Source organism: Camellia sinensis, chromosome 15 (genome assembly GCF_055761805.1).
Source record: "Camellia sinensis isolate YWXY chromosome 15, ASM5576180v1, whole genome shotgun sequence".
Classification (NCBI taxonomy): Eukaryota; Viridiplantae; Streptophyta; class Magnoliopsida; order Ericales; family Theaceae; genus Camellia; species Camellia sinensis.
This window is the reverse complement of record NC_138975.1, coordinates 115,738,600-115,810,688: the sequence shown is the minus strand read 5'-3', so window position 1 is coordinate 115,810,688 and position 72,089 is coordinate 115,738,600. Positions and strand designations below refer to the sequence as shown.

The 72,089-nt window shown below is 39.8% G+C and overlaps 1 protein-coding gene across 1 annotated transcript; it reads left to right on the top strand.

Annotated features, from left to right (window-relative positions):
* Window positions 1-36,583: 36,583 nt before the first annotated feature.
* Window positions 36,584-62,520, top strand: LOC145813223 (putative disease resistance protein RXW24L). The gene is made up of 4 exons (XM_082908505.1): window positions 36,584-36,842; window positions 38,057-38,674; window positions 61,012-61,079; window positions 61,273-62,520. The coding sequence occupies exons 1-4, from the start codon at window positions 36,584-36,586 to the stop codon at window positions 62,518-62,520; spliced, it is 2,193 nt and encodes a 730-aa protein (XP_082764631.1).
* Window positions 62,521-72,089: the final 9,569 nt, after the last annotated feature.

Sequence of the window (72,089 nt, the reverse complement as noted above, 5' to 3'; positions counted from 1 at the left end):
GAAAGACGTCATGAACCCCGGACAATTGCGGTGGCAAAGCCAAACGATAAGCAGCTTCCCCAATCCTCTCAAGGATCTCAAAGGGACCAATAAACCGAGGGGATAACTTCTCACTCTTCCCGAACCTCATCAAACCTCGCGTAGGTGATATTTTCAAGAAAACATGATCACCTACCTCAAACGCCAAAGGCCTCCTCCTACGGTCGGCATAACTCTTTTGGTGACTTTGGGCTATAACAAGCCTCCTATGGATAAGCTCAACTTTCTCCGTCATCTCCCTAACCAACTCCGGACCCAACAAAGGTGCATCACCCACCTCGGCCCAACACACTGGAGATCTACACGGTCGGCCATACAAGGCCTCAAACGGTGCCATACCGATGCTAGACTGAAAACTGTTGTTGTAGGCAAACTCCACCAAGGGCAAGTGCCTCTCCCACGTCCCACTAAAGTCAAGGACACAACCTCAAAGCATATTCTCAAGGATCTGAATTGTACGCTCGGACTGCCCGTCAGTCTGAGGATGATAAGCCGTACTAAAGGTCAACTTAGTGCCCAAGGCACTCTGCAAACTCTGCCATAACCTGGTAGTAAAACGAGGGTCTCTATCTGAGATAATCGTAACTGGGATCCCGTGCAATCTCACTATGTCTCGAATATACAAGTCGGCGAGATGATCTACCGAATCTCTCACGCGCATAGGAATGAAGTGCGCCGACTTAGTCAACCGGTCTACAACCACCCAAATGGCATCACTACCCCGCTGAGTCCTCGGAAGACCTACAACGAAGTCCATAGTAACATGCTCCCACTTCCACTCGGCAATAGGCAAGGGTTGCAACAAACCCGCTGGCCTCTGATGCTCGGCCTTCACTTGCTGGCAAGTAAGGCACTTAGACACGAAAACAGCCATATCTCTCTTCATACCCCGCCACCAAAACTGGCGACCCAAATCCCGATACATCTTAGTGCCTCCCGGATGCACTGCAAGGCGCGAATGATGGAACTCTCGGAGTACTTCCTCTCGGCAAGACTCCAGCACAAACAAACGGTCTCGGTATCTCACACTCTGGTCGGGATACACCGTCAAACCCTTCTCAACTTTCCCATTTGAGATCTTCTCTCGGAGGGATTCTACCTCAAGGTCACCCCTCTGTGTCTCTAACACTCGGGTCACAAGTGTAGGTTGCGCAACAACAGAAAACAAGGCCGCAGCCTCAACTGATTCACTCAGAAGCAAGTCAAACTTGCCAAGTGCACCAAACATCTCCCATTCCCGGATGGCTATACGAGCTACATCACTAATGGACTTCCTACTAAGGGCATCGGCCACAACGTTGGCCTTTCCCGGGTGATAGTGCAACTCAAAATCATAGTCCTCCATGAACTCCATCCACCTTCTCTGCCTCAAATTCAAGTCCCTCTGTGTAAACAGGTACTTCAAACTCTTGTGGTCCGAGAACACCTCGAACCTCTCACCATAAAGGTAGTGCCTCCAAATCTTCAAGGCAAAGATCACTGCTGCTAACTCTAGGTCGTGTGTAGGGTAGTTCTTCTCGTGGGTTTTCAACTGGCGTGAGCTATAGGCAACTACTTTCCCCTCTTGCATCAACACACAACCCAAACCCTCTCGTGAGGCATCACAATAGACTGCATAACCCAACCCTCTCTCCGAAATAATCAAGACCGGAGCAGTGGTCAATCTAACCTTCAACTCTTGGAACGACTTTTCACAAGTCTCACTCCATACAAACTTGACCACTTTCCACGTCAATCTAGTCAACGGCGAAGCTAGCCTTGAGAAGTCTTTCACAAACTGACGGTAATACCCAGCTAATCCCAGAAAACTGCGGATCTCAAAAATGCTCTTAGGCTATGCCCAACCTTGCACTGCCTCTACCTTGGATGTATCAACAGACACCCCTTCCCTGGATACCACATGGCCTAAGAATTTAACCTCTCCTAGCCAGAACTCACACTTCCCAAACTTGGCATACAGTCTATGGGCTCTAAGTAACTCAAGCACCACTCTCAAGTGTTCCTCGTGCTCCTCCTCTGAAGGCAAATAAATAAGAATGTTGTCCACGAAAACGACTACAAAACGGTCTAAGAATTCCCGGAAGATCCGGTTCATCAAATCCATAAAGACTGCCGGTGCATTGGTGAGCCCAAACGGCATCACCAGAAACTTATAATGGCCATACCGCGTACGGAATGCCGTTTTCGGAATATCCTCCTCCCTAACCCTCAACTGGTGGTAACCCGATCTCAAGTCTATCTTAGAGAAACAACGGGAACCCTTCAACTGGTCAAACAGATTATCTATACGAGGCATAGGGTACTTATTCTTGACCGTAGCCCGATTCAACTTCTGGTAGTCTATACACAATCTCAAGGCACCATCTTTCTTTTTAGCAAAGAGGGCCGGTGCTCCCCACGGCGAAACACTAGGGCGAACAAAACCCTTATCTAGCAATTCTTGGAGCTGAATCTTCAACTCACTCAACTCGGCTGGGGCAAAATGATAAGGTGCCATAGAAATCGGCGCTGTGCCGAGCACTAAATCAATAGAGAACTCTATCTCTCGGTGAGGTGGTAAACTAACAAGATCCTCGGGAAAAACATCCGAATACTCACAAACCACCCTCGGCAATACAATCTGGGTCTCATCACACTCACCACTCATAAAGCTAGCAAGTAGACCACTAAGCTCATTCCGCCCTCGCGGATCATACATCGGTGGCAACACACTACCAACCTGATCCCCCAAGAAATGAAAACACTCCCCGCTCAAGGTACAAACTGTGACCCTCTGGCGGTAGCAATCAATAACAGCCCGGTATGACGATAGCCAGTCCATACCCAGAATAACATCAAAACCCTTCATGGGCATGACAACAAAAGGAAAAGGAAGCCTATGGTCGGGGACCTCTATATCACAACCTCTAACACCTTGTTTCAAGATCAACTCACCACCAACAGGCGATACTACACATATAGGAGATGCTAACTGTGCCAACTCCAATTCCAAAATAGATGCAAATGCAGTAGACACAAAAGAATGAGATGCACCCGTATCAATCAACACACTAGCAACCGAGTTGCAAAACATAAAGGTACCTCTCACTACTGATGGAGCCGGTACTAGGTCCTACACGGTAACAACATACACGCGTCCTCTAGGCCCCTGATCCACCTGCTCACCTCTAGAAGCAAAAGACTGCTACACTGACTGGGATGACGAAGCTCCCGGATTGGCCCTCGAGGCCTACACAGACTGAGCTGGTTGATAACCTTGCGTCTGCCTAGAACCAGAAGCTCCCGAAGTGGCACTCAACTGAGGGCAATACCTCTTCAGGTGCCCAGGCTGACCACACTGATAGCAAGACAACGGCTGGCCCCTGCCCTGACTCTAGCCCTGAGGTCTAGCTGAAGAAGAAGCAGCTCGCTGACCCCCTCCCTTCTGCGGGCAAACCGAAGACTTGTGACCCAACTGGCCACACGCAAAACAAGTCAAACCTCCCTGACTACCTCTCTCAGAGCCCACACTCGGCACTGGAAAGGTCGATCTAGCCACACCACCCTGAGACTGCTGAGGGTTAGAACCCCTCTGTCTCCTACCATCACCCTGACCATCTTGGCTCCTCTTGGAGCCTCTCTGCTCCTCATCCTCTTCCTGCATCATGAGCTCCATATGAGTTGCAGCATCCACCAAACGTCTATACTCCCGGATAAATGACCCTCCAACCCTCAGCTTAAGTCCGCGTCTCAACTTCCGCTCAAACTCAAAGCAACGGCGTTCCTCGTACGCCACCAGTTCAGGTGCAAACCTGGACAGACTGGTAAAAGTAGCCTCAAACTCGGCCACTGACAAGCCCTGCTGTTTAAGCTGGCAAAACTGCTCTCTTAGCTTCTCCCTAGTAGCGGAAGATAGAAACTTCTCTTGGAAAACATTCACAAACGCCTCCCATGCACCACCAACACTGCCCTTCTCGTACTTCCACCATTGACCCGCATCTCCCTTCAGTTGGAAGGATACCAAGGTCACCTTTAAAGTCCCGTTCTCGATGCCAAGCATTTCGAACGTCTTCTCCATTTGTTCCAACCACTCGTCAGCCTTAAGTGGCTACTTCGGATCCCCAACAAACTCGTCCGGGTTAGACCGAAAGAATTCTCTCTTCAAGAAAGAAGGCCCTGCCTCAACAACCTGATTCTCAGCTCTGAGAATGCCCAAGGCTTCCACTATCTCTCGGGCCAAGGCGCCCATAGCCTGCTGACCCGCTGGCTCGGCTATGTTGGCTTGACCAACTCCCTCCTGCATTGCCGGAACGTCATCCGGTAAAGGCATCTCCTGCCTACCACGCCTGCCACGCCTACCACATCCTCGTCCTGACATCCTAATAAAGGTAACCAAGACTAGTAGCACATTCACAAATGTGCCGAAGCTATAACACTCGCGTCCTAATGCATGGACAACTGTAATTCACTCCACGTAAGCACATAAACACATAAGCACTTACGAGTTTCATTTCCGGATAATGATAGTCCCGAGGTGTTACTAGAGTTCTGGTTAGAAACATCATTGATCAAGTGCTTTTCCAACAAGACTCCCAGAAACCCAAGGATCCAATCAACATCATAGAGACTACACTCCATACCCACATAGTCACATAATCATGTTATTAATTAAGCACATAGCATATGACACTACATCTAAGTCTCTATCAAGCGAGGCAAACCCATTGTGATCCTAATCACTTCCCACGTACCCAAAGTATTCGAACCCGGTACGCTCTGATACCAAGTTATAACGCCCTCAAATTAATAGCATTAAACCAACATTTTAGACATGCATTGATACAAAAGAATTCAACCATTTCTATTCATCAGAGTAATTCTTACAATTGTATTACATGATAACATCAAAAGCAAATGCCCTATGGGTTTACAGCTTTCTAAGTTAACACTTGGTTACAAAAAGAAGAGTACTAACTCAATACATATTAAGCCCTTGGCTTGAATTTACATGTAACACATCAAAATAAACAAAAGAAAGAGTCTTCAACTCTCATCATCATCCAAGCTATGTCCTTGGAGGTGGCATACTACCTGTACCTGAAAATAATGTCCCATAAAGGGTGAGCCAACGCCCAGTAGAGATATGCTAAACACAGTATGAGCAATGACTAAGACATTAGCAATTAATAAATGTTCAATTTCCATAAACCAATTCATAATCCAATTCCATTTCATGATCACTATGTTCATGTTTCATTTCAGTTTTCATTTCTTGTCAATTTTTCACAATTTGCATCAATGGCTCAGAACCTGGCCAACCACTTATATGAGACAATGACTCATATTAACGTTTCTCATTTTATAGTAGATAAACATATTAGTTGTATCAACATCTCAACAGATAAGCATACAAGCTGTATCCACATTTCAACAGATATGCATATTAGCTATATCAACTATAGCGATCCCGGTTTCCCTTTTCTTTAATTGTTGTATCCGGACTTAGGTTCCGTGGAGTTGGTTGTTGTGTATATCTTGTTTACATCCTTTACTCCTTGCATTCGAGTCTTGGGTTGTATTGGCGGAGTTTGTTACAGGTTGGTTGGACTTAGAAACCAAGAGTAGTTGCCCAGATTTTGGCCTTCATGCTCGAGCGGGCCCTTCGTTGTCGTCTGTCAGATCGAGCGGGGTTTTCGACGCTTGAGCGTAGTTTTCCATCTTCCAGTATCTCCTCAGCAGTGTTGTACGCTGGAGCGGGAGTTTTGACGCTCGAGCAGGATGTTGTATGTGACGCTCGAGCGGGAAGGGTTGACGCTCGAGCGGAGACCTGGTTCTGTAAAAGTTTTGGGAGTGTGTATCCGCCGCTCGAGCGGGATTGTTGACGCTCGAGCGGGAGTCTGTGAGTGACGCTCGAGCGGGGAGACTTTTATATAAATCCGAGATCTGACTTTTGGATCACTTTTTCAAGATCTTTTCTCTCTCTTACTTTTCCAAAAAGCCATTTTCAGAGCTTCTCACTCTAAAACCGGCCCTTCTCTCTTAGATTTGATCTAGTAGGAGTTGTTTGCTCACTTTTGGTCTTTACGAAAGTTGTGTCGATCGACGAGGGCTTCATTTTAATCTGAAAATTTCAGAATTTGAAGCATATTGGTTTTGGTCTTCATCTCCATTGGAGCTCAAACTTTGAGGTAGGGATATCCTACTCCTCTCTATGAGTTTTGTCTTTAAATTTTAGTATTTTGAGATGTTGGGGTTGGTTTGGTAAATTCGTGAAAGTTTGGGGCCTTTGTGTAAATTTACAAAAGTTGGGGTTTTAGCTACATAAAGCCTAGATGCATGTTTGGCATGGAAAAAGTGAAATAAATGCTACGACATTAATGAAAATGGAACCTAAGGGTTGAAAGGTAGATTATGGAAAATGCCCTAATTACATTGACTGATTAATTTGTATAATTAATTGTTGGAAATGAGGAATTGAATTGAGAATGTGGAAATTGGAAAGGGAAGGGGTTAAAGGGTGTAGTTGGATTATTTATCACTCACCTAGTTGAAATGTTGATTTAATATCCATTTGTGCATTTATTTTCTGTTTAGAAATAACTGCTTTGGGCTATCGGTGGAGGATAGTCGTGATTGTTGTAGACAATGCATGATGATTAGGCAAACTAAAACTAATCGATTGAATGTGTCATAGAGTATGATGGTGGATTGAATACATTAATTTTATATATTGATTGATTGTGTATAGAACCTTTGTGTTTATATGCATTGTGTATAGAGGAGGAGATGGGGGATGTACTCCGCGGTTTAGGGGAAGATGAGGGATGTACCTCTAAACCGGATAGTGTTGGGAGGAGATGGGGGATGAACTCCGTAGATACAACTCATATGCTTGTCTAGAGAAGTGAAGATACAGCTCATAGGGTTATCTTAGAAGTGTAGATACAGCTCATATGCTTGTCTAGTGAAGTGTGGATATAGCTTATATGCTTATCTGTTGATGCGTGATATGTTTATCTATTGATATGTTGATATAGCTAATATGCTTATCTACTAAATAAAGGTGGAGAATGAAAAGTAACATAGACTTGTATGTTATGAAACTGTGATGAGATATATGTGGATGTATCGGTATTGGCCATCTATCAATTGCTAATCTTTTAGTCATCGTTCATAGTTGGTTTAGTATATCTCTGCTGGGCTGTGGCTCACCCTTTATGGAAATATCATTTTCAGGTACAGGTAGCATGCCACCTCCAAGGACGTAGCTTGGGAGGCTAGAGGCAGGCGGACTTTTGTCGTTTTATTTTCTTTGATGTATTACATTTATATTCAAGCCAAGGGCTTAATGTGTAAATGAGTTAGCACTCTTTTGTTGTAACCAAGTGTTAACTTGGAAAGCTGTAAGCCCGTAGGGCATTTGCTTTTGTTGTTAACATGTAACACTTTTGTAAGAAACTACTCTGATGAATAGAAGGATGTTTATCTTTATTACCAATTCATGTCTATATTGATGGGTTTAATGTATTATTTTGAGGGCGTTACAACTTGGTATCAGAGCGTACCGAGTTCGAATACTTTGGGTACGTGGGAAGTGATTAGGATCACAATGGGTTTGTCTCGCTTGATAGAGACTTAGATGTAGTGTCATATGCTATGTGCTTAATTGATAACATGCTTATGTGACTATGTGGGTATGGAATGTAGTTTCTAGGATGTTGATTGGATCCTTGGGTTTCTGGGAGTCTTGTTGGAAAGGCACTTGATCAATGCTGTTTCTAACCGGAACTCTAGTAACGCCTCGGGACTATCATTATCCGGAAATGAAATTCGTAAGTGCTTATGTGTTTATGTGCTTACGTGGAGTGAATTACTATTGTCCATGCACTAGGACGTGAGTGTTTAGTTTTGGCACATTTGTGAATGTGCTAACGTTCTGTATTACCTTTATTAGGATGTCGGGACGAGGAAGAGGTGCGAGGCGTGGCAGACCTGCGAGGCAGGAAGTACCTTTACCGGATGATATTCCGGCAGTGCAGGAGGGAGTTGGTCAGGCCAACGTGGCCGAACCAGCGGGCCAGCAGGCTATGAGTGCCTTGGCACGAGAGATAGCAGGGGCTTTGGGTATTCTTAGGGCTGGGAATCAGGCAGCTGAGGTAGGGCCTTCTTTCTTGAAGAGGGAGTTCTTCTGGTCTAACCCGGATGAGTTTGTTGGGGATCCAAAGGAACCACTGAAGGCTGACGAGTGGTTGGAACAAATGAGTAAGACGTTCGAGATGCTTGGCATCGAGGACGGGGCACTGAAAGTGACCTTGGCATCCTTCCAGCTGAAGGGAGATGCGGGTCAATGGTGGAAGTACGAGAAGGCTCGTGTTGGTGGTACATGGGAGGCGTTTGTGAATGCTTTCTAGGAGAGGTTCTTATCTGCAGTGGCTAGGGGGAAGCTGATGGATCAGTTTAGCCGGCTTAATCAGCAGGGCATGTCTGTGGCAGAGTTTGAGGCCACTTTCACTAGTTTGTCCAGGTTTGCACCTGAGTTGGTGGCGTCCGAAGAACGCTGTTGCTATGAGTTTGAGCGGAAGTTGAGGCGGGGCCTCAAGTTGAGAGTTGGTGGGTCTTACATCCAAGAGTATAGACACCTAGTGGATGCTGCAGCTCATATGGAGCTCTTGATGCAGGAGGAGGATGAGGGGCAGAGAGGCTCCAAGAGGAGCCAAGATGGCCAGGGTGATGGCAGGAGGCAGAGGGGTTCTAACCCTCAGCAGTCGCAGGGTGGTGTTGCTAGGTCGACCTTTCCAGTGCCAAGTGCAGGCTCCGGGAGAGGTGGTCAGGGGGATTTCACCTGTTACAAGTGTGGCCAGCTGGGTCACAAAGTTTCGGTTTGCCCGCAGAAGGGAGGGGGTCAGCGAGCTGCTTCTTCATCAGCTAGACCTCAGGGCCAGAGTCAGGGCAGAGGCCAGTCCTTGTCTTGCTATCAGTGTGGTCAACCCGGGCACCTGAAGAGGTTTTGCCCGCAGTTGAGTGCCACTTCAGGAGCGTCTGGTTCTAGACAGACGCAGGGATTTCAGCCAGCTCAGTCTGTGCAGGCCTCGAGGGCCAATCCGGGAGCTTCGTCATCCCAGTCTGTGCAGTAGTCTTTTGCTCCGAGGGCTGAGCAGGTAGATCAGGGGCCTACAGGGCGCGTGTATGCTGTTACCGCGCAGGATTTAGTACCGGCTCCATCAGTAGTGAGAGGTACTTTTCTGTTTTGCAACTCGGTTGCTAGTGTGTTGATTGACACGGGTGCATCTCATTCTTTTGTATCTGCTGCATTTGCATCTGTTTTGGAATTGGAGTTGGCACAGTTAGCATCTCCTATTTGTGTAGTGTCACCTCTTGAGGGTGAGTTGATCTTGAAACAAGGTGTTAGAGGTTGTGATATAGAGGTCGCCGACCATAGGCTTCCTTTTCCATTTGTTGTCATGCCCATGAAGGGCTTTGATGTTATTTTGGGTATGGGCTGGCTATCGTCATACCGGGCTGTTATCGATTGCTACCGCCAGAGGGTCACGTTATGTACCTTGAGCGGGGAGTGGTTCCATTTCTTAGGAGACCGAGTTGGTAGTGTTTTGCCACCGGGGTATGATCCGCGAGGGCGGGGAGAGCTTAGTGGTCTACTTGCTAGCTTTAAGAGTGGTGAGTGTGGTGAGACCCAGATTGTTTTGCCGAGGGTAGTTTGTGAGTATTCGGATGTCTTTCCCGAAGATCTCGTTAGTTTGCCACCTCACCGAGAGATTAAGTTCTCCATTGATTCAGTGCCCGGCACAGCGCCGATTTCTATGGCACCTTATCATTTTGCTCCAGCAGAGTTGGTTGAGTTGAAAGTTCAGCTCCAGGAATTGCTAGATAAGGGTTTTGTTCGCCCTAGTGTTTCACCATGGGGAGCACCGGCCCTATTTGCTAAAAAGAAAGATGGTGCCTTGAGATTGTGTATAGACTACCGGAAGTTGAATCGGGCTACGGTCAAGAATAAGTACCCTATGCCCCGTATAGATGATTTGTTTGACCAGTTGAAGGGTTCCCGTTGTTTCTCTAAGATAGACTTGAGATTGGGTTACCACCAGTTGAGGGTCAGGGAGGAGGATATTCCTAAGATGGCATTCCGTACGCGGTATGGCCATTATGAGTTTCTAGTGATGCCATTCGGGTTTACCAATGCACCGACAGTCTTTATGGACTTGATGAACCGGATCTTCCGGGAATTCTTGGATCGATTTGTAGTCGTTTTCGTGGACGACATTCTTGTTTATTCGCCTTCTGAGGAGGAGCATGAGGCACACTTGAGAGTGGTGCTTGAGTTACTTAGAGCCCATAGGCTGTATGCCAAGTTTGGGAAGTGTGAGTTCTGGCTAGGAGAGGTGAAATTCTTAGGCCACGTGGTATCCGGGGAAGGGGTGTCTGTTGATGCATCCAAAGTTGAGGCAGTGCAAGATTGGGCACAGCCTAAGAGTGTGTTTGAGATCCGCAGTTTTCTGGGGTTAGCTGGGTATTACCGCTGGTTTGTGAAAGATTTCTCCAGGCTAGCTTCGCCGTTGACTAGATTGACTCGGAAGGGAGTCAAATTTGTGAGGAGTGAGACTTGCGAAAAGTCGTTCCAAGAGTTGAAGGTTAGATTGACCACCGCTCCGGTTTTGATTATTCCAGAGAGAGGGTTGGGTTATGCGGTTTATTGTGATGCCTCACGAGAGGGTTTGGGTTGTGTGTTGATGCAAGGGGGGAAAGTGGTAGCTTATGGCTCACGTCAGTTGAAAATTCACGAGAAGAATTACCCTACACACGACTTAGAGTTAGCAGCAGTGATCTTTGCCTTGAAGATTTGAAGGCACTACCTTTATGGTGAGAGGTTCGAGGTGTTCTCGGACCACAAGAGTTTGAAGTACCTGTTTACACAGAGAGACTTGAATTTGAGGCAGAGGAGATGGATGGAGTTCATTGAGGACTACGACTTTGAGTTGCACTATCACCCGGGGAAGGCCAATGTTGTGGCCGATGCCCTTAGTAGGAAATCCATTAGTGATGTAGCTTGTATTGCCATCCGAGAATGGGAGATGTTGGGAGCACTTGGCGAATTTGATTTGCTACTGGGCAAATCTGTTGAGGCTGCGGCCTTGTTTTCCGTTGTCGCACAACCTACACTTGTGACTAGAGTGTTAGAGGCACAGAGAGGTGACATTGAGGTAGAATCCCTCCGAGAGAAGATCTCAGGTGGGAAAGTTGAGAAGGGTTTGACGGTGTATCCCGACCTGAGTGTGAGATACCGAGACTGTTTGTTTGTACCGGAGTCTTGCCGAGAGGAGGTACTCCGAGAGTTTCACCATTCACGTCTTGCGGTGCATCCGGGAGGCACTAAGATGTATCGGGATTTGGGTCGCCAATTTTGGTGGCGGGGTATGAAGAGAGATGTGGCTGTTTTCGTATCGAAGTGCCTTACTTGCCAGTAAGTGAAGGCCGAGCATTAGAGGCCAGCGGGTTTGTTGCAACCCTTGCCTATTGCTGAGTGGAAGTGGGAGCACGTCACTATGGACTTCGTTGTAGGTCTTCCGAGGACTCAGCGGGGTAGTGATGCCATTTGGGTGGTTGTAGACCGGTTGACTAAGTCGGCGCATTTCATTCCTATGCGCGTGAGAGATTCGATAGATCACCTTGCCGACTTGTATATTCGGGACATAGTGAGATTGCACGGGGTCCCAGTGACGATCGTCTCAGATAGAGATCCTCGTTTTACTACTAGGTTGTGGCAGAGTTTGCAGAGTGCCTTGGGCACTAAGTTGACCTTTAGTACGGCTTATCACCCTCAGACTGACGGGCAGTCCGAGCGTACTATTCAGATCCTTGAGGATATGCTTCGGGGTTGTGTCCTTGACTTTAGTGGGACGTGGGAGAGGCACTTGCCATTGGTGGAGTTTGCTTACAACAACATTTTTCAGTCTAGTATCGGTATGGCACCGTTTGAGGCCTTGTATGGCCGACCGTGTAGGTCTCCAGTTTGTTGGGCCGAGGTGGGTGATGCACCTTTGTTGGGTCCGGAGTTGGTTAAGGAGATGACGGAGAAAGTTGAACTTATCCGTAGGAGGCTTGTTACAGCCCAGAGTCGTCAGAAATCCTATGTTGACCGTAGGAGGAGGCCTTTGGCGTTTTAGGTAGGTGATCATGTTTTCTTGAAAATATCACCTAGGCGAGGTTTGATGAGGTTTGGGAAGAGTGGGAAGTTATCCCCTCGGTTTATTGGGCCTTTTGAGATCCTTGAGAGGATTGGCGAGGTTGCTTATCGTTTAGCCTTACCGCCGCAGTTGTCCGGAGTTCATGACGTGTTTCATGTGAGTATGCTTCGGAAGTATGAGCCGGATCCGTCACACGTATTAGATTGGACCGACTTAGAGGTAGATGAGGATGCCTCATATGAGGAGAGACCGGTTCGGGTCTTGGATAAGCGGGATCAAGTCCTGCGTGGCAAGACCATTCCTTTGGTAAAGGTTTTGTGGAAACATCACGGAGTGGAGGAAGCCACTTGGGAACGTGAGTTGGGAGTCCGCAAGAAATATCCGGACTTGTTTATTGATGAGTAATCTTGTATTTAGATTTTGTAATATTGCTGGACTTAAGAGCTTTATATGTGTCTTAAGTTGTAAAACATTGGTAATGTTTTGGTTTAATGGAAGTATGTTGTAGAACTTACCCTGATGTGGGAGTTGATTATGATATTGCATATGTTGGCTATATTGTAGAATTGGAGTTGTATCTTGTATATTAATCATGATATGAACTGTGAACCATGTATGTTGAAAATGGTTAGAAATGGGAGAAAATTTCATGTTGATAATGCACTTGTAATATGGGTTGTGAAATGCCTCTTGAAAAGAGATGGAGTTGACCGGTAATGGGTCGAAATGCTTAATATTATATTATAATATTGTTGAGAATGGAGAAAACCTGTTTTTGAAAACTTGTGTTTAATTTCGGAGACGAAATTCTTTAAGGGGGGGAGGTTATAGCGATCCCGGTTTCCCTTTTCTTTAATTGTTGTATCCGAACTTAGGTTCCGTGGAGTTGGTTATCGTGTATATCTTGTTTACATCCTTTACTCCTTGCATTCGAGTCTTGGGTTATATTGGGCGAGTTTGTTACAGGTTGGTTGGACTTAGAAACCAAGTGTAGTTGCCCAGATTTTGGCCTTTACGCTCGAGTGGGGATTTTGACGCTCGAGCGGGCCCTTCGTTGTCGTCTGTCCGCTCGAGCGCGGTTTTCGACGCTCGAGCGTAGTTTTCCATCTTCCAGTATCTCCTTTGCAGTGTTGGACGCTCGAGCGGGAGTTTTGACGCTCGAGCGGGATGTTGTGTGTGATGCTCGAGCGGGAAGGGTTGACGCTCGAGCGGAGACCTGGTTCTGTAAAAGTTCTGGGAGTGTGTATCCGCCGCTCGAGCGGGATTGTTGACGCTCGAGCGGGAGTTTGTGAGTGACGCTCGAGCGGGGGTTTGGACGCTCGAGCGGGGAGACTTTTATATAAATTCGAGATCCTACTTTTGGATCACTTTTTCAAGATATTTTCTATCTCTTACTTTTCCAAAAAGCCATTTTCAGAGCTTCTCACTCTAAAACCAGCCCTTCTCTCTTAGATTTGATCTAGTAGGAGTTGTTTGCTCACTTTTGGTCTTTACAAAAGTTGTGTTGATCGTCGAGGGCTTCATTTTAATCTGAAAATTTCAGAATTTGAAGCATATTGGTTTTGGTCTTCATCTCCATTGGAGCTCAAACTTTGAGGTAGGGATATCCTACTCCTCTCTATGAGTTTTGTCTTTAAATTTTAGTATTTTGAGGTGTTGGGGTTGGTTTGGTAAATTCGTGAAAGTTTGGGGCCTTTGTGTAAATTTACAAAAGTTGGGGTTTTAGCTACATAAAGCCTAGATGCATGTTTGGCATGGAAAAAGTGAAATAAATGCTACGACATTAATGAAAATGGAACCTAAGGGTTGAAAGGTAGATTATGGAAAATGCCCTAATTACATTGACTGATTAATTTGTATAATTAATTGTTGGAAATGAGGAATTGAATTGAGAATGTGGAAATTGGAAATGGAAGGGGTTAAAGGGTGTAGTTGGATTATTTATCACTCACCTAGTTGAAATGTTGATTTAATATCCATTTGTGCATTTATTTTCTGTTTAGAAATAACTGCTTTGGGCTATCGGTGGAGGATAGTCGTGATTGTTGTAGACAATGCATGATGATTAGGCAAACTAAAACTAATCGATTGAATGTGTCATAGAGTATGACGGTGGATTGAATACATTAATTTTATGTATTGATTGATTGTGTATAGAACCTTTGTGTTTATATGCATTGTGTATAGAGGAGGAGATGGGGGATGTACTCCGCGGTTTAGGGGAAGATGGGGGATGTACCTCTAAACCGGATAGTGTTGGGAGGAGATAGGGGATGAACTCCGTAGATACAGCTCATATGCTTGTCTAGAGAAGTGAAGATACAGCTCATAGGGTTATCTTTGAGAAGTGTAGATACAGCTCATATGCTTGTCTAGTGAAGTGTGGATATAGCTTATATGCTTATCTGTTGATGCGTGATATGTTTATCTATTGATATGTTGATATAGCTAATATGCTTATCTACTAAATAAAGGTGGAGAATAAAAAGTAACATAGACTTGTATGTTATGAAACTGTGATGAGATATATGTGGATGTATCGGTATTGGCCATCTATCAATTGCTAATCTTTTAGTCATCGTTCATAGTTGGTTTAGTATATCTCTGCTGGGCTGTGGCTCACCCTTTATGGAAATATCATTTTCAGGTACAGGTAGCATGCCACCTCCAAGGACGTAGCTTGGGAGGCTAGAGGCAGGCGGACTTTTGTCGTTTTATTTTCTTTGATGTATTACATGTATATTCAAGCCAAGGGCTTAATGTGTAAATGAGTTAGCACTCTTTTGTTGTAACCAAGTGTTAACTTGGAAAGCTGTAAGCCCGTAGGGCATTTGCTTTTGTTGTTAACATGTAACACTTTTGTAAGAAACTACTCTGATGAATAGAAGGATGTTTATCTTTATTACCAATTCATGTCTATATTGATGGGTTTAATGTATTATTTTGAGGGCGTTACATCAACACTTCCAATGACAAGCATATGAGCTGTATCAACACTTCCAAAGATAAGCATATGAGTTATATCAACACATTATCTGACAAGCATATGGGCTGTATCAGTGGAGTCCATCCCCTATCTCCTCCCAAACAATATCCGGTTTAGAGGTCCATCCCCTATCTTCCCCTAAACCGTGGAATACATCCCCTATCTTCTCCCACACACACAACATATATACACAAAGGTCATATACGTAATCAATCAATACATAACATTAATGTATTCTATCAACCGTCATACTCTATGACATATCTAATTGATTAGTTTTAGTTTTCCTAATCATCATTCATTGTCTATAACAATCAAAACTACCCTCCACCGGTAGCCCAAGCAATTATTTCTAAACAGATAATAAAAGCTCCAACAGATAAAATATCAATGTTTTCAAAAGTGAGCGATTTACAAATCCAACTCCACTATTCAATCATATAATGAGTCAATTTCATTATTTCCAACTCAATTCCATATAACCCTCATTTTCTCAAATTAATCATACACATTAATTTATACAACCAATTAGGGTTTCCTAACCCATTTCCTAATATTGACCCTATGGCCTATATATCAACAACCAACAACAACATCATTATTTTGAAACCCAAAATACACATTTTGAGACCAAAATCACAAAACCCTCTTTAACACATTTTGAAACCCTAAGTCCCAAAATCACCCAACTACAACACTTTATCAAAACAACTAAAAATCTAGGTCAAAGACCACAAGAGTGAGTAAGAACCCCTACCTCAAAAGATGACACTCGAAGGAGAAGATGACGAAAACGAAGTTCTCGACCATCAACAACCTTTTTGTGAAGACCCAAGGTGAGGAAAACACCCTAGCTAGATCAATACTTAGAGAGAAGTTATGGTTTTAGAGGGAGGAGCTCTCAAATGGCTTTTGGAAAAGTAAGAGAGAGAGAGAGAGAATGCAAAAAGTGATTTTAAAATGCCCAGCTGCCAACTGATATACGACATTCCCGCTCGAGCGGAGAACACAACGCTCGAGCGTCAAGAGCAAAAATCTGGACACGCTCGAGCGCAAGAAGGCCCGCTCGAGCGCCAAGACACAAGAATAAAGCACATCCGCTCGAGCGCGAAAACCAGTCCGCTCGAGTGTAGATTTCCCCCTCCCGGAACTTACACCAAAAAGGTACTACCCGCTCGAGCGCCAATAAACCCGCTCGAGCGCTACTGCTCGAGCGTAAAGAAACCCGCTCGAGCGTAGAAATCACACCTGCAGAAGTTTTACAGGGACACGAAATACTGGGGGTGTGCAATCCCCGCTCGAGCGTACTGTCTAAAAACTGGACAACAAGGAATTGAAACCAAGGCCTAACCAACCTGTAACAACCCTGCCCAAAACATCCTAAAACTCAATCAAGTGGAATTAAAGGACGACAACAAGATAGATACCGCTACCAACTTCACGGAACCGAGTCCGGAATACAACAGAACAGTAAAGGGACAACCGGGATCGCTATATTTGCCATAGGTTCTTCATCAAAGTTGTTTAACTTCTTTTGGGCTTCGTTGTGTACGGTGAAGATCGAGTTTCGACACTGTTGATTTTCGGGGTTTCATCTCATTTCTTCTTCAGAACTTGAGGTAGGGATTTTCTTAGAGTTATATATATATATATATATTTGAAGATCTATATGATTTGCGAAATCATCTTTCGATAGATTTGAAAAGTGATTGTTGATTTAAGAAGTTGAGCGATTTTGAAGTGGGTTTGTCTCTTGTTCTTTTAGAATGATCTTATGGGTTTTGATCTTCGTTAATTGATGAAAAGATGATTTTGGAAAGTTTTCTTTCAAAAAATTTGAGTTGTATAGTTTTGGTGAGAAAACCTAGAATTTGGGAATTTTTTTTAAAAGAGACTGAAAATCCATGAATGATATTGTTATATTTATTTTGTGTGTCAAAATAAATGGATGTTTGGAAAATTTCTTGTTTATATTTATATAAATGATGAATTTCAGGAAATATGAAAATTGTTGTTCATTTTGGAAATTATTGTTGAAAACATTAAAATAGTCTTGAAATGACTAATTGTTGAGGATACTTGAGAAGAGTGAATTGTTTTATTCCTTGGATGATCAAGTGGAATAAAAGTATTTATATTCATCTTGTGTTATTGGCATATCAATTCATTTGATTACATTAAACTTTGAAAGTTGATTTGAAAATTTGCAGAAAAGAATGTTGAGAAACAAGTTTTCATGGTATGATTTTGGGATAAATACGTTGGTAAGTCTTGATAGGTGGTGTAGATGATATTAAATAAGTTGGTCTAAGAGTCCGGAGTGAAAGACCGAAAACCCGCGTGGATAGGTGTCGAGCCTTCCGATTAATACCGGTAAAAATGACAATTTGATAGTACTTGTATAGTCTACTTGCAGACATCGACCTAGGGATTACCATAGTCATATTCACCACCTTTGAAATAAATTGTTAAGTTTTGAACAATTGAAATTGCATGATATCATTGAGCATGATGGTTTTCAAAAAATGAAAATGCGATTTATCTTTAAAAAGGGCATAGTATGGCATGTGCATTTCATCTCTTAAGATTTGTATAAAATGTATATACTTTATTAAGAATTTCTTACTGGGCTTTATACTCACCCTACGAGATTTTTGTGTAGGAAAAGATGTGGTGATCCCATCCAACTAGGGGCGTGGAAGTATGTGTGTTGGGAGTACAATGCTCTCATTTTGCTGTGACTTTGTGTGTAAGTTAAGGGTTGTGTTTGTGTGGGCTTGAATAACCGTTTTGTGTAACCAGACTGAAGCCTTGGAAACTTGTAAACCCTTAGGGGTATTTATTTGTTTATTTGCTTGTTGTTGGATTAATGTATTGTTGCATGAAAAACTATTGTATCATGTAATGTAAGTTTGGAGATTTATATTCGGTTTTCCTTAAAAGAGCCATGATTGTTGTCTTATCATTTGGGCTAGAAATTTGGGGCGTTACAATATAAAAAGCCTTAGTGTACTTTTGTGTTGTGTGTCACCCAACCACGCACATAATGTGGCAAGTTTTAAGCATACAAAAACCTTATATAAAGTAGCATGTGATTAACCCAATGGCACTTATGTCTTTTCCACAATAGAGAGGACCAAATGAATCACAAGAAAAAAACTGGGACCAAATAGAATACAAGATCAACATTTAGGACTTATGGGTAACTTCCCCTAAATAAAAACAAGATTACAAGGCTAAATCTATTTACACAACAAAAAAGAGCTCATTACACTCCAATTTTTCAATATATATATTTCATTTTTTTTTAAATTACCAAAAAAAACCTTAAAATCCTAGTCCAAACCCCCTTCTCCCTTCACCATCGTTCCTTGTAGCTTCATCTTCTCCCCTGTCACCTCTCGCAGTCACCCTTTCCTTCAATGGCGATTCACACCGTTGCCATTGCTGCCTCTTTTTTCCACTCATCTCCTCTTCAATCGCTTGTAGCTGTCACCTTGTACAACATGGTGACTCGGCCATACTCTTCACTCTTCTTCCGTTGTGCTTCTCAGCCTCGCATCCTTCCAACATCCCGAAAGCGTGCGATATAATGACAAAGACAGATTTGGAAAGAAGAATAAGAAGAAGAACAAAAAGATGAGGAAGTGGAGAAGAGGGTTACACTTATTGGATGTGGTGGAGAGGGTGGTTGTTGGTGGGCGAGGTTGGGAGTCGGGTGCTGGAAGCCGCAGTGGTTGGGATGTGGGCTAGGGTTTAGGTTTGTAAAGATAAGGTTAAGTTTGGTATTATTGAAAGTGTAATGAGAACGAATAAAAATTAAGTGAAATGTGAAAAGAAAAGGGTGAAAGATTTAATTTAATGGTGTAAGTGGAATTTTCCTAAAAATTATACACTGTCTCACATGAAATTAACAACTTTGGACAAAATAAGCCCTAGTTTGGCATTTGTTGTGGGGCTAAATAATTACATATGGACAAAAAAAAGTTACAAAATCATAAAATGCGAAAACACTTGAGTTGAGATGCAAAATTACCAAACTGACCCATATACAAACAAAAAGTCAAAAAAGCATCATTTCCAAGTGGAGGGCAATTTTGTCATTTCACTTTGGGAACATCATTCCCAATGCCAAAAAGCCAAAAAAACCAAACTAGAAAAGCAAACAAATAAAAAAGTCCCAGGCTAAAAAAGTTTAAAAAAACCAAAAAACTAACTAAAAAAGTCATTGCCAAATAAACCCTAAATCTACACAACTCCCATTGGAGAATAAATTATTCACGGACGTTCCAGAAATGTGGTTTTTACAAGCATCTACTTATATGGTGCCATATAAGCAAAAAGGGAGTAGCTTGCCTCTAGTTCAAGATCGAACTGGACAGTGCTGTTGGGCTAGTGTGGGCCCACTACGAGTCCCGTTTTGATAATTCGAACCGTTCAATGTGTGGAACTCGTCGAGTACTATAAGCTTGTAAAAAATCACGTTGATCGGATATCGATAGCTATGTGATCAAATCAGTTTTTTGTCAACAGTTAATTTGTTCACGTCCATTTTTTTTATACAAAACTGATTTGATCACATAGCTATCAATATCCGATCAACGTGATTTTTTTGATAAGAATATAATACTCAACGAGTTCTACACATTGAACGGTTTAAATTATCAAAACGGGACCCGTGATGGGCCCTCACGGACCCAATAGCACCGTCCAGTCCGATGTTGGACTGGAGGCAAGATGCTCCCAAGTAAAAATATGATCCACAACAATTGTATCTTTTCACACCTTTTATCTTTTTCCTCTGGTTTTTTTCACCTTCCTTGCCTAAATCCACTTACACCCTCTGCAACCTCATGATTTGAATCCTTTAACAAATCCTCTATCGTCCATATCAATAGCCATCAACGGACACTGAAGAGCCCATGACCACCGACCACCACCAAATATTTATGCTTAGAATCTCCTCTGATTGAACCCATCATCACCATTACATATACAAATGGAAAACCAATTCAAAGAAAATTTGATTTATGATGGGTTCTTAATGAACGATTGTTGATTTAAAATTTTCTGTTTGTTTGTTTGTTTATTTGTTTTTGGCTCTATTTTTATGTTTAACCCAATGAGAAATCTGTGTGCATGTGAAGATCGTAGTCTTGTCCTTCATTTGCATCTTGTCTTTCTCTTTTTTATAATTATTTCTCTTCAGGATCAGAGTCACTAAAATCAACCCTTTTCTCAATCTATTACTCTCTCCTCTATTGCTGCTATTGTTGGGCAAATTCGAGAAATGCAACGCATTAACCTTCAAGTTTGCCTTCTCTCACATGCCAAATTTTATACCTTTGTATTGTTGGAATATGAAATATGGTTATAATCTTTATAATAAAAAAATAAAAACAAATTTGTGATGGATTTTATGCAGACCATCAATTGATCTGGATGATATGCAAAGTGGTGTTTGTTTTGAGGGATGGACTAATAGTCCGTTGTTTGGTTTAAATTTTTGACACCGGACTAATAGTTCTAAATCCATTGGATTATTGTGTTTCATGGGGGGGGGGGGATGGATATGGGATTAGGTGATGAAATGACCATTTTGACCCTCTACTATTTAATTATGTATTATATTTAGTAAAATTCAATAAAATTTAAATGTCTCAATTTAAAAATAAAATAATTTTATTTATTTTTTATTGATGTTTTATTTATTTAATTTTTTAAAATAATTTTTTATAGATATTTTATTGATGTTTTATTTTAAAATTTTATTTAATTTCATTATTTAAATTTTAATAGATGTTTTATTTAATTTCATTATTTAATTATTATTATTTTTAAAATAAATTTATTTAAAGTTTTAATTAAAAAAATAACATATATTTTTATTGATATTTTATTTATTTAATTTTTTAAAAATAAATTTATTTAATTGTGTAAAAAATAAAATAAAATAAATTTTTATTTAATCTAGTTAAAAATAATTAAAATATTAAGGGAAAAACACCAATAAATCCTAAATTTGAGAATGTTAACCCATTTAGTCCCGAAGGTTTTTTGTTGGACTAATATGTCCTATTTCCCACGAAGCTTACTATAGGCCTTTTTATGATTTCCGTTCTTTTCAAACATCAAACATTATTCATCCAACATCAAACATTAGCAACGTCAGGATTATTCATCAAACATCAACCACTAAACATTAAGATTATTCATCAAACACCAAACACAGATTCTGAACCATTAAACATTAGGATTATTCATCAAACATCAAACATTATCCATCAAACATCAAACATCAGATTTATGAGCAACATCATCGAAACAACATCAAACATCATCATCAAAACAACATCAAACATCACACCATCATCATCAAAACAACATCACAATAACGATTAAACAATTTTTTAAATAACGATTAAAAATCAAAATAAAACATTATTCTCCAATATTAAACATTATTCTTCAACATCAAACATTATTCATCAACCATTATTATTCATCAAACATTATCAATTCTCTTTAATTCTTTGAATCTTCGTTATTGAAAATCCATAACCAGAGCTCGAAACCAACAACAAAACGAAAATGCAGAAGTGGTTTTCAGTCGGCGGCGGCGAGGAAAATCGGCAACAACCGCATCCATTGACGCCTTCATTGTCGTCGTCTTCATCATCGTCTCTTTTGGCCGATTGGTACTCATACGCATCGTCAAAACCTTCGGAACAGAGCACCGCCTTGGGGGTTTTTGATCTCGATCTCGAATCTGCTGTTAGGTCTGCCAATTCGATTTCTTATCGTGTTCTTTGTCCTGCTATTAATAATCAAAATCATATTCATATTTTTGTAGCATTGTGCACAAGTGCTTTGGTTTTGACAATTAATCTGCTCGAAACCCTAGTTTTGTTGATATTCATGACTATTGACTCCAAAGCTTCATGCTTTTGAATCTGATCGATGTTTTTTTGGAACATAGTTTTGTACTGTTTTGAATTCTAGGGTTTATTTATGTAAATTTTTTGTGTTTAATTTGCATCGATTGTTCTTTGTTGATGATTAATGTTGTGATGTTTGATGTTGTTTTGATGATGATGTTTGATGTTGTTTTGATGATGATGTTTTGATGTAAAAAAAGGACTAAATGGTTTGTAAAAAAACACTCAAGACTAGATGGAGTAACATTTTCCAATATGGGACCTATGAGTAATTTTTCCAAATATTAAAGATATGTTTAATATTGCTATTACTTAGTAAATAATTGAAAAGGGTAAAATAGTTATTTGAACATTTATCCTTTTCCATAATATCCCAAACAAACATATGATTCATATCATATCCAACTAAATAGTCATTTCTTGACATCTAATCCTATGACTAAATAAACATGGGATACAAATCCAATTCAACCAAATAGTTGGGGGACAATATATCACAAGACTAATAGTTTGATAGATTCCAATTCCCCCTTATCCAATCTATCCAAACAAACACACCCTTTTTTTCCCTTTTTTTTTTTCGTTAGGAACAAGAATTTGAAAAACAATTGTGGATTAATAATATCTTTCCCTTGTTCGTGATTTTTGAGTGGTGTATAATGTAGGTTCACTGTTGCTTCTATTTAGAAATTAAACTGCCCTTATCTATATCTATGTCTATATATTAAAAAGATTCAGTATATATTTAAGGCATTTTTTATTTTTTAAAAAGTCGGTAATAATTATTCATTGAAAGAAAAAAATACTTAAAACCACTTCAAAAGACTTTTTGTATTGTATTTGGTATGCATTTTACCCAGCTAAATTACAAATTAAATATTTCAATATGTTTTTATATTATATTTGATAAGCATTTTATATTTGAATAAAAAAAAATAGATAAGCATTTTATCCAGTCAAATTACAAAGTTAATATTCTAACACTCTTTGTATTGTTCCTTATACTTTTGTTAATGCATTTTCAACTAACAAAAGGCATTTTCAAATAAATGCATTTTGTACGAGTACAAAATAATCTTCTCGTATAATTCTGTTGATCAAGTTTGCACTCCTCCAAACGTTGTCGCTTTACTCCCTGAAAACACAAACGTGAGCTAGCCGGCGGGTGTGTGCCGGATACCTCTTCGATGCCTAAGTCAGCAAAATAGACAAGTAGACAAAAAACTCTGTGTATTCGGGAATCAAAGTTGTATTACCTGTACTTAGGTTATGTTGCGAGCTTTTATAGGTTCCACGTGGCACAATCCTAGTAGGATTCTTATTCTTCCGTTCAGAGTCCTCCTAGGAATCACATTCCTGAAAAATAATGCTTATCTTTCAACACCCCCCTCACTACTTAAACCAAGTGAGATGGTTTTACCTCGGTTGGATGACAACATGACCGAGTTAACACTATCTCTTTGTCATACTTAATCCAGCACCTTCACATGCAACACATAGCTCGGCTTTTGTTCACTTGCATCTTGGTTGCCTGTCGAGACCGAGCTAGATATAGCAAGTTAGGACCGAGCTAACAAGAGCAAGGTTCACTATCAGAAGCCCAAATACCTCGGTTCCAAATACTATGATCGAGCTAATTACCACTCCGACTGTGGTGACTGTAACCATATTTGGACCGAGCTAACTACAAGGTCCTTTAACTCAGCCCTTTTTACCGCGGCCCATAGAACGGCCCATTACCACGCCTTGACCTAGCTCGGCTCTAATGCACATAAAAACTCCCTCTCAATTGCCCCTTAATTCCATCTGCGTGGCATGATTGGGATTACCTGTTACCAGCCGAGCTAAAACTTCAGACTTTCAACAGAGCTAAGTTAGCATCGGGCTACCGATTAGTTCGGTCAAAAAACATCTTTTCAGTCGCTGCAAAACTGAATCGCTTACGATTCTCTTGGACACGTGGCAAGTCTTTATTGGTTAATTACAGCTGCCATAGCCACCCTCGTACCTCGCAAAATTTGAACAGTCCCGCCCAAACTCATGCCTTACACAAAACAAAACCCTACTTTTCAAACAAAACATAACACTATTCATCTTCCCTCTCTCTTTCCTTCTGAGTCTTCATTCTTGCAACCATAACACCTGCCAACCTTGTGTTTCTGCTGGTATTGTTTTCATCTTCGATTCCTTTATTTTGAACTGGTACGTGGTTCAAATCTTTTTCTATTTTTTTTTTGTTCATTTCGCATTGTATTGTAATACACAGGACAATATATATGTTTTTCAAAAACACTCTCTTGTAGTTTCCATGGGAAATAACCACTTTGTTCCAAAAACCACGTAATAGACCCACTGGATTCACAACCAATTTGAGAAATGGCGCTTTTGATCCAAAATAACATGTCAACCGAACTAGCAACCTGTTTGTATTTAAGGTGTGCACCCAGCCGAACTAGATAAGTTTCAATTGGTCTAAGAACCTTCTGTTTCATTTAGCCGAGCTAGGGAACTGTACTAGGTGTGCGCACTACCGAACTAGAAAGCCTTACCCAATCAACCGAGCTAAAACTTGGGGCCAAATCAGCTCTCTGACTTAGTCAAAACCAAACCAAGAATGCTGCACCCTAAGCTTCAACCGGGCTACGAACCCGTCGTTCCACTTAACCGAGCTAAAGTCCTTCGCTCCAACCGAGTTAAGATCGGATAGTATCCCACGTAGCCGAGCTAGGATTCCATCTATTTTGTTGTTGTTTCTTTTAGCACAATCCAACGATCTGGGCTTAACACTTTTAATCTCCACTTTGCAGACTGACTAGGTTGGCCAGGCACACCTTTGCACGCTCAACCGAGATATTGAAGGTCATCTCAGCACCGAGCTAGCACTCCGAGCTAAATTATACATAATTTAAGTCCACATGGGGAAGTATCGATTTTTAGTGAACTCTCCAGGGGCCATAGCCGAGTTCCGAAAGGATTACCAAATTTCGTATGACGTCCATCTTTCCCTGGTCGAGCTAGACACAACTCCATGGGGAAAACAGGTCTTTGTTCCCTTCACCGTCCTTTCTATTATAGAAGCCTGACTCCGATTCCCCGTACATCCACTTCTCTGTGAATTCCTAAGGCAGGCTAGAATATGCCCAACTCAACTCAGCACCAATTCTTACAGAATAATAAATGGCATTGCCGAGCTAAATTGCCGGCTTGGCCTCAACCTCGGTCTAGCCGAGTTATTTCACCAATACTCATTAGGCCAGAACGAAGACGGCTGGGTATACTACTTAAGAATAAGACGCCGCTGAGAGAAAATAATAAAAAACACCCCAAATAAAGATGTAAATGGCGATGACTTTTTCTGGGTCTCGGGCAACTTCGAAGACCAGGAAGCCCAGATACCGGGCGACCGTATTAACTGGAATAAGGGAGTAGCCGGTATGAATACCTCGGCTTAGCTTTGTGCGTTCTTTACTGTTTATACGTTTTGCACCGTACTAACCGTTGTCTTTTTCTTTATGCAGATTTGAACCAACTAAAGTCGCAGTACAGTTACCCCAATCATGACGCACTCCGCGCCGCACTAAGATATCGCGATCGAGGTTGGGCCGAGCTACTTAATTTTGAACCGACATACAAATATAGTAGTAGAGGGAAGACCAGGGTGACAGATTTCCTTCTGAAACCCTCTCCAAAACCAGATCCAACACTACCTCAAATCAATCTGATCCCATTAACAGCGGAACAAGAAACGGCCAAGAAGAGAGAAATTAGGGCCCTCATCACCGAAACAAATCAAGCCGAGGTACCACAAGCCGGCCAAACACAAGAGGCCGTGGTAGCCCTTTCAATCGCCTAGCCTTCATCATCTCGGCCAAGCAAGCATGCTCGAACTTCCACAACCGAGCCATGCCTTGTTGACGAGGATAAAACCGTGCTTCCACAAATCACTTTGCCAAGCCCAAAGCCTGAGCGTTCTGACCGGGCTAGCTCCTCTAAGTGGGCCTCGAAATTATCATACCGGAACCGAGCCATAAGAGACACAGATTCAGTGGTGGCAAACAAAGACCACACACTTGCTTTTAACCTGGCTAAGAGCGTGTGCTTGCCCCCTAACATGGAACACCATGACCATCTCACCGAGCTGAAAGCCATCTGCTCGGCCACCAAATCAATGGTGCTGGTGAGTACTTTTTCCTTTGTTTTCCAATTTTGGACATCTGTTTGCTCGGTTTTCACTCAAAATTGCTTACCGCCCTCTTGCAGGCCATGCAGAAAAATCATATTGCATATAAGCGTGTGTTAGAACTGCGCAAGATGACAAGGTTGGCTGTGGCTGAGGCCGATAGCAAGATGGCCGAGCTAAACGAAGCCAAAAAAAAAATGGCCGAGCTTCAATCAGAAGTCGCCCGACTCACCAGGCTAGTAGATTCGGCGGAGGCGGACAAACAAAAGGCCTTGACCGAGCTAAAGGACTGCTATCTGCGTGAGCTGGCTAAGGTCGAGAAGAAGAACGCCGAGATAACCGAGCTTGAGAAGAAGATGGACAACGTGGAAGACCACGGTTACAAGGAGGACGAAGCCACATATGTCTTGCAGTGCGAAGCTGTCAAAGACATTTTCTTCAAGTATGGGTGGAAGGCAGCCGTCCTTAAGCTCGGTCAAGGTGAAGAAACTAAGGTATTCCAGAATCCCCCTCCTCACTTCATCCCGGGCTATATGGCGGAGTATGCCAGCGCTATTCAGCAAAAATTTCTTCAAGTTGAGGTAGAAGAAGAGTCCCCAAAACCCAATAATACCCTGGTTGTAGCCAATGATCCCGTTGTTCAGCCAGCTCGGGTGGAGCCACTGGTGGAAGACTTGGTTGAAAATGTGACCCAGCCACCTGCTGAAACCGGGCTTCGAGTTGATCTGGATACGGATCTCGACGACCTTTTTGCTTGATCCTGTATTTTCTTCTTTTTACTCTTGGAAAGAATGTGTAACCGGGCTAAAGTCCCACTTCTTGTAACTTTGACTTGAATTTTGAATGAAATCTTCTTTTGTTTTCCTCAACTGTTTGTCTGGTTTACTCCATGCTTGTATTTATTGTCTATTATGATTTGTGTGAAGTATAATATTTTCTGGCCGAGATACCTATCTCGGTCTTAACCTTGTAATCTGTTTGGTCATACCTGCCAACCTCTTCAGCTTAGATCCTTATTTCGGCTGAAAGATACCAAAAATTGGTTATTCCAGCCAACCACTCTTCAGCCTGGATCCTTATCTTGGCTGAAAAGTACTTAAAGTTGGTTATTCCAGCCAACCACTCTTCAGCCTAGATCCTTATCTCGGCTGAAGAGTAATTAAAGTCTGGTTATTCCAGCCAACCACTCTTCAGCCTAGATCCTTATCTCGGCTGAAGAGTAATTAAAGTCTGGTTATTCCAGCCAACCACTCTTCAGCTTAGATCCTTATCTCGGTTGAAGAGTACTTAAAGTTGGTTATTCCAGCCAACCGCTCTTTAGCCTAGATCCTGATCTTGGCTGAAGAGAGCTCAAAGTCGATTATTCTTGCCAACTTAGAGCCAAGTGTTGGTTATTCCTGCCAACTTCTTCAGCCTAGATCCTGATCTTGGCTGAAGAGAGCTCAAAGTTGGTTATTACTGCCAACTTAGAACCAAGTGTTTGGTTATTCCTGCCAAACTTCTTCAGCCTAGATCCTGATCTTGGCTGAAGAGAGCTCAAAGTTGGTTATTCCTGCCAACTTAGAGCCAAGTGTTGGTTATTCCTGCTAACTTCTTCAGCCTAGATCCTGATCTTGGCTGAAGAGAGCTCAAAGTTGGTTATTCCTGCCAACTTAGAACCAAGTGTTTGGTTATTCCTGCCAAACTTCTTCAGCTTAGATCCTGATCTTGGCTGAAGAGAGCTCAAAGTTGGTTATTCCTGCCAACTCTGTTTTTCATTGCCCCTAGTTTCATTGAAACAACTTTTACAGAAGAAAGAATTATACTGAAAAGAGAACTACTGGTTTTATTGAAAGAAGAAAAATAACAAGTATTTTAAAGAAGAACTAAAAATAAAACAGTTTGAGATTGGCAGTGTTCTACGGCCTGGGAATTGCTTTGTTGTCTCCAACTTCCAAGTGATATGCCTATTTTCCTGCTAAGCCAACCACTTTGTATGGACCTTCCCAATTAGGCCCTAACTTGCCATCTCCTGGTACCAGAGTATTTCCCATTACTTTGCGCAGCACCCAATCTCCAATCTTGAATTGCCTCGAATGCACTGTCTTGTTATATTTTCTGGATAACTCTTGTTGGTATGAGGCGATGTGAACCAGTGCTCTTTCTCTTCTCTCTTCTGCAAGGTGGAGCTCCAATGCTATGACTTCTCCATTTAAGTCTGGGTCAAAATTTTCACTTCTAATAGTGGGGAGGCCGACTTCCAGTGGGATTACTGCTTCCATGCCATAGGCCAAGGAAAAATGTGTTTCTCCAGTTGACCGCCGAGGTGTGGTACGGTAAGCCCACAAAACATGAGGGAGCTCCTTAGCCCACTTGCCTTTTTCTTTCTCCAACCTTTTCTTCAATCCATCTAAGACGACTTTGTTTGATGGTTCCGCCTGGCCGTTTGCTTGGGGGTATGCTGGTGTAGAGTTATATAATTTTATCTTGTACTTCTCACAAAAGCCTTTAAAAATTTTGTCATCGAACTGAGTGCCGTTGTCTGATATTAGAGCCTTGGGTATGCCGAACTAAGTGATAATATTCTGCTAGACGAACTTCTTCACATCATTCTCTTTTATTAAGGCGAGTGCTTCTGCTTCCACCCATTTTGTAAAGTAGTCTGTTGCTGCAAGAAAGAACTTTCTGTTGCTGGATACCGTTAGAAGTGGTCCTACTATGTCCAAGCCCCACATTGCGAAGGGCCATGGGCTAGTTAATGGTAGAAGCTCTCTGACTGGTTGATGTATTTGGTGTGCGAACTTCTGACATTTCTTGCACTTCTTGACATACTTCTCTGAATCTGCTTGCATGTAAGGCCACCAATATCTTTGCGAAATTGCTCTGTAGGCCAATGATTTTCCCACTTGGTGGCTTCCGCATACGCCTTCGTGTATCTCGAACAAGAATGCCTCGACCTTGCTGGGATGGACACATTTAAAGTAAGGTTCTGTGAAGGATTTTTTGTACAAGGCCATTGATGGGAAGAGCCAAAATCGCTGTGATTTTGCTCTGATCTTGTTGGCTTCTTTCTTCTCTTCAGGTAAGACGCTATCTTTTAAGAATACTATAATGAGATCCATCCAAGAAGGACCTAGTTCGGTGCAACATACCTCAGTTACTTCGGGTTCTTCAATGCTTGGTCTTGGTAGGAAGTCGATCAGTAATGGATGTGGGATGGATGTATCTGCCATCGAAGCAAAGCTTGCTAGTTCGTCTGATCTGCTCTATTCGCACCACTTCGAATTTCATGATTTCCCTTCTGACTAACTCTTGATACTTTGTCATCCTCTCATCTTTTGCTTCGTAGTCACCTGGAATCTGGTTTACTACCAGCTGGGAGTCACTGTAAACCATTAGCTCGGTGGTCTACATGAAGAGTGCTGATTTTAGGCCTGCTAAGAGTGCTTCATACTCCGCCTCATTGTTTGATGCTAAGAAGCCAAGGTTGACTGCTTGTTCCATTATTAGGCCATCTGGTGAGACGAGGACTATGCCTAGTCCTGCACCGTGCTTATTGGATGCTCCATACACGAAGAGCTTTCACATCTCTCTAACGAATAGCTTCCAGCAAGTGGAGGGGTCGGATGATGTTTTGGGGTCATGAGTGTTGCTGATGTTTTCTTCCAAGTCCATGCCTACTGTTGGGGTTTGCTCTTCACTATCTGACTGTACCAAGTTTTTACTTGTTGATGAGTCTTTGCTGGGTATAGCACGGCTTGCCTCTTCCTCCCTTTCTTCAATCTGGTATGCCTTGGGATGTGGCTGGGCATCTTGTTTTGGGGGTTGCGCAGTTCCAGTGGCACTTTCCATCCCCTTTGCTGTTGTACCAGTCAAGTTAACTGGGCAGATGTGATGACTTCCTGGTGTGAATTCTGCCACAAAGTCTGCCAAATCTTGGGCTTTTATTGTGGTTCTGGGTTGAAACTTGATATCAAACTGTCCCAATTCCACCACCCACTTCAAGATTCGCCTAGAAAAGTTCACCCTCTCAAACAAAGCTTTTAATGGAAAAGCTGTTAGGACAATTATGGTGTGGGCGTGGAAGTAATGCGACAACTTCCTTGAGGCTATCATCAAGGCTAGGGTCAGTTTTTCCAATGGTAGGTACCTGGTTTCTGCGCTGAGCATGGTTTTGCTAACATAAAAGATGGGCAGGTGCTGGATTCCTTCCGCTCTGACCAATACTGCGCTGACTGCGTGCTGTGAAACTGCTAAGTACAAAAAGAGCTCTTCTCTAGGTATTGGAGTTACTAGCAATAGTGGAGAAGACATGTACTCTTTCTAGGGCGCGGTCGCATTCTTCATCCCATTCAAACTTGGCTTTTAATGCTTGGAAGAATGGTCGACATCTGTCTGACGACCGACTTATGAACCGGTTGAGTGCGGCAGCTAGGCCACTGAGATGTTGCACCTCTTTTACTGTGTTGGGCCTTTTTAGATCCTGGATTGCTTTGATCTGGGAGGGGTCTGCTTCTATACCTCGGTTGGTCACCAGAAAGCCTAGGAATTTGCCTGATCCTACGCCGAATGTACACTTGGATGCATTTAGGCGCAACTTATTCTTCTTCAGAATTTGGAACATTTCACCTAGGTCCCTGAGATGGTCCTTTTCATTCTTGCTTTTGACCACCATGTCATCTATGTAAGCCTCCATTGTTCTACCTAACAATGGTTCAAACATCTTGGTGACCATCCGTTGGAATGTTGCCCCTGCGTTTTTTAGGCCAAAGGGCATGACCTTGTAACAATATAATCCTCTAGGTGTTGTAAAGGATGTGACCTCCTGATCTGGTTCATACATAGCGATCTAATGGTAACCTCTGTACACATCAAGGAAGCTAAGTCGATTGTGTCCTGCCGTCAGGTCTACCAATTGGTCTATCCATGGTAGGGGAAAACTGTCCTTTGGCCATGCCTTGTTGACTGTTTTGTAGTCCACGCAGACACGCCATTTTTCGTTCTTCTTTGGCACTACTGCGGTATTGGAGATCCATCTGGGATAGTGCACTTTTTTATTGGCTCCTGCCTCCAGCAGGTTTTCCATTTCTTCCGTCACTATCTCATCATGAAGGAATGCTGATCTGCGAGTGCGCTGTATAATTGGTCTGGCAGTTGGGTGGACGTTCAGTTGGTGATAGATGAAGTTTGGGTCAATGCCAGGCATGTCATACGGCGTCCAGGCAAACACTTTGATGTTAGAGGTTAAGAATTCCATGACCTCTATTCTCTCAGTGCTGGACAAAGACGAACAGAGCAAAAAGAACTTTTCTGGGTCTTTTTCATCTATCCTTACCTGTACCAAGTCTTCCACTGCCTTCTGTTCAGCTGCCTTGCCGACATCCGTAAATAGTTCATTGCTTTCTGGCTCTTCGACCATCTGTACAAACCCTTTTGCAGCGCGGCTGCCATTTACTGTGACGAAGTACTGTTTTGACATAATTTGGTCTCCAAAGACCTCTTCAATTACTCCGGCTTCGTTGACGCTACCAATCGCATGGCATGCAACCATGTCCTCCCCAAAATTATATTGTAAGTGGAAGGGACTTTTAATACCCAGAATTCCACCTGTTTCGTCATGGTTCCTGCCTTAACTAGGAGGATTATCTTGCCCACTGGCCACTCTAGCATTGAGTTGAATCTGATTAGGGGAGATATTGCAGGTGTCATGTCTTTGTCCTCCAGTTTCAGTTGTTTGAAGGTTTCATAATACATTATCTCACATGAGCTTCCTTGGTCAATCAGAATCCGCTTGATATTGAAATTCTTGACACGCAGAGTGACAACCAATGCATCATTGTGAGGGCAATATATCCTTGCTAAATCTTTGTCTGAAAAAGATATGACATTTGTGGCCTCTGTTCTCCCATTTTTGACGGTAGGTTGTGCACTTAATACCTCTCTCAAGTGCTCAGCCTTTTTGATCATTCCCCTGAGCTCACATACCCGCTTAGGTTCGAATACCCCATGTATTCCGTTAATTACGCCTTGAGGTGGAGCGTCGACCGGCATCCTGTTTAGGTTGTTGTGGTTCTGGGGGCCTGGCTGCGTCCCTCATTCTATGTACTGGTCCAGGTGCCCAGCTGCCACTAACTCCTCCAAATGCTGCCTCAATGGCATGCAATTTTTAGTGCGGTGCCCCTTTTCATCATAGAAGGTGCATCGGGACCTCTCGTTATAGTCTTTTTGTGCTTCTCTCAACTTAGCTGGCCATCGGACGAAAGGTTCATTACGTATGTCACTGAGAATCCGCTAGATTGGTTTTTTGAACACTGTGGTAATGGCAGTGCAAACTCTTAACCTTCTTTTGTCTAGGTCTTCTCTGTTAGCCCGCCTGCCTCGTCCATTCCTGCTGGGTTGTTCTACTGTGTTGACTTTTGCTGAAGTCTTTTTATCTGGTATTGCTTTGTGCTAGATTTCACTTTAGCACGGGCGCTGTCTTTCTCCACGCCTATATGTTGGTGCACTCTCTCCATTAAGGCCTTCATCATGAGGGGCGACGTCATTGTAATTGAGTCCCTCAATTTACTACCGACTAGCAGGCCCCGTTTGTATTGTGTTGTGGCTAGGTTTGTAGGGCAATCCCCAATCTGGTTGAAGGTTTCTCAGTAGCGACTGTTGTAGGATCTCAATGTCTCCTTGTCGCCCATGTCAATAGAGAGTAGCTGGTCGATCTCCACCGGTGTCTTGGTGTTTGTTCTGAACCTAGTCACAAACGCCTCTGCCAATTGTGCCCAGGAGGCGATGCTGCCTTCTGGTAGCCTTTTGAACCAGGTTAGACCTAGGTTGCCAAGGCTGGATGGGAATAGGATACACATCAAGGCCTCATTCCGCCGGTATACTGCCATAACCTGGCGAAAGTGGCTCAAGTGCATGTAGGGGTCCTTTTTCCCCTCATAAGTGGTGAATTTGGGCTGGTGGAAGCCTAAAGGTAGTGGCGCGTTCTCAATTGCCGGAACGAACGACGAGCTCTGTAACCTTGCTAATGCTTTGTCTGTTGGTTCGTAAGTAAGGCGCGGCATTGGCATTCCTACCTCGACGCTTCCATGCGTCCGAGGGGCCAGCCGCTTAAGGGCTGAAACTCTGCGTGGGTCATGTGCCCTGGTATCCTCCTTCCAGCGGGCCCTTTCTTCAAGCATAGTTCGCAAGTCAGACGATTTAGGCAACTCCGTGTGCCTGGATGACGTATGGTGCGTGTGCAAGGGCCGATAGGTGCTTCCCTCAGTATATGACCTCTCAGTTCTCGTTCTCTTAGACCTGGAGTAGCGAGTCCTGGAAGTCCTTGATTGAGTGTCACCTGTTCTAAGGCTCCTACTTTCTGCTTGCGATGGTGTGGTACGCCTATCACGATCCCCCGAGTAGCGAGGGGACGTGTTGCCTCTGCGCCCCTCTCCAGTCGCCACCCCTTTTCCTTTTATCTGGCGTTTCGTTGACTCCATGTCTGCCGCCATCCTCCTTATTAACTCGTCCTGTTCCTTCACGCGATCCTCCAGAATTTGAGGGTCCATCTCCCGCCTCTATCTTTCAGGACTTTGAGAGCAACGGGGGCTACCAGCCCGCCTCCCCCTTGCATCACTCCGGGGGTTTTGTTGCTGGGGTTCTAAATCCGCCATGGGAGGGATAAAAGGCAAACCTTCGCGCCTCCCACCCCCCTCCGAAGTTTGCTCGTCAATAGCTGATTGCGGCAAGTCTTCATTGTGCGCCATTGCTTCCAACTAGCGAGGAAAATTCGATCAAGAGGTTTTGTTCTTTCTGGAATTCCAACAAACGGCACCAATTGTACGAGCACAAAATAATCTTCTCGTATAATCCTGTTGATCAAGTTTGCGCTCCTCCAAACGTCGTCGCTTTACTCCCTGAAAACACAAACGTGAGCTAGCCGGCGGGTGTGTGCCGGATACCTCTCCGATGCCTAAGTCAGCAAAATAGACAAGTAGATAAAAGCTCTGTATATTCGGGAATCAAAGTTGTGTTACCTGTACTTAGGTTATGTTGCGAGCTTTTATAGGTTCTGCGTGACACAATCCTAGTAGGACTCTTATTCCTCCGTTCAGAGTCCTCCTAGGAATCACATTCCTGAAAGATAATGCTTATCTTTCAACACCCCCCCTCACTGCTTAAATCAAGTGAGATGGTTTTACCTCGGTTGGATGACAACTTGACCGAGCTAACACTATCTCTTTGCCATACTTAATCTAGCTCCTTCACATGCAACCCATAGCTCGGCTTTTGTTCACTTGCATCTTGGTTGCCTGTCGAGACCGAGCTAGATATAGCAAGTTAGGACCGATCTAACAAGAGCAAGGTTCACTATCAGAAGCCCAAATACCTCGGTTCCAAATACTATGACCGAGCTAATTACCACTCCGATCGTGGTGACTGTAACCATATTTGGACCAAGCTAACTACAAGGTCCTTTAACTTAGCCTTTTTTACCGCGGCCAACAGAACGGCCCATTACCACGCCTTGGCCTAGCTTGGCCCTAATGCACATAAAAACTCCCTCTCAGTTAATATTCTAACACTCTTTATATTGTTCCTTATACTTTTGTTAATGCATTTTCAACTAACAAAAGGTATTTACAAATAAATTTAATGTTTTAACAAACTCTATAATTTCAATATATTTGTGGAGATTCCAAGCAACACATTTGTAGGACTTTACTGTTGTGCGATTTATTTTGTAGTAAAAATTGAAAATTCCGCATCTCAATACAAAATCTGCTAAAATACATATATATAAAAATATAAAAAAGGAAAATTGGTGAAACATCTCTCCAATTTTGTGTAGTAAAAGAGGTCCAAGATGTTTTTAGGTTGAGAATACATTCTTTTTTTTTTTTTAAGTTTGAAAAAAATTATTTTTATGAGTTTTTTACATAAGATCAAACACACAGTGACAAAATTTTTTATCAATTATTAACAAATCTATTTGTATCTGACTTTCAATTATTAAAATTTTTTAAACATGAAATATTAAAACTCAAAATCAATTTTTTCTTTCAAAAATAAGTTCCCATATATTGCACGGATTAACAACTGGGTAAACTAACATTTCAATTTAATATTTATTGATTAGGTGACATATTATACTGCATTGGGTTAGGTGCCATATTATTTTACGCAATAACGAGTAAATCGCGTTGTCATTATCCCAACTTTTGGATCACCCTTTCATATGCAGTTGTTATAGTCAAAATTTTCTAAACTTAAAATTCAAAATTAATTTTTTCTTTCAAAAATAAATTTCCGTATATTACACGAGTTAACAACGGGGTAAAATAGTATTTCAATTTAATATTTATTGATTAGGTGCCATATTATACTGCGTTGGGTTAAGTGCCATATTATTTTACGCAATAAGCGGTAAATCCAGTTGTCATTGTCCCAATTTTTGAATCACCCTTTCCTACACGGTTGTTATAGTCTTTTTTTTAAGATTTACTATAGTTGTTATAGCTTGATATGTGGCCGTTACGACAAATTATAAAATAAAAAATAAAAAAATTAAACGTGCCGTGTTTGGACTTGCGACCTCATTATTGGTTTTTTTTAATAATTTATTTTATGATCATCATTTAAATCAAACTAATAATCATCATTTTTAATTTATTTTATTATGTATGCCATAAAAAATAAAGAAAATATTTGAAACTCCTTTTAAGAATGACCCCATAGGCCAAAAGGATCTTGACTATTCATATATGTGTGAGACTCACTCATATATGTTTAAAATTTACATCATAAGTGGTTTAAATTTATAAAGACCCTGTAAAATTATATAGAACTGGGTTCTCAATCATTGCTCAAAAATAAGTAAGTAGACGATTCCACATAGCTTCTTTCTCTCTGTGACTTATATAAACCCCTCTCTCTCTCTCTCTCTCTCTCTCTCTCAACTAAACCATCATTTTATGATGAGCCTTCTCAAGCAGTCTAGTCCAGTCTCTCCACTCACACCACATCCCAATAGCTCTTCTTTTCCAACCTTCATCCTAGCCTAGGCTACTCACCCACCTACCCTTTGTACCCAGATTTCGTTGGGAGGGAGGGACTGGGATTGAATGCAGTTGAAATACCACATAATCATAATGGAAGTGCATGTTGTGTCCTTCATTGTCAACAGACTTGGAGTTTTGTTAACTGAAGATCAAAATTCTTATACGAAGTAAGCGACCAAGTTGAACAAATCCAAGTCAAGTTGAATCGAATTGAATGCTTCTTACAAAACGCAGATTATGCAATGCAATCTGATCCTGTAGATGCGGGGGTCAACAACTGTGTTGCGGAAATTAGAAAACTTGCTTATGAAACCGAAGACATCCTCGAAACTTATGTCATCCAAGTTTCATCCAAAAGGAGTTTCCGAAACACCCTTAAAAGATTTGCTTGCATCTTCAATGAATGGATAGCCGTTTACAGGGTCAAAAGTGAGATCGGTGCCATTAAAAACAAGATCACGAACCACACCGTTAAGTTGGATTATGGCTTGAGAAGTATAGGTGAGGCAGTTCAAGTGTTCATTTTAAATTTAAGTTTTTATTTATTTATTTGTTAATAATTTTCAATTATTGTTATATTTTTATTTAAAGTATATTTTTCTCTCTTTTGAGATTCAAAATTATTACTGATTAAAATTTGAAATTTAAATTCTGTTAATATATTCCATTAATCTTTCGTGTGACATAACCAATTTTAGGAAAGAATAATATTTTATATTTTAAATTTTCAATTAAATTTAGGGGAAATTAAAAAGACATCTCTCTACAAGTTTGTGTAGAATTTAAAGATAACAATAATTTACTTGTTAGTTAAAATTCTTGAGATTTGAAATCTTAAAATAATAATGACAACTTTAACATATATAGTCCAAAATGCTCTCATGACCTGAAAAATCGTAATTTTTCTCATAACGGCATTTCTCACTTGTTGAAGTGATTTTAAAATTTTAAAATTTAATAACTTTTGATTTGTATCTCCAATTTTTGTAAATTTATATTTTTAGAAATTTTATTGACTTAGTTTGACTTGGTCATTGAAATTTTACTGACTAACTGAAATTTTACCGACCTTTCTCAAGTCAATAAAATTTCGTCAATTTTTTTTTTTTTTTTAAATTTTGTATTCATCATATGGATCTTGTTTTACAGATCTTGACGAAACGATTCTAAAAATACAAATTTTATAAATTAAAAAAAAAATCTAGATCAAAAGTTATATAATTTTGAAAATTTTAAATTAGTTAAAAAAGTAATAGGTGATACTTGAAGTGGTATAGTAAGAGTATTTTTGTCATTGTACATTTTGGAGGACCTATATTACTATAAAAAAATTGTATTATCCTTATTCTTCTGAAAAAATATTACTAGAAATCATAAATAAAAAATTCTGTAAATTTATAGGAACATATAAAAATAATATTTCACAATTTTAACCTCCACTTTTTTTAATATATATTTTTATAAAGGATGTATTGTTATATGGTGAAAAATGATTGATAAAATAGAATTTTTATATACAAAATTCATACAAATTATGTGACACTGTTATTTTTGGACCATAAAATGTGTTTTTTTCCTCTTTAAAATGAAAGAATCACAAAAGAAAAAAAGAAAAAAAAATTATGTGAGTTTTTTGTATGAAAATTCTATTTGTACAATATTATTATTGAAAATCGACTGTTAGAAAGACTAAACTAATACTGCTATATGTGAAGGCATAAGAAGTTCGACAGTTGAGAAGCAACAAGAATTGTGGCCATCGTATCAGCATGTTGTTGAAGAGAATTTTGTGGGGTTTGAAGAAGACTTGAACAATGTTGTGAAACATTTGGTGCAAGTTGATGACTATACTCCTAGTCGAGTTGTCTCTATTTGTGGCATGGGTGGTTTAGGGAAGACCACTGTAGCTAAAAAAGTATATCATCACAAAGATATCCAGAGTCACTTTCATGGTTTGGCATGGGTATGCATATCTCAGCAGTATCAAACAAGAGACAATTTGCAAGAAATCTTCATCAATCTTGTTCCAGAGAGGAAGGAAGATGTTGTTAATATGGAAAATAAAGAGTTGTTTGAGCAACTTTATACAATCCACCAGAGTAAAAAATGCTTAGTTGTATTGGATGATATTTGGTCAATAGAGGCTTGGAAGAACTTGAAACCGGCCTTCCCAAATGGAAACACGGGCAGCAAAATATTGCTAACGACTCGTAATAAAACAATGCCTTCACAGATAGATCCATACCATATCTTCCATGAACCCCAGTGTTTAAATGACGAGGAAAGTTGGGATCTACTTCAAAAGAAATCATTACTAAGAAGAGATGGTAGAGGTAATATTAATCAGTCCACATTGCTATATATTTTGATACAAATTAAATTATTTCAATGTTAGTTTTCATATCATCTGTGTGATCTATTATCATCTAAAAAGATTAATGACCCATGGGCTGAAATTTGGGAAAGATATGGAAAATACTTTAGCTCTACTGGCCATAGGGTCATACCAAATGTATTTAGAATATTCTGTTGGAAATGGTTGGAATATTCTGGGTAAAACCAAATTTTTTTCTTAACTTTGGTCTATTATTTGGATGGGACCCAAGCGTCGATTTTCGCGGGTCAAAGTGGTAATACGTTCTATGCCGCGTTGTGATTCACGTGGTATATTTGGTTGCTCAAAACCATTATCGAGTAAATGGAAAATTGAAGCCAAAGTGAGCTCCATAAAAATGGAGTTTTGGTGGAAATTCCTTAAAGGTTGTGTAAATGGCTTGTCCCACATTGATTTGGTGGGAAGTTTTGAATGGATTTATAAAGCTTAGGATTGGTACTTGGGGTGTGCCCCAAGGGATACCCAAGTTTGTAGAAGGGAGAGGTTATAGGCTAGACTCATTGGACCCAAAAATCACCACACACGCGCGCCGCCGCCATCCGTCCCGCCGGGCTTGGGTGCAGGTGTGAGGTTGGGTTGGGCTTGTCCGGCCCAATAAACTAGTCCGGTTTTTCTATACACCCAAACAGGTCCTTTTCGTTTTTATCTGTTTCAATTTTGAACCCAACAGATTTAAATCTGTTTAATTCAAAACCAAACAGGTTTCATACCTGTTCAAAATAGGTCAGCACCTGTTTAATTCAAATTGAATAGCCACCACTACATCTATAAATAGACAGTCCTTATTTGATGAATTCTGCATACATAATCTTCATTTTGCTGCATTATTTTCTTGTGAGAGAGAGTATAAAACACTTAGTGTGTTCGTTGTACAAATATATTGTAGTGCTGCATATATTTGTTGTTGATCATTTCATCCTGGGAGATAGACGTCCATATTCTGAAAGCACCAAGGAGAAGACGAATCTGTCTTAAGGACAGAGTGTCAAACACTGGACTTGATCAGATTATTATTCAAGATATTAATCAAATAAGTTATTTATTTATTTTCTATTTTATTATTATTTATTTAAATCAGATTTTAATTTTGTTTTGGTAACAAAATAAAATATGTTTTTATTTATTTAATTTTATTTCTAGTTTGATTTTTGTAATCAAACAATTTTCTCTCATTTCCTTTATTTCTTTATATTCTAGTTGTTGTTTAGTACACAACAGAATTTAATCTATTTAAATACAGTGAAGATTGTCCAACAATCTTAAGACAGAAATTTTGGTATCTTCATTGTATTTAATTTTTTGTGATTTCATAAAGACATATTCTGGTTAGAAAAACAAATAGTGATTTATGCTATTTGACAAATAGTAGTAATATACTGTCTATTTTCTTTGACAACTAGTAGTAATATACTGGTGTCATTAACAATTGCAGAATATTAATTTGTGTTACAAAAAATTATTGTGGTATTTTATTTTTCTAGTTTTAGTAACAAGGAAAATAAAATTATTTTGTGTTATAATTTATTTTCTGATTTTAGTAACTAGAAAATTAATTTGTGTTTTAATTTTTTTGATTTTTGTAATCAAAGATTATGGCTACTGCTACTGCTACTGAAACTGCAACTGGAAGTGGTACTCCTATTGTTACACCAACACCGGTCCCTATCCAGAACCATGTTCAAGTACCAATCAATCATGGAGAAAAATCGAAAGAGATGGCAGCAGAAGATGTTGTTCTATCTTACAACTCTTAATTTGACCCGGTTTCTCCATGAAGAGGCTCCAGCACTTAAAGAGGGTGAAAGTCATCGGCAAGTTGTTGCCGCTGTAGATGCTTGGAAACATTCAGATTTTCTGTGCAGAAACTACATCCTTAATGGCCTTGACAACATGCTGTATAATGTTTACAGTCCTTTGAAGTCAGCAAAAGAATTGTGGGATTCTTTGGAGAAGAAGTACAAAACAGAGGATGCTGGCATGAAGAAATTTGTTGTCGGTAAATTTCTGGACTTCGTTATGGTAGACTCCCAAACGGTAATTTCTCAAGTTCAAAGTTTTCAATTAATTTTACATGATATTCATTCTGAGGGTATGTCTCTGAGCGAGTCTTTCCAAGTCGCTGCTTTAGTGAAAAAGTTACCACCGGCTTGGAAAGATTTCAAAAATTATTTAAAACATAAATGCAAAGAGATGACCATGGATGAACTTATTATAAGACTGAGAATTGAGGAAGATAACCGAAAGGCTGAAAAGAAGAATGGTAAAAATCCCATTGAGTCCAAGGTTAATGTGGTTGAACAAGTTCATAAACCACATAACAAAAAGAGGAAGTTTACTGGAGATGGTCCTAAACAAGGCAATAGCAACAAGATGTTCAAAGGAAAATGCTATAAATGTGGCAAGACTGGACATCGAGCTTCTGACTACAGCCGCCCTAAGAAGGATCATGGAAGTACAAGCAAGAAGACTACCAATCAGGCCAATGTAACTGAACTAGATTACATCTCTGACGGGGTGAATGACATTAACCTCTCTGCTGTGGTGTCTGAGGCTAACTTGGTTGGAAATCCCAAAGAGTAGTGGGTTGACACTGGAGCAACTCGTCACATATGTATGGACAAGAAGATGTTAACTACCTACAATGAGGCTGCAAATGGTGAACAACTTTTCATGGAAAATTCTTCTAATTCTACTGTGGCTGGACAAGGAAAAGTGATCTTGAAGATGACATCAGGAAAAGAACTGACCCTCAACAACGTACTGCATGTACCTGACATCCGGAAGAATTTAGTTTCTGGTTCTTTGTTAAGTAATAATGGTTTTAGGCTTGTTTTTTAGTCTGATAAATTTGTATTAACAAAGAGTGGTATGTATGTTGGTAAGAGATACCTGAGTGATGGTCTCTTTAAGTTGAATGTAATGACAGTTGTACCGAAAGTTGCTATGAATAAGAATAACACATCTTTTGTTTATATTCTTGAGTCGAATTTATGGCATGGTAGATTAGGACATGTAAATTATGATGCTTTGCGTAGATTAATTGGTTTGGATTATATACCAAAGTTTGAAATTGATCCTAATCATAAATGTGAGATTTGTGTAGAAGCAAAACTAACTAAGTCTTCATTTAAATCGGTTGAAAGGAAAACCGAACCTCTAGAATTAATTCATACTAATGTATGTGATCTAAAATTTGTTCAAACTAGAGGAGACATAAAGTATTTCATAACATTTATCGATGATTGCACAAGATATTGTTATGTTTATTTACTTAAAAGTAAATATGAAGCCTTAGAAATGTTTAAACTCTACAAAACAGAAGTTGAAAATCAGCTTGGTAAAACCATTAAAATGGCTAGAAGTGATAGGGGTGGTGAATATGATGCACCATTAAATGAATTTTATTCACAACATGGCATTATTCACCAAACTACGGCATCCTATTCTCCTCAACAAAATGGAATTGCTAAAAGAAAGAATAGAACCCTAAAAGAAATGATGAATGCCATGTTATTAAGTTTAGGCTTACCACAGAACTTGTGAGGGAAAGCAATATTGTCTGCTAATTATGTTCTTAATAGAATACCCCACAAGAAAACCAACAGCACTCCTTATGAATTGTGGAAAGGTCGACCGCCTTCCTACAAATACTTAAAAGTGTGGGGGTGTTTGGCAAAAGTTGAAGTTCCTGTTCCTAAAAAGACTAAGATTTGACCAAAAATAGTAGATTGTGTGTTTATTGGTTATGCTCAGAATAGTAGTGCATATCGGTTTCTGACTTATAAATCAGAAATACCTGATATAAATGTAAGCACTATTATAGAGTCAAGGAATGCTGTGTTTTTTGAACATGTCTTTCCTTACAAAAAAGAACAGGAATTAAGTTCACAGAAAAGAACTTATGATTGTACACAAAATCAAGAGACTAATGACAATCAAACACAAGAGACTAGTAATGGTCTCGACCAACAGGATTTAACTGATGATGAACTAAGAAGAAGTAAGAGAACGAGAACATCAAAATATTTTGGTCCAGATTTCCTAACATACCTGTTAGAAAATGAACCTCAAAGCCTTAAGGCAGCAATGACAGGTCCTGAAGCTCCTTTGTGGAAAGAGGCTGTTAATAATGAAATTGAGTCCATTATGCAAAATCATACTTGGGAATTGGTGGATCTTCCACCAGGTTCTAAACCTCTTGGATACAAATGGATATTCAAGAGAAAAATGAAAGCAGATGGTTCAATTGACAAGTATAAAGCAAGACTTGTAGTTAAAGGTTACAGACAAAAGGAAGGTCTAGACTATTTTGACACATATTCCCCTGTGACAAGAATAACATCCATTCGTATGCTTATTGCTATAGTAGCATTGTTTAAATTAGAAATACATCAAATGGATGTTAAGACATCTTTCTTAAACGATGATCTAAATGAAGAGATCTATATAGAGCAACCCGAAGGGTTTGTAATGCCAGGGCAAGAAAAGAAAGTTTGTCGGCTTGTAAAATCCCTCTATGGATTAAAACAAGCACCTAAGCAATGTCATGAAAAATTTGATCATGCAATGCTTACTAATGGGTTTAAGATAAATGAATGTGACAAATGCGTCTACGTTAAAAACACTGACCTAGGATATGTCATAATTTGTCTTTATGTGGATGACATGTTTATCATTGGAAGCAGTCAAAACATGATCAAATCAACTAAGCAAATGCTTAACAAAAGATTTGATATGAAAGATATGGGGGTCGCAGATGTTATATTAGGAATGAAAATTACTAAAACATCTGACGGATATGCATTATCTCAATCTCATTATATTGAGAAAATTCTTGATAAATTTATCAAGGATGATTTGAATGTAACTAGAACACTTGTAGACATCAGTCTTTATTTATCGAAAAATAAAGGTGATGCAGTGTCTCAGTTGAAATAATACCAAATCATTGGAAGTCTAATATACCTAATGAATTGTACTCGTCCTGATATAGCTTATGCTATCAGTAAATTGAGTAGGTACACTAGTAACCCCGGAGAAGACCATTGGAAAGCGGTCATTCGGGTTCTTAGATATCTAAGATTCACCCGTGATCATGGTTTGAACTTCACTCGATATCCAGCAGTACTTGAAGGTTATTGTGATGCAAATTAGATATCGGATACTAAAGATCGAAAATTCACTAGTGGATATGTCTTTACTCTAGAAGGCACTGTTGTTTCTTGGAAATCCACGAAACAAACATGCATTGCGCGATTCACAATGGAATCCGAGTTCATTGCTTTAGACAAAGCAGGAGAAAAAGTAGAATGGCTTCGTCACTTCTTAGAAGACATTCCAATGTGGCCAAAACCTGTGCCAGCTATTTGCATTCATTGTGATAGTCAATCTGCAATAGGCAGGGCACCGAATCATATATATAACGGTAAGTCACGACATATTCGTCATCAACATAATACCGTAAGGCAATTGTTGTCAAATGGAATAATCTCAATAGATTATAAAAAATCTAACGAGAATATTGCAGATCCGTTAACAAAAGGTTTGACAAAAGAGCTAGTGTATAGTTCATCGAAGGGGATGGGATTAAAGCCTATTATATAAGAGTCATCATAATGGTAACCCTACTTATATGACTGGAGATCCCAAGAACTAAGTTCAAAGGGACAACTAAGTTATGTGTGGCTCGCCAGAAATCACCAAGGGATTAAAATTCCCTACCCATTCCTATGGTGAGAGTGATATCTGCAACATGTGTTGTCTACAGGGGTATAAGGATAAGCTTAGCTTTTAATGATTACTTATATCTTGATTTAGGCATGAAAATCAAGACGAGTATAAGGAGATACTCACAATAAGAATCACCTTATGAGTGTCGAACTGGGGCCGGTTCTATGATAATGAAGAGGCTAAATTCTCTAGAAACACTTATGAAAACTAGGAGCGTTCAAGGCCAAAATGAACACTACAGTGAGAACCATGATGTGTTAGAAGATATTTTGTATGAAATCTATTGTCTTGGCTTACACAAACGGCTGAACAATTCAAGGCATTGCGTCCATTGATTAGCTAGTAAGTCCAATAGGTTATCACTAGGGAAAGTTCAAGGCCGAAAGCTACCTATCCTGATGCAAGATATTTTCGACTTATACTCTTTCGACAAAGTCTGCATATTGTTGCATTTCTGTTGTCATCAAATTCCATTCATGTGGGGGATTGTTGGAAATGGTTGGAATATTCTGGATAAAACCAGAATTTTTTTCCTAACTTTGGTCTATTATTTAGGTGGGACCTAAGCGTCGATTTTCACGGGTCAAAGTGGTAACGCGTTCTATGCCGCGTTGTAATTCACGTGGTATATTTGGTTGCTCAAAACCATTATTGAGTGAATGGAAAATTGAAGCCAAAGTGAGCTCCATGGAAATGGAGTTTTGGTAGAAATTCCTTAAAGGTTGTGTAAATGGCTTGTCCCACATTGATTTGGTGGGAAGTTTTGAATGGGTTTATAAAGCTTAGGATTGGTACTTGGGATGTGCCCCAAGGGGTACCCAAGTTTGTAGAAGGGAGAGGTTATGAGCAAAATAGGCTAGACCCATTGGACCCAAAAATCACCACGCGCGCCGCCGCTGTCCGTCCGTCCGGTTGGTCGGGCGGGCTGGACTGGGCTGGGCCTGGGCTTCGGCACGGGTGTGAGGTTAGGTTGGGCTTGTCTGGCCCAATACCTATCTTTTTGGGCCAAAAACATTTGAATTTAATTTTATTTTTGGTAAAATAAAATCCAGAATTCAAATTAATCCGGAAATAAACTGGTCCGATTTTTCTATACACCCAAACAGGTCCCTTCCGTTTTTATCTGTTTGAATTTTGAACCCAACAGATTTAAATCTGTTTAATTCAAAACCAAACAGGTTTCATACCTATTCAAAATAGGCTAGCACCTGTTTAATTCAAATTGAATAGCCACCACTACAACTATAAATAGACAGCCCTTGTTTGATGAATTTATTTACTAATTTTGTCTATAAAATTCTGCATACATAATCTTCATTTTGCTGCATTATTTTCTTGTGAGAGAGAGTATAAAACACTTAGTGTGTTCGTTGTACAAATATATTGTAGTGCTGCATATATTTGTTGTTGATCATTTCATCCTAGGAGATAGACGTCCATATTCTGAAAGCACCGAGGAGAGGACAAATCTATCTTAAGGACACAGTGTCAAACACTGGACTTGATCAGATTATTATTCAAGATATTAATCAAGTAAGTTATTTATTTATTTTCTGTTTTATTATTTTTTATTTAAATCAAATTTTAATTTTGTTTTGGTAACAAAATAAAATCTGTTTTTATTTATTTAATTTTATTTCTTGTTTGATTTTTGTAATCAAAAGATTTTCTCTCCTTTCCTTTATTTCTTTATATTCTAGTTGTTGTTTAGTACACAACAGAATTTAATCTATTTAAATACAGTGAAGATTGTCCAACATATTCATTTATGAAAACTACACAAAATTGAAAACTTACGTATTACTTTACAATGAGACAAAAAATAAAATTTTACACAAACATGCTTACATCTCCATAACTTTTCACTTGCATCTCCATAACTTTTCACTTGCATCTCCATAATTTTACACAAATATTAGATACTTCCAGAGTACTATATTATCCACGTGATCTAGTATCGGCCAATGAGAAACCGCAACGCACTAAATAGTCATCATTTGTCTCCTAACTACCCCATAAAGATGACTTAACATGTTTCATTCATAAAATTTTTTGCTATGCAATTAATTTGAAACATCATATAGACAATGACACATAATACTCTAAGACTAGTCAGTAATTATTCATTAAAATTTGAATGATTTATGTCGTGTATGACAACTTTGTAATACTAGCTTGGAAAATGGAATCTGAAAGAAGGTTACGGGTACATACATCACTCTTTTTACTTTTTTGTATGCCTTTTTATAAAAAGTTAAAATCAACTAAAATAGCAAATTTCCAAAATGGGCCACAGTTCACTTCTTACCCCTTAACATCACTCTCTGTGCACCAAATGCATGCATGAATTTGAGAAATCCTTTTTCTTCTTCAATGTAAACAGTGCTGACTTTGAGGCAAAGTTGAGGAAACGGGTGTTTTGGAATTCAAAAATTGGTTGAAAAAAAGGGTTCTAAAAAACTATCCCTTAAATAGAAACAAAAAAGCTTGTTGATGTAGTAAATTATTTAAAACTAATGGATGATTAATTTCTAAATACGTAGTTTGTGTATAAAATGTTATAGACTATCCCTGTTATAGTTGTTTATGGGTAAATAATGAGGAAAGTTGGGATCTATTTCAAAAGAAATCATTACTAAGAAGAGATGGTAGAGATAATATTAATTAGTCCACATTGCTATATATTTTGATACAGAATAAATTATTTCAATGTTAGTTTTCATATCATCTGTGTGATCTATTATCATCTAAAATGATTAATGACCCATGGGCTGAAATTTGGAAAAGATGGAAAATATTTTAGCTCTATTGGCCATAGGGTTGTACCAAATGTATTTAGAATATTCATTTATGAAAACTACATAAAATTGAAAACTTTTAAGGGATTACTTTCTAGTGAGACAGAAATAAAATTTTACACAAATATGGTTACACTTCCATACCTTTTTACTTGCACTGCATCACTTAATCACTTGCACTCTTATATTTTTGTAATTTTTTTATCCCACTGTGCTATAATTCCTCCAAGTTTCAATAGTTGGAATAGGGAAAGGACTCATACAATATATATATATATATATATATTTATATATTAATCAGGCATTCAAAATCACATGATCCATACTTGTTTTTAAAAAATAGATAATATATTATCAAATTCATATATTTTTAAAAAAATAAATATGATCTTATTATTATGTGGTTATAAATATACAATTAATTATGATTTTTTACATAGTTGATTCAATGATAAATCTTACAATATAAATGATTCAAATAATCGAAATAGGGTTAGGCTTCTCTCTAGTCCGAGATTAGATTGGAGCATGCTGTTGGGCTTGTGGGAGCCTACCACGGATCTGATTTCGATAATCCAAACCGTTCAATGTGTAGAGCTCGTCGAGTACTTTATTTTTGTAAAAAATCATGTTGATCGAATATCGATAGCTACTTGATCAAATCAGATTTTAGTCAACGGTATATATAATTTTCAAAATAAATTGTTGCCAAAATCTAATCCAATCAAGTAGCTATCGATATCCGATCAACATGATTTTTTTTGCAGGGATAAAGTACTCGATGAACTCTACACATTGAACAGTTCAAATTATCAAAACAGAATCCGTCATAAACCTCACAAATCTAAAGTACTGTCAATGCACAAAGTAAACTAGAGATCAGCCTAACCCATCGAAATAAACCCAAATTACCCCACACGAAGTGATCAGCCTAACGACTCAATGGTTATCAAACATATAATTTATACAAATATATATACATATATATGATGTGACACATTTAAATTTTTTTCTTTTAAATCAAAAGACCTATTGGATGGGTCATGTTATATGCAAGTTATGACATTTGTAATTTTGATTAACAAAAATGTTATAACTAGATTATTTTCAATTATAATTACCAAAAAAAAAAAGTCATAACTAAACATCACATAAGGTATAACTACAGACATTTTAAATCATATCTAAAATAATGTCATAATCAAAATTACAGTGAATCATAACTAACACAACAATGAATTATAACCAAGTCATAACCAAATTATAACTAACAACCCAATAGATCATAACTAAATATTACAAAAATTATAAATAGAACAAATAATACAGACCTCGAAAGTAGAATTTCCCCCATTTGAAGTGGCCTTTATTTCAAAAATATAACTGCCATATTATTCTAATTAAATATTTTGTATAAATTAATGATAAAAAAGCATTTCCATACCCCCCCCCCCAAAAAAAAAAAAGAAGAAAATGTGTCCAAGCATTTCACTTAGAAAGAAAAGCTACTTCTTTTATGTAATTTATTAATCTAAAAGAACTCAAATTAATTGGATGCTAAAAAATTTAGTGTTAATCATAATAACAACTCGTGAACTAGTACTGAATATTAATATCCTCTTAAACTATAAAATTGTACAGTTAAACCTTTTAATTTTAAAATATCATACAAATATCTCTGTTTAGATAGGTGAATGAGTATCTAAAGTTAAAAATTATTAGATACTTCCAGAGTACCATGTTCTCTACATGATCTACTCTCAGCCAATGAAAAATTACAACACATACTAAATAGTCATTATCTGTCTCCTAACTACCCCTACAAAGATGGGTTAACATGTTCTATTCATAAAAGTTTTTACTATGCAATTAATTTGAAAAACCATATAGAGAATGACACATAATACTCTAAGACTAGTCACTAATTATCTGTGTGAGTGAAAATCTGACCACACTGCTTGCTTAGTGATCAACTGGAGAGCACAGGCAGAATAGATGGCTTCAGCAACCTGAAACAGAAAGAAAAGGCTCTGGCGGTGGTTCTTCCACCCGGGGGCACTCCAACGATCAAGTCAGTATATCTCTCAAAGATAATCAAGTGCAAAACTTAATACTCAAAACATAAATTGCATACCTTAGACCCACGGGGGTGCCTCTCTTTTATAATATACTCAATCCAAGTCCTACTAGAAGTATGACTTCTATGAACTCCAATATAGTGCTTACTTTGGACTCTTTAAGAGATAAAGATAAACTCCCTTAAGAATTTTATCTAGGTTAAGTCCCCTATTTGTCTTAGGACTCTTGTCCCTTATCTGCTTATCTCGGATTCCGATATCTTCGGGGATAACCTCGGCAACTCTGAGATCATCTCGGCTTAACTACCACAAGACGTGGCACCTCGGCTGACACGTCGGCGTCACCATGCCACGTGTTGGTATTCAGAAAATATATCCCCACAACTGCCCCCTAGGTTCTATTACCTCGGTATTCTGAGGTGATGGAACCTATATCGACATTTCAACATTTCTTTTCTGAGTAATGGCTCAAAAACTATTTAGTCGAGATAATCCTCTTCCAGCCGACGTGTTCTCTTCGGAGAACAAGGTTTCGATCGTACTTTCCCACGCGCATGAGCTGTCATGCATATCTAACCGTTCCTTTCCACGTGTTTTGTCTTCATTGGAGCGTGTCTGTGACGCGCCTGAAAGCTGTCTGTCATTTGTCTGCGCCGTCTGATGCCTGCGTTGCTCCAGGCGTAATAATTGCCCTAATTTTGCTGCCGTTTCAAATTTTGACAAAACTCTTTTTTGCCTCTATTTTTCCTTCACTTTTTCATTCTGACTTCTTGCTCTTTCTCTCTCCGAAAGCTCTTTCTTCTTCGAATCTGCCATTGCTTCGATCTCTCTTCTGGAACTGTCCTTAATCTCCCATTCTTGTGAAGCTTTCTTTGCTGTTGCAACCGATTTCTGAGCTCGGCGAACATTGCCCCGACTTCATTTGTTCTGGTAAGATCCTTTCCTTTCATTCTTAATTCTCTTTATGCGCTTTTACTATTACTGCTTTGTTGCTCAATTTCTCCCATATTTTGAACATTTGTACCGTTTCAATATTTTTCTTGCCATAATTCTTGACCTTTATCCCTTTGTATTCTTCGTGTTTCTGATAGTCCATCTTTGTTCTTGAATCTGAAACTTCGTCTTTGTTTTCTCTTTTTTGTATCTGTCCCAGATCTGTGCCTTCGATCTTGATCTTTATAGTTCTTAGGTTTGGGATTTGTACGTAGAACCTTCAAATTTAAGGAAAACTGAAACAAGCCTTATCAGCCCTTTCCTAGGTCTTTGCCGAGGTTCTTGTAACCCTTCTTAAAACGCCCATCTTCTGAAACATATTTTAAACTGACATAATGGGTATGTGGAGGCATAGGGTAAATACCCCAACAAAACTTGAATACTTTAGGCAGGAATTCTCTATCCCAGCTGATGTTCACCTTAAGCTAGCTGGGAATAATGATACCATCATGCCCACAGATCATACAATGCCTTTTCCTATAGTAGCTTTTACCGAATGTGGACTTCGGCTTCCACTTCACCCCCTTTTTCGTGAAGTTCTTTATTTCTACAGGCTGAACCCCATGCAACTTACTATCAACTCATATAGGGTGATTAACGGTATTATAGCTTTAGCTAGGCAGGAGAATCTTAGAATCACCCTGGCCGACCTTCAGTACTGCTATACCATGTGTCCCCTCAACCTGAAGGATAGAGGCTTCGTTTATTACCTTAAGCCGAGATCAACCCAGTTTAAAATTGTAGCCGACCTTTCAGACTCTAACAAGGGGGCTGGAGATGACTTTGTTATTGCGTCGGGAAATTGGGAATTTGGCCCAGACGAAGATGTCCACCTCTACCCTCTTCCTCGAACAATTTCAGAGGGCAAGGGTAAGAGCCCTGAGCCAACACTTAGTTGTTTTTATTTAAGTCTTTAATACTTTCTGTTTCTGACATCTGTTTCTTTGTCCTGCAGATCTTCATCAGCCACCGAAAAACTTCCGCCAATCCTTCTTCCCAGGAACAAATCTGAAAAAACTCCTTGACCTTCCAATCCACAAACGAAAAGCCCCACTGTTACTAAACTTCATCCCTACATATAAATCCACTTTGCCCGACATCCCAAAAAGGAAGAAAAAGAGTCTGTCTTCACCTACTGCTACAACTGTAACCGCTTCTTCATCCTGAACAAATTAAGGATCCACCTCTGACCCAGCCGATCTTCCATCAACTTCGGCCCTCTACTTAATACCAATTCCAGAACGTAAACGTCGACGAAGACTTGTAAAGACTGCCGAGATGGTTCGTCCAAGGCCTGTCGTTCAAGATTTTCTTGCCGACCTTCCAACTGATGCCGAGGCTGTACCAACGCAATCAACGCTCCCACCAAAGCCAAAGAGAGTTAAAAAGGCTCAGCCCAAGGCCAAGGCTACAGATGCCGAGGCTGAGGATGCTTTGTCTATTTCTAAGCTGGCAGAAAGCAAAAAATCAACCTCTGCTGCCACCAAGAGGTCTGCTGAGGGCCAACCCTCAGGGTCTACACAATCTAAGAGGCCAAGGTCATCGTCCGCGACGACCTCGGCGTCAAAGAAGCCCGACGTTCCATGGGCTCCTAAACTAACTCTGGAGGATAGACCTATCATGGCCAGTGAAAGTGCCGACGATATTAACGTTGGTATCGCCCTCAGCACTGCTCTTCTCCTTCCAAATGATTTGGAGCGAAATGCTAAGCTTAGCAAGTATGAGAATTACGCTCTCATGCTCCAACACTCCGTTCAAGTAAGTGTTCCTTTTTGCACTTGCGATTTTTCCTTCTGTTTCCTACTGAGAATTTTTCTTAACACTTCTGTTTTTCCTTAGGCCATTCAGCATGCCCATTCATTTTCAATGCAATCTTTTGAAAACCGGCAAAGATTGGTTGATATGAAGAGGGAAGCATCTTCCATGAAGAAGGAGATCAGATCTCTTGAATCAATGATGAAAAAATTGGAAGATCAGGCCGTGGCGGCTACTAAGGCCCAAACTTTAGCTCTTGAGAAGGCCGAATCCGCTGAGGCTGTTAAAAAAGTTGCTGAGGCCGAGAAAAGAGAGGCTGAGGCTATGAAGGCCCAAGCGGAGAAAGAACTTCAGCAAGCTCTGGCCACCAAAGAGGCCGAAGTCAAAGAGGCCGACGAGAAGGCCTATGCTTAGGGTATGGCCGACGTCGCAGAGGATTATAAACTTCAAGTCAGGCAGGCATGCAACAGGGGATTTTCTCTTGGTTGGATGTCCCTAATAAAGAAGCTTGATCTTCCTGCTGACTCGTCATTGCGCCAGGCCGACGCTATTCCTTTACCATTTCCTCGACCTCCTCCTGAAGGCGAATCAGAGGCTGAGGATGAGGATGAGGAGAAAAATGATGATGAAGCCTTGGTGAGGAAATCCAAGGATGGTGCTGAAGCTAAGTCCCCTCCTCCTGCTGAGCAGGTTATGGACTTAACCTTGGATGAGGAGGGTGATGAGGTTGAGGGGGCAACCAAGGAAATTGTCACTAAGGAAATTTTCACTGGGGAGCTATCGTCCGATCTTCTCTTGATAGAAAGAAGTGTTGAGACAACAATCGCAGAGATTGATGCCGAGATACAAGCGGAAAAAGTGGCCGACGAGGTATCACCAGAATCGTCCGAGGTCCCAGTCCCTGTAGCTGCTGATACTGAAGAGTCTTGATTTAAAATGCCTTTTGTACTTTGTACTTTGTACTCTGTACTTTCTTTTAATTTTCTGAATAATGTAAAACTCCTTCTTATGGTCGACATAACTTTTTCAATATGTAACTGCAACTGCTCTTTCAATATTTAAAATGCTTTCAATATACTTAGCCTTAACTTGTAAGTTTCTGTATACCTTGGCTGCTGGTCATATGTCGGCTTAACATAAACTTGTAAATTGCTAAAAATTTCAACAAGTGTTAAGCATCTTCCTTAGGTTTAAGCAACCCACATATTGCTATGAGAACTTAAGCAATAACCTCGGCTTAACTTCAACTTGTAAATTGCTACAAATTTCAACAAGTGAAGATAAGGAATCAGCTTAATTCCAACTTGTAAATTGCTACAAATTTCAACAAGTGAATTAAGGAATAATCTCGGCTTAACTTCAACTTGTAAATTGCTACAAATTTCAACAAGTGAAGATAAGGAATCAGCTTAATTCCAACTTGTAAATTGCTACAAATTTCAACAAGTGAATTAAGGAATAATCTCGGCTTAACTTCAACTTGTAAATTGCTACAAATTTCAACAAGTGAAGATAAGGAATCAGCTTAATTCCAACTTGTAAATTGCTACAAATTTCAACAAGTGAATTAAGGAATAATCTCGGCTTAACTTCAACTTGTAAATTGCTACAAATTTCAACAAGTGAAGATAAGGAATCAGCTTAATTCCAACTTGTAAATTGCTACAAATTTCAACAAGTGAATTAAGGAATAATCTCGGCTTTTTCTTTGCCCCCAATGTGAGCCTGAGTTTGACTTGGGTTCACATTAATTATGTCTTCAATAAATATCAATGCATAACTTTCTTAATCATGTGTGTTGAAAGAATTCCGAAAGGACTTTATTGATGATATCGGCCAAAATATGATGTACATCTAATGATAGAAAAATTTCAAATTACAAGTATTCCAAGGTCTGGGCAGTGCTTTGCCCTCATTGTCCTCAAGCCGATAAGCTCCATTGCCTAATATTGAAGTAATTCTGTAGGGTCCTTCCCAGTTTGGGCCAAGCTTGCCTTCCCTGGGGTCCTTCTTGTTCCCGACGACTTTTCTCAGGACTAGGTCGCCGACTTGAAAATCTCTTGGATTGACTTTTTTGTTGTAGGCTCTGGCAAGCTGTTGCTGGTATACTGCAAGCTGAATGGCAGCTTTCTCTCTTCGTTCTTCCAATAAATCCAGATCTCGGGCTAAGAGTACGTCATTGATGTAATTCTCTACTCCCTGGGTTCTGATCCCTGGGATGCCGATCTCCAATGGGATGACTGCTTCTGTGCCATAAGCCATGGCAAAGGGGGATTCTCCTGTTGATCTTCTCGGTGTAGTCCGATATGCCCAAAGTACATTGGGCAATTCGTCTACCCATTTTCCTTTTGCTGCCTGCAGCCTTTTCTTTATTCCATCCAGAATTACTTTGTTGGATGCCTCTGCTTGCCCATTGCTTTGGGGAAAACTTGGTGTTGAGAAATAATTCTTGATCTTGAATTTTGCACAAAAGTTCTTAATGAGTTTGCTGTTAAACTGTGTTCCGTTGTCGGCAACTATTGCTCTTGGAATCCCAAATCTGGTGATAATGTTTTTCCATATAAAATTCTTGACGTCCACATCTCGGATTTTGGCAAGAGGTTCTGCCTCTATCCATTTTGTAAAGTAGTCTGTTGCTACCAGCAAGTATTTTCTCTGTCCAGTTGCCTGGGGAAGTTGTCCAACCAGATCCATGCCCCATTGGGCAAACGGCCAAGGGCTGGATACTGGGTTTAGGTCAGCAGCTGGCTGATGTATCAAAGGTGCAAACCTTTGGCATTGTTCGCACTTCTTCACATAGGCTTCGGCATCCTTTTGCATGTAGGGCCACCAATACCCCTGGGTAATGGCCCTGTGGGCTAATGATCTGCCCCCAGCATGGCTTCCACAAATTCCTTCATGGATTTCGTAAAGAAAATCTTCAACCTGCAAAGGTGTACGCACCTTAAAAGCGGTCCAGTGAAGGACCTTCTGTAGAGATGGCCTTCTGCTGTTAGGCTGAATCTGGCCGACTTCAGTATGATTTTATGTGCTTCCTTATGGTTTTCTGGCAGCTTCCCCTCTTTTAGGAATGCAATGATTGCATCCATCCAGCTTGGTCCCAAGTCTACGCACATTGCTTCTTGTTCGGTGCTCTGTTTGTCTATGCTCGGGGCCGACATGTAATCGATCATAATTGTCCTTGTTCTTCCAGTTTGAATTGAACTAGCCAGGTTAGCCAACGCGTCGGCGTGGGTGTTGTCATCTCGGCTAACTTGGAGTAATCTGCAGTTCTGAAATAAGGCTGCCAGTCGGATGACTTCCTTTGCATATGCCGACATTCTTTCGTCTCTGGCTGCAAATTCTCCTGTTGACTGGTTAACAATGAGTTGTGAATCACAAAAAACAATTACCTCGTCTGCCTCTGCCTCTGCTGCTGCTGCTAGCTTTAGCCCTGCAATTAATGCTTCATATTCTGCTTCCCCAGACGGATGGACTGTTCTACTATTTCTCCATCTGGAGATATCAGCAGTACTCCTGCCCCTGCTCCCTAGCGGTTTGAACTTCCATCGATGAATAGTCTGAATGAATCGCCGATGTAGATGCTGCATGGTCTGAGCTTCTCTTTCTCTTGCTTTTTTGTCTTTGGCTGGGATTCTTTTTGCTTGTTGGGACAATGCTCATCTTGGCTCGACGGAGCCCGATGTGTGATGGCTTTAGGTGTGAGTTCTGCGACAAAGTCGGCCAAAACTTGGCCCTTTATTGTTGTTCTTGGCCTAAACTCCAGGTCAAACTGGCCCAGTGTTACTGCCCATTTTGCTATCCTTCCTGTTAAGTCTCCTTGTTTCAACAAGGACTTCAGTGGGTGCTCTGTTAGGACCACAATCTTGTGTGCCTGAAAGTAATGGCTCAATTTCTTTGAAGCCATTACTAAGGCTAGCATTAATTTTTCCAGTGGTAGGTATCTTGTTTCTGCGTCGGCCAAAGTTTTACTTACATAATAAACAGCCTTTTGTTCTCCTTTTTCCTCTCGGATTAGCACTGCACTGACTGCGTGTTCTAAGACTGCTAAGTACAAAAACAGTTCCTCCCCTGGTACTGGGTTGGAAAGAACCGGAGTTCTGGTCAAGTACTTTTTTAGGTCGGTTAAGACGGCTTCACATTCCTCTGTCCATAGGAAGTCCGTGGCTTTTTTCACCAGGTTGAAGAAGGGTCTGCACTTATCTGAGCTTCTGCTGATGAATCTGTTTAGGGCTGCGGCCCTTCCAGTAAGCACTTGAACTTGCTTTGCCGATGTCGGGCTCTGTAAGTCCAGGATGGCCTTGATTTGGTCTGGGCTGGCCTCAATGCCCTTTCTTGTTACCAGATATCCTAAAAATTTACCTGATCCAACTCCAAAGGCGCATTTTGAGGCGTTGAGTCGGAGCCGATATCTTTTGAGTATGTAAAAGACCTCTTTTAGGTCGGCAAGATGACCCTTTGATTCCCTTGTCTTTACGACCATATCGTCGACGTAGACTTCTACTGTTTTGCCAATCAGGTGCTTAAACATCTTTGTTACTAACCTCTGATAGGTTGCTCCTGCGTTTTTCAACCCAAAAGGCATTACCTTGTAACAGTACAGGCCTTTAGAGGTGATGAACGCGGTTTTCTCCTCGTCTGGAGGGTACATGGTAATCTGGTGGTACCCTCTGTATGCATCCAAAAAACTCATCCTTTCATGTCCTGAAGTGGCGTCTACCAGTTGGTCGATTTTGGGCAGAGGAAAGTTGTCTTTGGGGCAAGCTTTGTTGAGGCTGGTAAAGTCTACACAAACCCTCCATTTGCCATTCTTCTTTTTTACTACTACTGTGTTGGACAGCCATGTTGGGTACTGAACTTCTCGGATGGCCCTGGCCTCCAGGAGTCTATCTACCTCTTCTTCTACTGCTTCGACGTGCATCAACGTCGGTCTTCTGGCTCGTTGAATCACAGGTTTTGCCGATCTGTCGACATTCAGTTTGTGGCAAGTGACCTCTGGGTCAATGCCTGGCATTTCATAAGGTGTCCAGGCGAACACCTCTATGTTTGCCCTTAAGAAATCTTCCAGTTCTTTCTCTTCTTCTCTAGCTAAGCCTGAGCCGAGAAGAAAGAAACGCTCTTCGTCGTCCTCTTGGACGAAAACTTTTTTTAGCGCCTCTTCGCTCTTTTCGGCTGGTTCCTTCCCGACGTCTTCTAGGACCTCCAAGTCCTTATCTTCAACTTCTGCGTTTCTTGGCTCCCGTATACTACAGGTGGATTTCATTGCTGTCATGGAGCAATTTTTTGCTTGTAGTTGATCCCCTCTGACTTCTTCAATCCCATGCTCTGTTGGGAATGGCCATGTCGGCGTTCCATTAAAGCCGACCATCGGGCCGCTGGATTGTTCTAAGTCATCAGGGTGAAGGCCTAGCTCCTTGTAACATCTAACATAAATGATGTCACAGGAGCTGCCTTGATCTGTTAGGATGCGTTTTACTTGGCACTCCCCAACCTGGAGGGATACTACCAAGGCATCATTATGCGGATGTTGGACCAATTCCAGGTCGGCTATCATCGGCCCTTGGCATTCTTCTGGCCGATGTCTCTTCTCCCCGACCTGGTAGATATGCTGTAAATGTCTTACCCTCTGGGTCTCTCCTCTGACTTCGTTTTCGTTGACCCTAGAGTGGATCACATTAACTACTCTCGGTCCTCCTGCTGGTGGTAGTTGTGTTAGGGGAGGGGGTGCTGCTGGTGCTTGAGGCAACCTTGCCCGTTCTTCCCTGGTCCTGGCCTCATCGATCAGGTCCCTCAGAAGGCCTTGTCTTACCAGGTCCTCCAAGTGTGCTTTCAAGGCTCTGCAACCTTGAGTTGGGTGCCCTTCTTCATTGTGGTAGGCACAACGTCTACCAACGTTCCTTCCCATGAATTCCCCTGGTGCTCTTGCCGGAGCCCTGAAATAAGGTTGATTTCGAATTTGATCTAAGACTTTATGGATTGGGATCCGGAATACTGTTGTTACCGCCTGTTTATTTCTCAACTTTGTTTCTTGTTTGGTCGGTCCATTGTTGCCTCGGCTTCGCTTCGGCGAGCCGTTTCCCTTTTCTTGTTTTATCTCTTTGTTTCCCGATGTATCTTCTTCGGCTCTGGCATACTTCTCGATTCTTGCCATGAGTTCTTCCATGCTTTTTGGCAATGTTTTTGCCAAAGACTTCCGTAGCGGGTAGTCATCTTTCAGGCCGTTCTTGAAAGACACGACCGCTACCTCTTGGTTGTATTCGAGTATTCGGTTGAACACCTCGTAGTACCTCTTCGCATAGGCCCTAAGGCCTTCTTCCTTGGTGATTCTTAGAGCCATCAAAGCATCAACCCTCAGGGGTTGCAGCTTGTTGGTCACGAACCTGGCCACAAACATCTCGGCCAGGCCTTCCCATGTCTTTATGCTTCCCTTTGGTAATTTATGGAACCAATCAGATGCAATTTCCCCAAAGGATGAGGGGAATACTTTGCAGAGCAATGGCTCGTTCCCGCTATATAACGCCATTGAATTCAAGTATAGTCCAACATGAAAGTTTGGATCTGACTTGCCATCATAAATTTGGAACCTCGGCATGCTGAATCTCTTTGGTGGTTTGAATTTGTCCAGTTCCACCGAGAAGGCTGTCTTCGGTTTTACTGGGGAGTTTACCTCGGCTTCAGCATTCTGCTGCCTCCTTTTGAGGTAGTCCCTCAGGTCTTCTTTGCTCCTCCCTGGAGCTCAGCTATCTTTGGATTTTAGTCTTTTTGGTACACTACTTTCGTCCTCGTGGTGGGTCCGTTTGGATCTTTCTCCATGGGTTGTGTCAAAGCAGAGTGCTTGCTTTTGAACATGCCGATGTTCTTTGGGCTCTGGATTCTTCGTGCGGTGCGTCCTTCGGGACTCCTCTTGCCTCGGTTCTTCTCGTCCGACTTCCCTGGAAGGCCGGTGAGAATGCCTTCCGCTCCTGGTATGCTGAGGGACGTCGGGGATTATTTTTCTTCCGCCCCTCTGGGCGTTGGTTGTTGGCATCGGCGTATCTTGTAGCGGGTACGGTGGCTGCATAACATTATTTTGCATCATGAAGTTGACGACTGACTGAAGGTCTGCCAGCTTGTTCGCCAATTCTTTTACTTCCTCATCCCTCCGTAGGCACCTGTCCCTCCATACCTGGAGGTTATCTTCATTGTAGTACTTTCCTTGGTTTGTCCTTTTTGACGTGTCGCCTTCCGGGATGACGTCGTTCTCTTTGTGACCCTGGTCGCGGGCTTCCGTATTGTGGTTGTCTCCTTCAATGTCAAGGTCAATTGGTCTGCCACTCCCAGCGGAAGCGTCATCCCCAATATTTTCCTGCTATCCGTTACTGGCCATCTATTCTTCCTTCGTTCCCACAGACGGCGCCAAATTGTGTGAGTGAAAATCTGACCACACTGCTTGCTTAGTGATCAACTGGAGAGCACAGGCAGAATAGATGGCTTCAGCAACCTGAAACAGAAAGAAAAGGCTCCGGCGGTGGTTCTTCCACCCAAGGGCACTCCGACGATCAAGTCAGTATATCTCTCAAAGATAATCAAGTGCAAAACTTAATACTCAAAACATAAATTGCATACCTTAGACCCACGGGGGTGCCTCTCTTTTATAATATACTCAATCCAAGTCCTACTAGAAGTATGACTTCTATGAACTCCAATTTAGTGCTTACTTTGGACTCTTTAAGAGATAAAGATAAACTCCCTTAAGAATTTTATCTAGGTTAAGTCCCCTCTTTGTCTTAGGACTCTTGTCCCTTATCTACTTATCTCGGATTCCGATATCTTCGGGGATAACCTCGGCAACTCCGAGATCATCTCGGCTTAACTACCACAACACGTGGCACCTCGGCTGACACGTCGGCGTCACCATGCCACGTGTTGGTATTCAGAAAATATATCCCCACATTATCCATCAAAATTTGAATGGCATAAGTCATGTATGACAATTTTGTAATACTAGCGCGGAAAATGGAATCTGAAAGGATGATTAAGGGTACATACATCACTTTTTTTTTTAGTTTTTGTACGTATTTTATAAAAAATTAAAAATCAATTAAAATAACAAGTTTTCAAATGGGGCGGCAGTTCACTTCTTGCCCCCGTAACATCACTCTCTGCACCAGATGCATGCATGAATTTGCGCTTTTTCTTCTACTTTGTTGATACAGAACTTTTGACTGAAAAGATGCAAGTATCAATGTAACAATGCTGACTTGGAGGCAAAGTTGAGGAAGCGGCTGTTTTGAACCCCAAAAATTGGTTGAAAAAAGGGGTTCTCAAATATTATCCCTTAAATAGAAAAAAAAAAAAAAATTCTTGATGTAGTAAATTATTTAAAACTAATAGATGATTATTTTCTAAATATATGATTTGTGTATAGAATGTTATTGACTATCCTTGTTACGGTTGTTTTTGGGAAAATAAACTTTTTAAAATGGAAATTGATTAAATCTTATCTTTGATCAATTTTGTCACAAGAATGATTCAATGGATTTGATTGTTAAATTGAGTTATGCAAGTTTGATTAGTAATTTTACAACTAATAATTTGAGTTTTATATACTTGAGAACACGAAAGTTCAAAATTTTTTTAAAACAAAATTAAATTACCAATCGATTTGATTTTGCCCCAAAAAAAAAAAAAAAAAAAAGTGTAAAAATCAATCCATATTACAAGCTCGCATTAGAATTTTTTTTTTATTTTTTATCTATGTATGTATAGAAGGCCCGTGTTAAAAACCTTATTTTGGGTCTCAAAAATGTCTGCAAATTTTCCTTTTTTATTGCTTATTGACGCAAGCATTCATTAGAATTTTCCTTTTTGTTGCTTTATAGACTCTAGGCAATAAGATATTTTTTGTTGTTTTTAAATTTTGCATTTTGTTGTTTTTGTAGACTTCAGAGCGCTTGACAAATATAAAGGCATTAGGGAGGGAAATGGTAAAGCTGTGTGCTGGTTTACCGTTAGCAATCATTGGGCTTGGTGGACTTTTGAAAACAACGCATGCATTATGGGAATGGGAGATGGTATACCTAAATGTTCGTTCGCAAAAATGGAGCGACATCGAATGAGTATCAAAGGTGTTAGCTTTAAGCTACAACGATTTGCCTTATCAATTGAAGCCATGTTTTCTATATTTTGGTCTCTTTCTGAAGGATTCTGAGATAGATGCTGAAAGACTATATCACTTGTGGTTAGGTGATGGTATAATTGTAAATGATGATAGAGTGGGGGATGAAACAATAATGGATGTGGCAAAACGTTACTTGGGTGTGCTTGCACAGAGGTGCATGGTTCAAGTACAAGTAGAGTGGTATACTCAAAGGATTTACCTTCATGATCTTATGCTGGATCTGTGTTTATCAAAGGCAAAAATGAATGATTTTCTTGAGATCATTCATCTCCAACGCGAAACTGATCTAGCTGATTGCTTTTCTGCCACGTCAAGAACTACTACTCCTAAAATACGCAGACTTGCAATTCATTTGAATAGGGATGTCAAAACAGTTGTCCTCCCTGACTTGGAGACAACTAAACAGCTAAGATCAATATTGTTCTGCAATCCAAGACGTGATGACGAGTCTATAATAGAGTTGAACTCCCATTTCAAGGACTTCAAATTGCATAGGAATTTGGATCTTGAAGGATTTAAGTTTGGTGAAAAGTCAGTCAAATCAATAGGTAACCTAATTAGATTGAGGTACTTGAGTTTTAGAAGCTGTTTCATACCAAAATGGCATTCATCTATCTGCAAGTTGGAATACTTGCAAACCTTGGATTTACAAGGTTGCAACTTCAACTTAGGTGAAGAAATAGTCTTACATGCAATGGAAGGACTGAGACATTTGTTTATTTCTTCGAACTTGAATTTCAGAAACAAATTCAAATTGGATGGGTTGAGCAACCTCGAGATATTCGAAGGGTTCAACACGTGGGACTGTGACGTCAATGATCTGTTCAAATTAATCAATCTTCGGCACCTAGAGGCAACTTTCTCGGAGACAGACAACAGTCAGGACTTTGTGGCATTCATCGACTACCTAAACATCAGTGCCAACCACCTCCGACAAACATCCTTATCAGTTTATTTTTCCTTCGAAGAAGAAAAGTTGACAATTCTCAAACAACTGTTAGGGTGTCACCATCTTTACAAATTGTCTATATTTGGATTTATACCCGAGTTACCAAAGTACCAAGATTTCTCTCCTAGCATCATCAAGTTACAGTTGTGCTCATGTAAACTTCAAGAAGACCCTATGCCAACATTGGAGAGGCTACTTTGCCTACAATTCCTCAATTTAGTTTTTGATGCGTTTGTAGGGAACAAAATGGTTTGCTCAGCTAATGGTTTCCCCCAACTCAAAACCCTACAACTCCATTGTTTGATGCACTTTAAAGAGTGAGAGGTGGAAAGAGGAGCCCTGTCCAATCTTTCTGTTTTAGCCATTCATTATTGCCAAGGACTGGAAATGGTTCCAGAGGGCCTAAGATTCATTGATACCCTTCAACAATTTACAATTGAAGAAATGAGCGAAAATTTTAATAACAAGCTTCTAGGGATCAATGGTGAAGAAGGAGAAGATTTTTACAAAGTGCGACATGTGTCTTCCGTCAACATTCGGTAAATTTCTTAATTTCATATAATCCTTTCCCAAGAGAGGAAAGCACAGTTGGGTCTCTTATCAATTCTTTCACATCCCCCTCATTAATTTTCATCATAAAATTTGTTGATATATCTCTCTATGCTTTTTTGCCTTTATATTGGTTTAGGGGTGGACAAATTACCATAGAATCAAAAAACTAAACCAAACCAAACCAGCCTCGTTTGATTGGACTGGTTTGATTTTTTGAATGCATTGATTTAGTTTAGAGTTTTCAATTCTTCAATCCAATAGGATTGGGTTGATTTTTGGTTATAAGATTCAATTTATATTGGCATGTTTTTGCCTAATTGGTCCATTCTAATGGACTTGATTGCAACTAATCATTTCTCACCATTTATTTTGATTTTCAGTCGATAGGATATTAGCCAATGGGAAGTGGAAGAAGAAAATGCTAGAAGTTAGAGTTGGAATTCACGGTAATTAATTTTATTTTATTACTAGATTTGATTTGTATAGGTTGTATTGAAGCTTGAGTTGGAGTTCACTATACTATTCACAACTGTTGGCTTATATTAAACAATATTTATTTTATATTTGTGTTATATTTAAATATTAAAGATTTGTTTATTTTAATTATTTATTATTGATTGATTATTTTTTTGGATTGGATTGATTTGGTTCAAGTGCATGATTCATTTAAGTTCATTCTAAATTTAATGTCAACTTAAACCAAACTAACCCAATCACACCCCTATATTGTTCATATCCATAGAGATTTTTTTAATACAAGGCCAGAGTTGTAATAACCCACATTCATGTCTTAGTCATGTTCATGTGCATTTGCATGATTTCGTCTTGTTAAGCTTGCATTTGTAGACTTTGACTTGTTTTTCCTGAGTAAAGGTCCCTGTCTTGTCTTGTGCTTATGTGTTTTGCCTAAGTGTTGTATGCATGCTTTGTTCCTTCCTTGCTGTCTCAAGCCTAGGTCACGCCAAGCCTAGGTCATGCCAAGCCTAGGTCATGTCAAGCTTAGGTCATGTCAAGCCTGGGTCATGCCAAGCCTAGGTCATGACAACACCTAGGACCATCCTAGAACCACTTTGGTTGACCTCCACCATCACCTGGGCATATTGGCCGAGATGTCATCACCTAGGCCGAGATGTGCATCATCTAGGCCGAGATGTTATCATCTAGGCATCCTAGATCTTTGATCCTTGCATGCAGTGATCTTGTTCCGGGATTGGAATGACCTACACCGAGGTGTGGCACATCTAGGCCGAGGTGTGGCACAACTTGGCCAAGTGTTGTCCTTCCTAGCCGAGATCATTGAGACCTTACTTGCCGAAGCCTATGTCCTTAGCCGAGATCATTACCTGCCGGAGTGCCCATGTCACCTAGCTTGTTGGATACACTTTGTCTTACACATGTCTTGTCTTTCTATCACCTTTTTGAGGAGAACCAATCCGGTAGTGCCACGTGTCCCAGCAGGGAGTTAAATTAGCCGGTAGAGAGAGAAAACCTATCATTTCTATATCTTTGTTTTAGGAAGAGAGAGAAGCTCTAGGAAGAGGAAGAGGAGTTCTTGAGAGAGGAGTAGATTTCCAAGCTTGATCCCTAGAGATCGAACCGTTAGATCCATGTTTTAAGGTTGGATTCGTGATCTACTCTTGTTATTCTTTATGTTGATCTAATCGCATTGCATGATCCAGCATGATTCATGAGCTATGCATTGATTTAAAGTTCGGTTTTAGAAAGACAAAGTGATGTTCATGTGTTCTTGAGGAAAAGCCATGTTTTAATCCGAAAGTTTGTATCAAGATCCATGTTTTCGTGTTTGTTTTCATATGATCTTCAAGTATGGATACCAAGGTCCGTGTTTTCGAACTCATAACATGAAATCCCAGATTTTGTAATAACAAATTACGATTTTAACATTCATGTTCTTCATGTCCTTCAAGGAGGAAACCCAGATTTCCAGACCTCATTTCCCTTGGTGTGATCACCGAGACCACTCTTGCCTAGATCCCACACATAGGCCAAGCATCATATCTCACCTTGGCCTACCTTGCATGATCACTTGCACCTTAGTCTATCTTGCATGCACACCTAGGCTAACCGCTGCATCTCCTAGGCCGAGATGTTCATCATCTAGGCCGACCATGGTACACCCTTGCCGGCATCTTGTAACACCTCGACAAAGAGCTGCACATCGAAGCCTAGGTAACCACACCTCGGCCAAGAGGTGCGGGACCTTGGCCAAGACCTCCTGAGTTCACCCAGCTAGGTCATTTTAGCCTGGATCATTTCTGTGCATCCATTCCAGGACCTGGTTGGTACCCAGCATGTTTTCCCTAGAAGAATCCAGCATGTTTTCCCTAGAAGAATCCAGCATGTTTTCCCTAGATCATTTGCATTCATGTAAAGCTTGTTTTAAGAATGCATTTCATATCCATCTTTGAGCATCTCTTCTTGTCTTCTTGAAGTGCATTTAGTAGACTTTGCCATATATTTGTAGGTCTTGGATCCTTGCTTTAACCTCGATGTCCGAAGAGCTATGTGAGTGGTATTTTTTATAAAGTTATGTTATAAAGTTTTGATAAAGCCTTGCTTCGTTTTAGAAAAGTATTTGATCAAGCATGAATGATTATCTCTATTTTGTGTATCAAGTATAAGCTTTGTTTTGATGATATTCTTGGAAAGTCCTCCCATGCTAGGGGACTCTAAGCCCATGTAGCACCATGTTTGAGAGATCTCTGCCATCGACGATCTGTGAACGGATGGCCCCACCGACGGTCTATGAACGGGTGGATTTGTCAAATCGATTCCGGGTCAATTATTCTCTTGTTTTGTCCGGAATGTCATCACAAGTGTTATGTAGATGTTATTAACATCCCAAGCAAGATTTGAAAGACCATGATTGATGAACTTGATTCATCCCATGTTTTTGTTACAAGCCATGACAAGTATTGTTTTGATAAAGATCTCGGATATCATTCATTTAAACCTTTATTACTAGTATCATTCACTGAGTATCCAAGCTCACCCTCTCCTTATATATATGTAGGTGGCGAACAAGAAGGCGGTGACGCTTAGATGTTATGTGCAAGATATTTGATTCATGTTTTGTATTATCTTGAAGATTATGCTTCTTAGTTTGTAATTCATGTCTTTTACATACTTCGGCTTGAGAAGCCTTTTGATCAGGATGTAATATATACTTTATTTTGCTTATATTCAAGTTGTAAAGCTATGTAAAGATGTATGCCATTTCATTTGACTTATGCACAACTCTTATGGACTAATTAGATTTGTATATATTGCTTCCGCACATGTTAGCCCCATATGTAATATTCTGATTGTGTGTGAATTTTGAAAGTTGGCCTTCAGTAATCTCAGATTACTGGCCATCGCGACACCATTCTACTAGGGGCGGAATGGGGTCGTGACAAGAGCAATAAAAGTTGAAATTTTTTATAATAGACCCCTTATAATAAGATTTTTTTTATAAGAAACAAACAAGCTCATAAGTTTTACTGTGAGACGGACAACACGTGCAACCCACACAACCCAATTATTGAAACAACTAATTTCCCTTTTTTTTAACTTTAAAATACTGCAACTCTTTTTAAATTTATTTTTTTTAAATGATATTTTTTGGACTACACTTCTCGAATCCATTCAATAAGAGTTCACATTGAATATAAAATTTTGAAGAAAATGATAAAATTTCACTATGTTATTTATTTTTGAACAATGAAATTTTTATTATCTGTGATAAAATTAAAAGCTAAAAATCCAAAATTAAATACTACAAAATGAAAAAAAAACATATTTCATATTGTCTGTAGATTACAAAGAAATTTCACTGAGAATTGACATCAAGTACTAGTCCAAAAAAAAAAAACTGATATCAAGTAGAAAATTTTAAATTAGAGGGATAAAATGTAAAATTAGCATTGGTTGTTAAAAAGATTGTGGTAAAAAGAGGCTTCACGCTCAACGAGAAACTTTTGTTATGTATAGGGTTTCTCTCTTTTTTTTATTTTATTTCCTCCTATGCTCATTAATTTGTTTTTTACGAGCAATAAATTCAAGTGATGGATTAAAAATATATATATAGATATATTGGATAGCCATGAAGCATAGGACTTGATTTGATAAAGAAACTAAAATAAGATAAATTCACTTTCTTTCATTTTAATTAGCATTCTTCATAAATGTCGCTCTTCAACTTTTTACCAAAGATAAATCATAGTTCCATAAAGTGCAAATAAACATCACTCCTCACCTTTTTATCCATTGTCATCAACACAGCCTCTAGATAAAAATCTAATATCCACATTATTACATACATACATATATTTATATACAGAGAGTATCACGAAGAACTAAATAGCAATTTTTATATTTTTTGGATTATTAATCAATGCACATGCATTGCACGTGCCATATGACCTTTCTAACAGAAAAGCACATCATTGAAATTGGTAAATCAAAATTTCAAATGTAAAAACAATTTGTTATGCATGGGCATTATGGTTAAATGTCCTTATTTCAAATCATGAAAAGAGCATACTTATATTTTTAAGTTGTGTTTGAATCATAAATTTGAGTAGCAAATAAAAAAAATAAAAAATAAAACTAGGTAAAATATGCATAAAATATAGTTATATTTCACTTACTTTCACCCACTTTTATCTTTTCACAAGACTCAATGGAGGCACCCATGTCCAACCCTTGCTACTTAGAAACCTTTGGGGGCTAGATATTATCTTACCAAATCTCAAGGAGGCACATGAAATTAACCTTAAGACTCCATTAAATTTGAACAATATATTATTCTAAACATGTTGAAAATTTTCTTTTATGGGAATTAACCTTCTAAAATTTCACATATCTCCTCAATCAATTTCATGAGAATTTTTCACTAAAATTTTACAACTTAGTGATACAAGCACATATGTGCTTCCTTTTCCAGATAAGAAAGGTAATGTAGCTCTTGAAGGTAACACAACGGTAAGTAAATCAAAACTTATCCCAAAGTTATGATTCAATTACACATTATGACTAAAACAAACAAACTATCAATTCAAACAGGTTCACAAAATTCATGGCATAATTTCTAAATGCTCTATGTATATATGTTGGGCAGCCATTTGCTAGTTACTTGATACACCTATGACCAAAAATCAGTATAATCACAATGGAGATAAAACTTTGATCTTTAGGTCAAGAACCCCCAGGTGCTTAATTTGCTTAATGTCAAACCTGGATTCCTTTGAACACCATCTATTACTCAGAGTCAAAATCTGATAGTGGCATCTGGTAATATAGCGATCCCGGGTTTTACCTCTTGTTGTACAGTGATCCGGACTTGGTTCTGTGGATGTTAGCAGTTGTTTATATCTTGTTTACGTCCTTTCATACTTTGTATTTGAGTTACAGGATGTGTTGGGCAGGTTTGTTACAGGTTGGTTGTGTTTGGGAACAAATGGTTACTGCCCAGAATTTTGGTCCTTCGCTCGATCGAGCAGTTTGTCGCTCGAGCGAGCTCTTTGCATTTGGTCCTTCGCTCGAGCGAGAGTCGAGTTTTGTGTCTGGTGGCTCGAGCCAGAGTTTCTTCGATCGAGCGAGAAACTGCGTCTGGTTCTAGGCTTGAGAGTTACATTTCTTGGCTCGAGCGAGCTTTTCTTCGCTCGAGCGAGCTGGTTATTCTTCGCTCGAGCGAGCGCTCTGTCGCTCGAGCATGCGTCTGGTTGCAGACCTGAGGGTTTGAATTGTTGGCTCGAGCGAGACATCCTTCGCTTGAGCGAGATAGGTTTCTTGTGTCTGGTCGCTCGAGCGAGCCTGTTGCATATCAGCAGGCAGCAGCGGGTAAACACTTCACTTTTTCACCTCTTTTGTTTTGGAAACCCTAGATCCGAGCTTCCTCTCTCTATATAAACCTTCTCTCTAGGTTTTCATCTCCCTCTAGTGTGAATCTACCCTAAGTCCTTTGTTAAAAAGGTAGAAGGTGACTTGGGCTTCGTTTTAATCTGAAAGTTTGGCGATTTGGAGCATTTTGGTTTTTGGTCTTCATCTCCATTTGAGCTCTAACTTCGAGGTAGGGATATCCTACTCCTTCTTATGAGCTTTGTCTTTAAATTTTAGCATTTTGATATGTTGGGGTTGTTGTGTAATTTTGAGAAAGTTTGGGGGTCTTTATGTAATTTTCATAAAAGAGGGGTTTTGGACTAATTGAACCCATGTGTATTTGTAACATTGAAAATGGAAGTTATGTTATGAAATTGATAGAAATGGGACCTTAGGGTCGGTATTGAGAATTATGGGAAAATGCCCTAATTAGTTTGAATAAATTGATTTGTATAATTAATTTTGATAAATGCGGAATTGAATGAAGAGTAATGGAATTGGGAAGATATGGGATTAAAGGGTGTAGTTGGATAAATCTATTGCTCACCTAGTTGAAATGTTGATTGTTATATCCATTTGGTGCATTTATTTCCTGTTTAGAAATAACTGCTTTGGGCTATTGGTGGAGGATAGTCTTGATTGTTGTAGACACTACATGATGATTAGGCAAACTAAAACTAATCAATTGAGTGTGCTATTAGATATAGCCGTTGGTATAATACATCAAATTGTGTATTGAATGATTGAATATGTATATGATAACTGTTTATATACATTGTATTGTGTGGGAGAAGAAAGGGGCTGAACTCCACGGTTTATTGGAAGAAAGGGGCTGGACCTCTAAACCGGAAATTGGTTGATATTGATACAGCACTAAAATGTGTATCATTTGTGAAGTATAGAAGTGTTTTTGTTTCATTAATACAACACTACAATGTGTATTATTTGAGATGTATGAACGTGTTTTTGTTTCATTAATACAGCACTACAATGTGTATTATTTGAGATGTATGGAAGTGATTTTATATGTTATTGATACAGCACCAAAATGTGTATCCATCCTGAATTTCGAAAGTGTTTTAGTGATGAATTATAATTTCATCAAATGATTTGGCCAGGGTACTGAGCCTTGTTTTCAAACTCAAAGTTGAATAAGAAATGGGAAGTGAACTGTAACATGGACATGATAGTCATGGAACTGTAATGTGATAAATGGATGTATAAGTGTTGACCACCTATCAACTGCTAATCTTTGAGTCATTGTTTATAGCTGGTTTAGTATATTTCTACTGGGTTGTGGCTCACCCTATATGGGACATCATTTTCAGGTACAGGTAGCATGCCACCTCCAAGGACATAGCTTGGGAGGCTAGAGGCAGACAGAACTTTTGTTGTTTTACTTTCTTTGATGTATTACATGTAAATTCAAGCCAATGGCTTAATCTGTATATGAGTTAGTACTCATTTCTTGTAACCAAGTGTTGGCTTGGAAAGTTGTAAGCCCATAGGGCGTTTACTTTTGTTTTCAACATGTAATACTTTTGTAAGAATTACTCTGATAAATAAAAAGATGTTTATTTCTCGTATATTGTTGCATGTCTAGAATGATGGGTTTTACTTATTATTTTGAGGGCGTGACAGGTAAGCATCTTTTGGTTCTGTGTCAGTGATGGAAGGAGGACGAACTTGATTTGACACCACTCTCCTCTTGCATGTCCGATTTGGTCTATCTTTGTCATCCTGGAAATTTTCATACGGTGATTGAGCAAAAATATAGAAGCCAAGGAAAATAAAAATGCATTTAAAAAAAATAGCACAAAATACTTATGCAAGTCCCACTGCAGTGAATTCTTTTTAAGATCACTGATGTTTATGTTTGTTAGTTGTAATTATGTGTTAAAATATGAATTAATACTGGAGATTGATGTCAGCTGTAAATTATTTTTGTTTAGTATAAATAAAAGGGCAAATTAAATATATCCCCTCGAGGTTTAGCAAAATTACAGATACCTCCTAAGGTTTGAGAAATTACAGATACCCCCCTGAATGTATTATTTGCATAACAAATTAGGGGGTTATGAAAATATAAACCTCAGGGGGGTATCTGTAATTTAGCTAAACCTCGAGGGAGGTATATGTAATTTTCCCTAAATAAGTTGACAATAAGTTTGAGTTGTTTTTCTTTTATTTCTTTGAGATTTATATGTTTGAGAGGTTCTATCTCAGTTGAGTGTGAGTTTCTTTCTCAATGGAAGCGAGTTTCTTACAGGTTTCTTCCTTGGGAGCTAAGAATCGTGTTTCTGAGCAAGAAACGTCAACCAAGAAAGAATTTTTTGCTACTAAGAGTGAAAAGCTCGATAACTTAAGCTCAAAATGCCAATTTCACCTTTAATGATGGCAAGCTTCCATCTCTACAATGAAATATTTTGATGCCTTACAGAGAAAAGTACTTATAGCATATTTAATTTTTAATTTTTTTCACTATTTTAATACAAAATTTAAAATTCAAAATTCATATGCCTCAATGTCTTGAGGCTTATGCCTCCCCTCACAAGAGGTAAAATGCCTCGCGTTACACATTTGCCTTTAAAAACTTTGATTATTAGTTGTAAGAGGTGCCAAAACGAGAAATGTCGACAGTGGCTCTAAAAATTATTCGAGTTTCGAGGTTGGGAACTATAAAACACATAACACCACCAGCCTCTAGGTAGTTCAACACAAAGCGAGACACAATTTCCTTTTCCAAAGGAGCCACTGAATCAATATTGTCCTTGAACAAAATCTTTTTAAAGATTCCATACAAAAAAAATGGTGGGGGATAAATGTGAAAGAAAATTGTCAGAGAATATCAATTAAGGAACACAATCATACAAGAATGATTGGTAGTGAGGGAAACAATTTCAACTAGCAAGCACTAGATTCCCAACGAAGGAACAATCATACAAGAATGATTCGTGGTGAGGGAGACAGAAAAATCCTTCTTCAGGGTTTTTTTTCTGTCTTTTTTAATGTTTGGGGTGGGCTGTTCAATGAGAATGACAAGTCTCTAGAAATTGCAAAGCTGGAAAATGTGAATTGTTCAATGAGATGATTCAAAGATATGCACAAAGCTATCACTCAGTACAATAATCTGTTAGGGGCAGTAATAAAATGCTAATGAATAGGCAATAACCTGACTGTCAAGAAAAAAAAAACAAAAATAAAAACAAAAAGGGTTGCTTCCCACAAGGAATATGTGACTGCATTTGAACTAAATAAAGGGAAACTTTGAAGAATATGTTGAGATTTATACCACATCCCACCAATGTGAATGGAAGCACACAATGCACACACCAAAGAGAAAAACAATGAAACAGATTTATGTGATTGGCAACAATTGCCAACATTCACGGGAGAGAAACTTCACTATGAATAAAAATAAATAATACATGTAAGATGGTCAACACACTCAAAAC

Bases quoted from the DNA above. Each gene is read 5' to 3' on its own strand.
- LOC145813223 (XM_082908505.1), top strand. From the start codon at position 36,584: ATGCAATCTGATCCTGTAGATGCGGGGGTCAACAACTGTGTTGCGGAA. The intron at 36,843-38,056 runs GTGAGGCAGTTC...CTATATGTGAAG, and splicing joins TTATGGCTTGAGAAGTATAG to GCATAAGAAGTTCGACAGTT. The intron at 38,675-61,011 runs GTAATATTAATC...TTGTTTTTGTAG, and splicing joins ACTAAGAAGAGATGGTAGAG to ACTTCAGAGCGCTTGACAAA.